Source organism: Protopterus annectens, chromosome 8.part1 (genome assembly GCF_019279795.1).
Source record: "Protopterus annectens isolate FY-2018-M chromosome 8.part1, PAN1.0, whole genome shotgun sequence".
Taxonomy (NCBI): Eukaryota; Metazoa; Chordata; order Ceratodontiformes; family Protopteridae; genus Protopterus; species Protopterus annectens.
This window is the reverse complement of record NC_056742.1, coordinates 160,164,144-160,236,232: the sequence shown is the minus strand read 5'-3', so window position 1 is coordinate 160,236,232 and position 72,089 is coordinate 160,164,144.

Below are 72,089 nucleotides of genomic sequence, written 5' to 3'. Positions count from 1 at the left end.
GTAGGTGTAAATGCAGTGACACATTTCATTTTGAGCCCAGATGATATAAGGTACAAATCTAGGTGTGTATACTACTTTTAAATAAGTAGTGATAATGCAATGAAATCATAATTTACAATATTGTTACCGTGTGTTACTGTGAGTTGATATAGTACAGCATGTTTAATCAGAATTGCATGGAGGTAACCACACCAAGAAAGAGCTGTTCACCATTACTTGGTACTGTTACATGATGCCAAACTCCACACAAACATAGACGGCAAAAAGTGAAGGGCTCCATTACCTTTTTCATAGGTTCATAGGTTCATACTAGGCTATCTGCCCTAGGGCATTTATAAGCCTAGCCAGAGTGTGTTTGGCTTTCGCCACCCATTGTAAATGAATTTTGCTATGCCCTTTTTCGAGGTTAGTATACTGTGCCTCTGTCTAACAGTGACACAGAAGTGATACCCGGGTTAAACCTATGATCTCCCATCCACTCATCAAGATTCCTCTTGAAGAGAGTCAATGAGGGACTCTGCCTAACTTGGACTGGGATTTTATTCCAGAGTGAAGGGAGCCTCTGAGTTATGAATCTGTCTCTCCAGCATGTCCTATTTATTTCAGTGCTGAGGTTCAAGTCTCTCAAGCATGTAGCTCGATGGGATTTGGATTTTTTGAGGTGCAGCATGTCCATTAATTCCGGGTTGGACATGGCTTTATATGTCAGGCACAGATCACCTCTGAACAGGCATTATGTCACTGAGTAGAGCTGGAGTTTCTTTAACCAGGCAGCATATGGCATCTGTTTGAGCCCTTTGATCCTCTTGGTCAGGTACGTTTGGGGTCTTTCCAGTTGCTGCAGGTGTCTGGTAAGGTACATCCCAAAAGGGCATTGTACTCAATTATGGGCCTGATGAGGGATGAGTAAAGAGGCACGATGACCTCCCCTGATCTAGATGTGAATCCCTTCATGATTAGGTGGGCTATATGAAATGTTTTTCTAACCACTTTGGCCATGTGGTTTTCAAATGAGAGCTTGCTATCAACTTGGGTCCCCAGGTCCCTAATTACTTCTTCTGTACTTAATGGATTACCACCTATGTGGTAATTTGTGGGCACTTTGTTTTTGCCAAAGGGGATCACTATACACTTTTTGGCATTTAGCTTGAGGCCATGGCTCTGGCACCAGTTGTCTGTTTCTATGAGGCCCTTTTGTAGGATGCTAGTGTCTGCTGGAGAGTCAATTTTGGCACCTAGTTTGCAGTCATCTGAGAACTTGGTCAGCCACAGTCCTTCTGTGTTGGCCTGTACCTCTGAGAAATATATACTGAACAAGAGAGGTCCCAGGACTGAGCCTTGTGGGATGCCTCTTGTAACTGGTTTGGAGTCTGACATGGCTCCAGCAATTCTAACCATGTGGGTTCTGTCCTTGAGCCAGTTTGTAACCCATCTAGTGACATAGTGGTTTATATTTAAGCTGGTTAGCTTATCTATAATGCCCAAGTGGGGTATTGTATCAAAGGCTTTTGCGAGGTCCAGGTAGGCTGTGTGGACGACCTTCCCCTCGTCAATGGCCTTGGTGACTGTTTCAAAGAAATCGACCAGGTTTAAGAGGCAGGATCTGCCCTTAACAAAGCTGACCTGGGTAGCATCCAGTGTCTGTAGGTCCCCAATATCTTTATTTATGAGGTCCATGATGATCCTTTCCATAGTTTTGCAGACCAAGCTAGTCAGGCTTATGGGGCGATAGTTTCCAGGATCCGTTGAGGCACCACCTTTGTGGAGAGGGACCACTGTTGCTGTACGCCACTCTTTGGGTACATATCTTGTAGTAAGGCTGAGATTGAACAGTAGTTTTATGTTTGGGTTTAGCTCTTCTTGGAGTTCATGTAGGACGCAGCCCGGGACACTGTCCCCATTGATGCTGTATTTTTTGCTTTGGAGAGGGCAGGTCTTACCTGAGCATCTGAGATGACAGGGGGGCAGCACTCTGCTGGAATAGGTATTTGCCCTTTTGGTGAGGAGGGGGGAAGAAGTTTGTGCTGAAGCTGTCAGCTAGGATGTTGGCAATGTCTGTGGGTTCGGTGTATTTTTTGTCATTTTGGACTAATTCTGAGCATATCTGGAAATTCCCACCCAGGTTCCTAACATAACTAAAGAAAGCCTTGTGATTATCCTTAGTGTCCTGTGCAATTTTTCTCTCGAAGCTGGCCTTAGATGATTTTATGAGTGCCCATTGTTTTTTTCTAATACTGATCAGAGATGCCTTCCCTTTTTGGGATGTTGCTCTATCATGTAGTAGCTTCCTCTTTCTATTGTATAGTTTGTTTATGGCTGGGGTCCAACAGACAGGACGCCTGCCTTTGGAGGATTGGGTCTTGGTTTTATTTGGGATTGCATGATCCATGCATTCCTGAAGGTGTTCATAGAACGTGTTTATAAAGGATTCTGTGGTCTGGGCCATATTTTCCACAGGCCCGGGGGCTTTGAAGGATTTCACCTCGGTTTTGAGGAGTGCGAAATTTGCTTTAGAGAAGTTTTTCACTGTGGTTTTCTGGGCAGGGGGTGGGGTCAGGATGTGAATATCCAGTAAGATTAGTTTATGGTCTGATCTTACCAGTGAGGGATACACTTCTGGTCTGGAGCATAGAGCCCCCATGTTGGTGATGATCAGGTCCAGTATGTTTTCCTCTCTTGTGGGAGTGGTAACAAGTTGTTCCATGGCATTTGAGTTTATAAATTCTAGGAACCTTTGGGCTAGGGTGTTGGAGCTAGAGTAATGCTCCCAGTCTATGTTTGGGTAGTTGAAGTCGCCCAATATAATGGTGTTTGGAGAGACCTTCATATTTTACAGTGTTCTCAGGAAGGCCGAGTGAGGTTCCTGGGTTTGGGAGGGTGGTCTGTAGCAGGCTATAAACTGGAAGGCAGTTTTACCCACTGTTAGTTGCACATGAATAGTCTCTGATGCTTCGTGCTGTGCCACCAACCTGGAGGTGTGGGTATCCTTGACAAATATTGATACTTCCCTCCTTTTGTGGTTCGGTCCAAGTTTTGGGGCCGAAATGCATGGTATGAGGTATAACCTGGTAGTGCTGGGGTGCTCTCGGGAGCCTTGAACCAGGTTTCTGTTACTGCACAGATATCGATGTTCTCCATGCTAAGGAGAGTTTCGAGTGCATGCATCTTGAGGTTTAGACTTCTGGCGTTGAGTAGCATTACTCTTAGTTTCTTATCCCTTGTGATACCTATGGAGGTGGGTTTGTCTTTTGAGCCTTGCCTAAAAATGGCACTATGAGGGTGGCAAGAGCCTTTGTCAATATCCAAAAGCCCAGGGGTGACAGGTGCAAGCCGTCCCTAGCAAAGCATTGTGGCTTGTCGAGCATGTCATCCCAGGCTGACAGGCATTGGATCCCATTTGAATGACACCAATACTTAAGCCAATTGCTGAAATTGATCATCTTGTCTTCATATTGTGGCATCATTCTTGGTGAGGGTAAGATGCTACTCAAGGTCAGGGTCATACCGGCCTGGGCTACATGCTCAGAGAACTCCTCTATGTCTCTTTATATGTAGTCCAGGGAGGTATGTCTCAGGTCATTCACACCAGCATGGACAATGACTGAGTCATATTTGTACTTGCCTTGGAGTGACCTGAGTGCTTGTGTTATGTGGCGGATCCTAGCTCCCGACAGGCATCTCACTATGACCTTCTCCTTGTTCATCCTGGTGAGCGGGACATCAGTGTGCCTGACGATAGAGTCACCTATTACAAGTGTATCAGGTGTATTGTTTAGCCTTAAGGGCTGTGACTGTTCAGCACACTGGCTTTGTGAGCTATGTGTTGCACGTGTTTTGTTTTGGGGTAGCGGTTGCTTGGATGTCTGCTTTGGAAGTCTCTGCTACTTAGGCAGATTTTTATTTAGAGCCTCCGAGTATGTTTTTGTGTGTTTATGTGTTTGGTTTGCTGTCGTGGTAGGTCTACATGAGACTGGAATTGTAGTGAGTGTGGTTTCCTTCTCCTCCTGACTGGTTACGCCAGTACTGAGTTGAAAGAGCTTAGTCTCCAGTTTGGCTATATGGTTGCATCTCTCACATGTGTTGGAATTTGTTGGGTGGAGGAGAGGGTTGTCTGTGTACATGAAGCAGTTGTAATATTGCCTCAAGATTCCCAGATTCACCAGCTGGAACGGAGAGGAGATTGACAACTGACCTTTGGACATGCTAGAATAGTATTGGGAATTCCTTTATAATTGAAAAAAAGGGCCAATGGGGAACAAGGTACTCAAGGGGAGTTTGTGAGGGTGTTGTGCTTTTAACTTTTTAGTGCTGACTTATATAATTGCTTTAGTGAGCAAGTGCCAGGCTTTAGAGTAGGAATAGGGTGTTTATTATAAGAACTAGATCAGTTCTAAGGGAAAAAGTGAAGAGCAGACTTTGTGGAGCCGAGAATGGTTTAAACCCAATTAAGCAGAGCTGCCCGATGCTGCGCTATGCGCAACATCGCACAAAGCCACGCCAAAGCGGGTTTTATACAGGGGGATTTCAAAGAGCTAGAAATTGGCCCAAAACGGCCAATAGACTACCAGATTCTTGTGCTGGGAACACTCCTCCAGGGATAGATAGGCTGCTCTAAGCTCCCCACTGCCACTGGTGAACAAAGAAGCCTCCCTTTATCCAAGAAAGGAAATGGGCAACACAGGAACTTTCCAAAAGTCCAGAATACAGCAAAGCCTGTATTTGGACTACTCTAGGTCAGGAAAGACGGGAAACAAGGATAATATTTTTGTTTTTTTTTTGTTTTTTGCAACAAACAACAGGAAAATGCAATAAATATGTTACACAGGCTAGAGCACTTGAGTGTGTAGCCTCAACAGGTAAATGCAACAAACAGGAAAAACTTTAAAAGTGCAGGTGCAAAAACAACTTTAAACAGTTTAAAACAGTTCAAGAAGCAGAAATACTTGCAGTTTAGCTAGATCAGACAGTCACCCAGGTAGTAGCAGGAAAAAAACACTTTTATCAGGTTAGCAGTCGCTCTTTTAGCCTCTCTGCTGCTAGCACCACTCTGCAGGACCACAAGGAGCTTGGCTGAGTAGTAACAAGCGCAAAACCCACGCCAAAGCGGGTTTTATACAGGGGGACTTGAAATAGCTAGAAATTGGCCCAAAACGGCCAATAGACTATCAGATTATTGTGCTGGGAACACTCCTCCAGGGATAGATAAGCTGCTCTAAGCTCCCCACTGCCACTGGTGAACAAAGAAGCCTCCCTGTATCCAAGAAAGGAAATGGGCAACACAGGAACTTTCCAAAAGTCCAGAATACAGCAAAGCCTGTATTTGGACTACTCTAGGTCAGGAAAGAAGGGAAACAAGGATATATATATATATATTTTTTCTTTTGCAACAAACAGCAGGAAAATGCAATCAATATGTAACACAGGCTAGTGCACTTGAGTGTGTAGCCTCAACAGGTAAATGCAACAAACAGGACAAACTTTAAATTACAAGCGCAAAAGCGCGCTAAAGCTGGCTTTAATGCAGGGGGTTAGAAAGAGATAGGAAATGGCCCAAAATGGCCAATAAGCTACAAGTCACTGGGCTGGAACCACTCCTCAAGGGACAGATAGGCTGCTCAGAGCTCCCCACTCCCACTGGTGAACAAAGAAGCTTCCCCCTATCCAAATAAGGATATGGGCAACACAGGAACAATGACACAGCCCAGAGATCAGCAATACCTGAAGACTGGACTATTCTAGTTCAGTAAAGGTGGGAAACAAGGATATTTTTTTTTTTTACAAAGTAGCAGAAATTAGGTACAGAAACACAGTAAATGCTTTAATTCGGCCAGCACACTTGAGTGTGTAGCCTACCAGTTAATCTAAGCAAAAACAAACTTTAAAAGTGCAAAAAACTCAGAAATACAGGCAGGAATGCAATAAAACAACTTTGCAGAGCTTATTTAGTTAAAGAAACAGAGAAGTCTATATATACAGAAAAGCAGCTAAAACACACAAACACTTCAGATGCAGTGCAACCTAGAGCACTTGAGTTGTAGCGATATTAAGGCAATTACAGTTATAATAAATGCTCTGAAATATACTCTATATTTCCAAAATGTTTGAGAAGCACAGTCAGAACACAAGGAGATTCAGGCAAAAAAAATAATGTTTTTTTTTTTGGGGTTTTTTTGTTTTTTTTTGAAAGGGGAAAAGGAGAAACAGAACGCCTTATCCAATGTTCTCTCTGTATTAGGTAGAATGAGCTAATGACACTAGACTGGGAGGAGTGTCACAGATCAGATTTACAGCAGGGGTGGGCAACTGCAAAGCCACCAAGTATAACAGCAAGACACCAACTGGGAGGGGGGTGGGAACAAAAACAATAGCCTACAGACAGTAAGCACTAGAGAAAGCCACAAATGAAAGTTTTTAAACAGATAAAGATTTGTAAAGATACAGAATGCTTTTAACTGCAAACAAATCAGTTACTTGTGCAGATTAGTTAATAGCAATAAAATACACTCAAAGACTAAAAAGCAGGCAATAAAAGTGCTATATATTATTTGTTAGAAACAAAAATCTGTATAAATAATCGAAAAAAAAACAGGATACTTATATATCTCAGCTAACAGTTGTGGTCAACAACTCTCATCCACTCTGCTATTTTGTTATTTATATCTATTGTGCATGATTCTATTTTTTTGACCAGCTTATAGGCATTAAAATGAGGTAGCTAGGAAAATGGAGAAATGGGGGGAAAGCAGGGAAAAGAACAAAGGGAAAGCAATGTAGGAATTGCAGGAGGAATGTAGGAAATAGGTGCTCATTTTTGTTTTTCTACTTTAGTAAGAGAGGAATGCTGGGTAACGGACATTGGTATTCCTGTGTCAGGTAAGTTGGGTAGGTGAGAAAGCAAATGCAAACAAACAAGGTAAGACACACGGACAGTGAGGAACACATAAGGTTGGGGGACACCATGATTGGGGTGAGGAAAGGGACAATGCAAACTTATGCCTGCCAAACATGGGGACAGTGAGAATCAAGTCCTCACCCACAGGACTGTCATCACTGTCCCCTTACTCCACTGGGTGCTGGAGTCCTTGAATCTTCTCCTCCTTCAGACCATGAGGGAGTGCAGTCTCTCCATCTGCCGTAGGCATACAGCAATGGTGCGGTGCACATCCCTACACAACACCCCTGGCATTTCTAGGCAAGTGATGAAATCCCCAACTCCACTAGTTCTCCTGGAGGGTACCACAGCAACAGCTGCTGGGGTTGTGCTGCCTGAGGGTGTAGGTAGTGCAGGGACAGCAGAGGCCGTACTGCCAGTTTGGGTCCCAGATAAGCTAGGTATCGATGGTAGAGCTGGAGCGGGTGCAGGCTGACCTACTGAGGCCTGTGCTGTGTAGCATTTAGTGATTTGTTACAGATGAATGACAAGGAGACATTTTGATGACACGCAACAGAAAATAAAAAAAAAGAGATAAAGGTTGGGATGAAAGAAAAAAGAGATAAAATTAGTACCATTATATGTGACATATACTGTGTTATCACAATTACACAAATATTTTATCTGAAGTATTTCATTTAAGTATACATCCTAACAACAACAAACTATGATTATGGATTGTTCAAAGTAATCCTTGCAGTGTGCATATATTGCATATATGCTTGGTCCAGCTATACAGATTACAATTAAAAGCATGGCATGTATGCCACTTGCACAATTTTTAATGTATGTAATATTATTAAAGAATTGCAGTACTGTATAGTTGTTTCTCATGGTATTTGAGCACACAACCTCTGACTACAGTCTTACACTTGACTCCTAAAGTTGGTTTGTGCTACAGACCTATGCAAACATACTTGCTTTTATAGTTAAGGTATGCATGCTTACTTTGCTACTACTGTATAGGAAACAAAAACATCTATCTTTAACTTTTAGAGCTACAATAATACTTCTCCTGTGCTGTGTACATACCACATGCTTCCCTCAGTCTCTCCTGATGATCAGAACAAGCCTGTCTATTCAACTCAATTTCAGGATTAGCTGAGAAAAGACAAGAAAATAACAGTACAGCATTATGCATACCAGTCTTGCCTATATTTAGCATTCTATGTATTATAAATTTGCTTTATTAGCATACTTACACAACTGTGGGATATCACTGGTTTGAAACTCATTCAACTACTGGTTGGCTGGATGCCTTTTGCATCTTTTTAGGTCACTGAAGTAGTATCTACACTGTTCTTCAGTCTGTGGGATGTCAGTTGCAGTGGATACAGCCTTGGCCAGACTATTCCAATCCTCAGAATTGTACTGGGAGTCAGAATAGTCACCCTGCAGAAACCTTTGGCTGAGGTGCTTTACCAGGAGTCCAATAAATATTCTGGACTCCTGAACACCCCATCTCTCTGCCCTAAATGGGCACCTTCCCATCTTTCATCAGACATTTCTAATCCCAAAAGTAGAGCAATAGCAAATAATAATTTCTCGCCAGTTCCTGTTATCACGATTATGGCAGCCCCGAGAAAAGATGCCAACTGCATTTACATGATGTAAAGCAGAGAGCAACAGTGCCAAGCAGGGAAGAAAGCATATTTTAAAATTGGAAGGTTAATCTGACACTTGACAATAGTTTGATGGGTGTCTGCCATTGTAACTGTTAGGTGAGTTAACTTTGCTGACTTGAACTGGGACATAAATGTCCTAACCTGACACATTTGTTTGGCTTTATGCATTAATAAAACTGATTTTTTACAGTATGGGATACAAACCTATGCATAAGGGACAAAACACTTTCTTCCATAACAGTGATTTTTTATATTTGCTACAGAAGAAGTTCTTCTCAGACATGGTCAGGAATCATTCATATATACAGATGGTAGACTGAGGTGTTAACCATGTATGTGTTTGACCTGACAAGATCCTTGTACACAGATTCATTTGTGTATGTGTCTTATTTAAGTGTAGAGACCATCCAAGTCTAGATTGCAGAATTATACGTATAGAAACATAGTCAACAGTATACCATCAGTCATACATCTGAACCTTCAGAACACAGTAAGGGTGTCTTATCCCTCATACATATAATTCATATCAACTCCACAATTTATAATTATGTACAATGTGCTATAAGTGATATTTAATGCAATGTGAAATGGAACAACTGTAAAAATGTCTGGAATTTCCTGTATTAGAAACCAGGACCATGTGCATGGCAGCCTTGCACTTACACCTGTCACCACAGGGATATTGAAATAACACTTGCATATTTTTCTGTTCATTACTATAAACTTGACTATCACAACAGTAAAAATATGTCACACTTCCTGTATTAAAACCCAGGACCATCTGTATTACAGCCCTGTAGTTACACCTGCTGCCACAGAAATGGTTATATAACAGTTGCATAATTTCTTATGCATTCTTAAGTTATGTGTGTTAAATGCTGTGCAACACTGCTTAGCATGTTTGACTGGTGCCCAACAGAATTAATAGAATGTATCTCTCTTAAATTTTTCAATGTGTGTGTTCTGTCTGCAGGTGTTCGATGGCTGCAGGTGTTGTTCCAGATATAGATTTGCTGTATCTAGGACTGTATGCAAGCTTCTGAGCCTCCCAAGCCTTTCTGTGGTGGAGGGGAGCCTTCTAGCTTATCAGTGGGAGTGGTAAGCACTAGGTAACCTGTCTACCACATAAGGAGTGGTTCTGGCGCAGAAATTGTAGTCACTGGCCATTTGGGCAATCTTCCATCTCTCTCAACTTTCTGATTTGAAAGCCTGCATTTCCACTTGTTTCTGTCCTGTAACTCATCTAGTGCAGATACAGATTCTTAGTTTTAGCACTTGTTCAGAACCTGTAAGCACTAAATAAGATACTAATTACTATAGCACTCAATCTTCCTCATTACCTAGAGGAAAACAGTTTTTGTACTTACTATTCTCACTGGCTTAGAGAAAAACAACTCTTGTACTCACTTTCCTCACTTATCTAGAGGAAAATATTTTTTTATTCAGGCATGTCCAAGGATCAGCTCCCAGTGTTCTCTCCTGTCTATCTGATGAATCTGGGCATCTTGAGGCAATGTAGAAATTGCCTCATGTACACAGACAACCCTCTCCTCCTACCACCCAACGTTATAACCGGTGAGAGATGCACATATCTAGCCAAACTGGAGGTAAAGCTCTCTCCAACCAAGACTGAACTTGACAGTCATGAGGAGAAGGTAAACATTTGCACCACACCACACTCATCACATAGTCTCACTAAATCTACACTACCAAAATCCACACATTGTAACACAAAAACATTCGCGGAGGCTCTCAATAATAATCTGTCTAAGCAACAGTCCAAAGCAGAAACGCAAGCAACCTCCATCACCCAACACAACCCAAATGACACATAGCCCACAGACTCAGTGTGCCACTCAACTACAGCCAATAAGGCAAAACAATGTTCCCAACACACTAGTCATAGGTGACTCTACAGTCAGGCACACTGATGTCCCACTCACCAGGCTAAACAAGGAGAAGGTTACTGTCAGCTGCCAGTCGGGTGCCAGGATCTGCCACATAACACATGCAGGAAACAAATGAAGGCTCAAGGACACAAAGTTTCCAAAGTGAAAAAAAAGTAAAAACAGGTTATAAAAAACAAGGCAAAATGAACGCCCAGGAATCCAATAAACTCTTCCAAAATTTCTTTAAATACTTTAATGTGCAAAACAAGCAAAAAATATTAAAAGTGAATATCCAGTCAAGCGCTTTTGTCTGAAACTGTCAGGCTTTTTCAAGATAAACACCAACAGACTCTACTACATTTAAATAATCCAGTTAACTGTCTGTTAACAAGAATCAAATGTGATTAATGCACAATAATTGGTGTACCAGTTAATAGGTACTTGAGAAGCTTTTAACCATGACAAATGTTTCTATTACATTTAAAAACTATTCAGTACTTAATAAATTATGCATCATAAAACCACACATTTTTATTGTATAAATGTTAAATGTTAAAATCCAGCAAAATTATTTCTTGTTTAAAAATTGTCCTTAAAAATGTTAAATTCTGAATTTTCACCTAACATATGCAAAAGACATTGACATATGGTAAACAAAGTTTTCCAAAACACGGATATATTATACTGCGTATTTGTTGTAATAATACTTCTTATGGAAGTGACATAAAGAAACTTTTTACTTCTAGCCAGTGTTCGAAACCAAAATAAATTACAAGTGTCCCAAAAGTTAAAATAGGTACTATGTCCATACATTGACCTACTTAATTTATAACATAGCTAACCAAACAGTTGTGAATGTATAAGGAAATAAATGATGAATAACAGCAGTATAATGGCATAGATGAACGTAGATATATAAAAGTGTGATCAATCACATAACTGCGTTCATATAGAACAACAACCACCATAAATAAAAACAGGTTAATCACTTTGCAACTAAACAGTATGATCCAAAAAAAAAAAAAAAAAACTTACTCAGTTCACTCCACAACAAGTACAAATATGAGCCTGTCGTTGTCCACGTTGGTATGAATGAACTGAGACGTACCTCCCTGGACTACATGAAAAGAGACATGGAAGACCTCTCTGATCTTGTAGCCTAGGCAGGTATGACCTTAGCCCTGAGTAGCATTCTGCCATTGCCCAGAATGATACCGCAGTACAAGGAGAAAATGATTGACTTCAATAATTGGCTAAGCTTCTGGTGTCATTCTAAGGGGATCCAGTATCTGTCTGCTTGAGATGACATGGCCGACGGACCACGATGCTTTGCCACAGATGGCCTGCACCTGTCACCCCTGGGATTCTGGATACTGGCTAAGGCTCTTGCTGCCCCTATAGTTCCTTTTTTAGGCAGAGTTCAAATAACAAATTCACCACCATAACAGGAACAGGCAAGTAAAAACTGAGGGTAATGCTACTCAATGCTAAAAGTCTCTCACTCAAGGCACTCCTTAAAATGGAGAACATCAATATCTGTGCAGTGACTGAGATCTGATTCAATACTCCAGAGAGCACCCCTGCACTACCAGGCTATAACTCATACCATACTTTTTGGCCATGTAATCTGGACTGAAACACCAAAGGCGGAGGTGTGTCCATATTCATTAAGGATATCTACACCTCCAGGCAAGTTACTCAGCATAATGCATCTGAGGTTATCCAAGTGCAACTAACTCTGGGCAAAACTGCAATCCAAATTGTAGCTTGCTACAGGTCCCCCACCATGCCCCAGGATTCCCAATCCTCTTTTCTTGATGTACTGGAAAATATTAGGGTTCAACCAAACACGCTAATAATGGGTGACTTCAACTACCCCACCATTAACTGGGAAAACTACTCATGTACCAACTCCTTAGATCAACGCTTTCTAGAATTCATAAACTCCAATGCCCTAGATCAACTTATCCACACCCCCACCAGGGGCAACAATATTCTAGCTAGTCATTACTAACATGAGCGACCGGTGTTCCACACCTGAAGTCAACTCCTTATTGGTCCGATCCGACCATAAGCTAATCACCCTTGATATCCACATCCCACCCCCACCCCCCATTAAGGAAACCACAGTAAAAAATTTCTCCAAAGCCAACTTCATGCTTCTGAAGAAAGAAGTGAACTTCATGTCACCCATGCAGATGGACAATACAGTTACAACTGCTGAATCCTACACAAATGCACTCTATAAGCACTTACACGAGTGCATGGATCGTGCTATCCCAAGCAGAACCAAGATGCTATCCTCCAAAAAAAGGAAGCCAATCTGGTGGTCCCCTACTATAAACAAACTGTACAACAGAAGGAAGAAACTGTTGCAAAAGAGAATAAAATCCCATTAGTGGAGGCGCTCCCTGGTCAGCCTCATCAAGAAGCTGTGATCCCTTATAAGATCCTCCAAAGCTAGCTATGAAAACAAAATTGCCACTAATTCCAAGGACAACCACAAAGCATTCTATAGCTATGTCAAGAATCTCAATGGCAACACCCATGTCTGCTCTGAGTTACAGCACAAAGGCACGAAAATTACAGAACCAACTGATATTGCCAACATCCTGGCAGATAGGTTCAGTGCTAACTTTACCCCCCTCTCACCCCCTAAAGGGCCCATATCTATACAGGAAGAATGCAAAGTCCCTGTAATCACAACTATGCAGGTAAAAGCTGCACTCTCTAAAGCCAAAAACACAGCATCCATGGAACCGGACAACATCCCAGGCTGCGTTTTACACAAACTTCTGAACGAAGTGGCTCCCTACTTAAGTACCATTTTCAATAATAGCCTCACATCAGGCTTTGTGCCCATTGAATGGTGCACAGCAACAGTTATCCCACTTCAAAAGGAGGAGCCACCACTGATCCCAGGAACTATCGACCTGTTAGCCTGACGAGCCTGGTCTCAAGGCCATGGAACGTATCATCATGGAACTCATAAACAAAGACATTGGTAACCTCCAAACTCTGGATCCCACCCAGTTCAGGTTTGTGAAAGGCACATCATGCCTCCTGAACCTGATCAACTTCTTTGAGGCAGTCACCAAAGCCGTAGATGAGGGTAAGGTGGTTCACACAGCCTATCTTGACCTCGACAAGGCTTTCAACACCATCCCCCATTCTGGAATTATAGCTAAACTCACTAAACTAGGTATAAATCCCTATGTCACAAGATGAGTTGCCAACTGGCTCACTGACAGAACCCACACTGTAAAAGTTGCAGACTCCAAATCTGACCTCAAAGCAGTGACAAGTGGAGTACCACAGGGTTCCATATTGGGACCTCTCCTGTTTGGTATCTACTTCTCTGAAGTACAGGCTAACACAGAAGGCCTCTGGCTAATGAAGTCTGCAGATGACTGCAAACTAGGAGCCATAGTCAAATCCCCAAATGATGTGGACATCCTACAGAAGGGCCTCACTGAGACAGATGCCTGGTGTCAGAGCCATGGCCTCAAGCTCAATGCCAAAAAGTGCAGTGTCATTCCCTTTGGTAAAAACTCTGTACCCATGAACTACCACATAGGCAGCAATCTACTTAACACCGAATGCATGATAAGAGACCGTGGGACCCAGGTGGACAGTAGTCTCTCTTCTGATAGTCACATTGCCACAGTAGTCAGGAAGTCCTTCTACATGGCACACCTCATCATAAAAGGGTTCTCATCCAGGAAAAAAGAGGTCATTGTTCCCCTCTACTTGACACTCATTAGACCCATTATAGAGTACAATGACCCTTTTGGAATGTACCTCACAAGACATCTGCAGCAGCTGGAAAGGCCACAGAAGTACCTCACAAAGAGGATTACTGGCCTCAAACAAATGCCCTACACTGACCGCCTCAAAAAACTCCAGCTTTACTCCATAGTATATCGCCTACTCCGAGGTGATCTCTGCCTAACATATAAAACTATGTCAACCCAGAGCTGCTAGACATGCTACACCTAAAGAAATCCCAGTCCCTCCGAGCTACATGCTCTAGGGACCTAAACCTTGTCACGACAATAAACAGGACATGCTGGAGGGATAGATTCCTGTCCTAGAGACTTCCCATACTCTGGAACAGGCTACCCAACTATGTCAAGCAAAGTTCTTCATTAGCACTCTTCAAGAAAAATCTTGATGAGTGGATGGGAAATAAGAAATACACCCCAGGGATCACTTCTGTGTCTCTGCTTGACAGTGGCACAGAAAAATAACTTTCTTGGGTGGCGTAAGCCAGGGAACCTTGTTGGCTAGGCTTATGTAGGCCCTTGGGCCAAAAGCCTAGTAACTACCTATGAACCTATGAACCTATGATAACCATCACATAGCGATATTATGCAATGGAAAGCAAAAACTGCAGCAATGTATCCTTTTTGACCTTTACACTGTCTACTCCATATCTGTAGGTGCTCTGTCTGCTTCCTGTGTTGGCCACTAGTCCAGGTTTGCACACTAAGTGTCATGCGAACAAGATAAACATTTATTGTGATCCTCCATTTCCCTTGTTTGCGCTAAGCCATGTACCATGCAAACACTGGCATTTATAAAAAAAAATAAAAAAATAAATAAAAAACACAAAAAAAGGGAAAATTTGATGAAGTGAAGAAAAGAAATCTATTAAATAAACAACACTACAAAATTTATGTTGGGACACATGAAATATTTTTACACAGGTCTGGATTTGAATTCTCACTCCAATTAATCTTTAAAATACAATAAGGGTGTCTTATCCCTCTTCACCACAAAAAACAGCTTTGCAACAGAGAACTAAAATCATTATTTATACAACCAACTGCAACATCATTCACAGTGCTAACAAAACATATAACAGTTGCTTATACATGTATTAATTTCAGAAGTAGTACAGATTTGTGCATATAATTTCTGAAGCCGTTGGGTCCATTTCCTTGATGTTACAGGACAATATGGTTAATCGTAGCTGAATTAAAGATTTGACCAGCATTACATGCATTGCTCTATGTGTTTGAGCTATTTACTTATGTGAGCTTATAATGGTCACATTGACGGTGCGGAACTTATTGGCTATATCCATCACTGGTTCCAGAGAATTATTTTGCTTCACATCATAATGACCGGGCCTATACAACTCCTTTTGCTTTTTGCCAAATGAAGGTGCTTTGAGACTGGAGACATCAAGGTTTGGTATTGTGGGCTAAACTCTGTTATTAAACTGCAAAGGTGGTCTTCATTTTAGGCCATTGTATATACTGTCAGTCGGGAGCGAAGTGATACTGGGCCTGTGGAACTGACGGAACAAGATTAAACCTATTGAGACATTATACTGTTGGTTCTATTTGTACTGCTAATATTTTTTGGGCTATGCAGTTCTGTTTGTCTCATAATTCCCACATACATATGGTTCTGGTTAATTTTTATGAACTTTGTGGGTAACTATTGCTGGATTTATATTGTTATCAAGGCTTAGGTTAATCTACTGTCCTTTGATATTTTCAAACATACAGAAAAAACAAAACCACACCACGCTGTGAGCCTCCAGAGAAAACAGTCAAAAATATGGAGAAGAAACACTGGTATGCTCACCACAGCAAAAATTCCAAGCTGAAAGCTGGTATGAAATGCACAGTCCACCGCTTCAAAAGTTAAAATCTCTTTATTAGAACACTGCAGACACAAAAGGATAAGCGCTTTCGCGTGCTGTAACACATGCTTCTTCAGATCTATTTAGTCAAAAAACAGGGAGTTTATATACACTAGATGGAGTTCAATCAAGCATTTGATGCACATCAATTAAACAATTAAAGAAGCATCCAGTTTTAAAGACACAAGTGCTTGTCCAACTGTCTATGGATTCATTACTATATAAAATTTAAAACACACTAAAAACTATTTAGCACATAAAAACTCACTACCACTGGGTTGAAACTAAAAAGAGAAAAAATGCATACATATAACCTTCCAGATGTATGGAACAACAATAACTATACATAGACATCTAGAATATATTGCAAGCACATACAATGCAAGCCTAAACATTAAACCCAATAAATAAAACCACAAACCAGCATTAAAACATAGTTAATATGAAACATGTAAAAACTATCTATTTTTCAGGACAGGTTTAATAGAAACATAATTGTTAATGCCTGGGGGTAGGTGGGCCCTTAATCTAAAAATCCACTGCAGTTCAACATTCTCTAATAGGTTCATATGATCACCCCCTCTACTGCTACACTTAACTATTTGTAGGACTCTGAATTTGAAGGAATGATCAGGATAGGTTATAAGATGTCTTGCCAATGCATTCTGTTCCCTATGCTGTTTAATATCATACAGATGGTTGTACATTCTTTGTTTCAACTTTCTCTTAGTGAGTCCTACATAGAATGCCTGACAAGTGTTACATGTTGCTAAGTATATAACAGAATGCATTGGCAAGACATCTTATAACCTATCCTGATCATTCCTTCAAATTCAGAGTGAACATATTAGAGAATGTTGAACTGCAGTGGATTTTTAGATTAAGGGCCCACCTACCCCCAGGCATTAACAATTATGTTTCTATTAAACCTGTCCTGAAAAATAGATAGTTTTTACATTTTTCATATTAACTATGTTTTAATGCTGGTTTGTGGTTTTATTTATTGGGTTTAATGTTTAGGCTTGCATTGTATGTGCTTGCAATATATTCTAGATGTCTATGTATAGTTATTGTTGTTCCATACATCTGGAAGGTTATATGTATGCATTTTTTCTCTTTTTAGTTTCAACCCAGTGGTAGTGAGTTTTTATGTGCTAAATAGTTTTTAGTGTGTTTTAAATTTTATATAGTAATGAATCCATAGACAGTTGGACAAGCACTTGTGTCTTTAAAACTGGATGCTTCTTTAATTGTTTAATTGATGTGCATCAAATGCTTGATTGAACTCCATCTAGTGTATATAAACTCCTGTTTTTGACTAAATAGATCTGAAGAAGCGTGTTACAGCACGAAGCGCTTTATCCTTTGTGTCTGCAGTGTTCTAATAAAGAGATTTTAACTTTTGAAGCGGTGGACTGTGCATTTCATACCAGCTTTCAGCTTGGAATTTTTGCTGTGGTGAGCATACCAGTGTTTCTTCTCCATATTTTCAAACATAACACTTCTTTCAGGGTGTAGCCATTATATTATATTATATTATATTAAAGGAATATATATATATATATATATATATATATATATATATATATATATATATATATATATATATTAGGTTTTTGCTGCATGAATGGGTCTTTGGGCCAATGGTAACTAATGGCTTAGGTTTTGAAATTTCAAGGTTTTGTACTGTTGGGGAGGGGTTATGCTTGACTGTTAACTCATTTATAAGTCTTCTTCCTGAAATACGGTAACTGAAAAAACAGATAAAGTATTTTGTGTTAGATTTTGTGTCTGTGGATGTCTGCAGTGGGCTACTACAGTTGGTGACTACACGTGGTTTCTGATACACGGAATCTGAAGAAGCAGAAAAGTTTTTTTTTTTTTTTTGTGGTATATTTGGTGTTTGTAAATGCCTGTAGCAGGTTGCTTCAACCACAGACACAAGGGTTACCATATTTTTGGGATCTATATCACTTCTCATCATCACAGTGTTTTGCTGTGAGCCCTGGTGGCATGAATGAGTGGTGTTCTACTTCTAATTGGGTGTTTAGCTTACAGGAAGGTGTTTCTTCATATTTGTGAGTGCTACATCTGATTTAGAGAGTTGTGAATCAGTTTGGGTCTGTTTTTGGACATTTCTAAGGAGCAGTTTCTTTCTATTATTTGGCGGTTGGCCTATAAGAAGAGGTTTCCTTTGTGTTCTTGCTTTTTAGAATTCTGAAGGTTGATTTTTTTATAAAATCAATTTTGTACATATACTTATATGATTTAGCAGCTTCATGGAACATTTTCCTTTACAATTATTGAAGACATTGTTCAATTTTTGGGAACCTAAATTAGTCATTTTCTTTCTGAACTTTGTGAACACTTTATTCACTTTAGTGCTTTTGGCCTGTAAGTGTCTTTTTGTACAATTCGGAAAACTGGTTTGGCTTATAAGAAGAAGGCTCCTTTTTGGTTGTGTTATTTACATACTTAAATATTATCAGATTTTGTATAAAAAACATTCATGTATACGTGTATTTGATTATGACGTGCTATGAAATATTCCTTTTATAATTTTTGTAGAAATTGATGAACAGTCTTTGATAATTTATATTCACATTTTTTTGTTTTTGAAAAAAGCCTTGCAAAAGTCTCTGTCATTGTACACTATGCAAGAAGCTGTTGACGGATTAATACTAGTATGATTTTTTCTTTAGACAGATTTATTATATATATTATATCCCTCCCTCTCCTCCAACCAATCCTCACACACCTTTCCCCAACCCCTTCCTCCAACATACCTCACTCTCACTACCAAACCCCCTCCCATCTAATATCCCATTACCCTCCTCTCTATCACTTCTAACTCCAACTACCATGCTCTCCCTTGCTCCTAAAATCCTTATCTCTACATCCATCCTCATCCTTCTTCTACTACCTCTTTACCATGCCAGCTCCTATACTGATATCCATTTACACCCTCCACCTCTTCCTCACCACCCCCTCTTTACAGCCTACTTCCACAACATCTCTGCCTCTTTAGTTCCCTCCACCCTATCCTTCTCTTAAATGTAAAACTTTTCCCAAGCACTACAAACCTAAACCCATTCACTACCAGCCACTTCTATCTAAGTACAAACCTAATAAATATATTCCCCATCTCACTTACCTTTGCTTAGCTGGCGACATTCACCCCAATCCAGGACCAAACGTTTCTTCAACAAACCACCCCAGCACCAGTAACAAAACCACCAGTAAATACCTCAAATTCCTCACCATCAATGCCCAAAGCTTAAAAAATAAATTAACCCTCTTTCATGCCTGGCTCAATCACAACTTACCTGACCTTGTAGCCATCTCTGAAACCTGGCTAAAACCTCACATAAGTGACTCCAAATTCCTTCCCCCTGGATTTAATTCTTTTTGATCTGACCACCTAAGTAGAAGAAGTGGTGGTGTAGCTTTAATCTACTCCAACCACTTGTCCATCACTCCTTACCCTAATTCCATCCCTTCTTTCAATAATGCTGAACTTGTAACTGGCCTACTAAAAATAAACAACCATAAAAGCATCTGCATCATTTCCCTTTATATTCCTCCTGGTAAGAACCCCAACACCCTGGAAGTCATTCTCTCCTGGACCTCCTCTAATATTAAGCTAGAAGCCTACATTATGGGAGATGTAAATATTGACTGAGAAAAAATTATTAACCCTAATCCCATCATAACAATCGACCTATTTAACTTCACTCAACTTACTAACTTCATTACTAGACCTAACAAAACCAACCCCCCAGGCTCCATACTTGACTGGATCCTAGTATCTCATCCTAACAAAATCATAAAATCTGGTGTTATTCCTGACCCATTACAAGACCACCTCCCTGCCTTCACCCTTCGAGCTACACCCACTTCCCCACACTCTCACCAGTACATTCATACTCGTAACCTATCTAACTTTAACCCTACTACTTTCTCTGACTCCCTTAAACTAATTAACTGAAACCCCCTAAACACTCTACCATTAGACGCAGCCATTGACTATTTCAATTTGACATTCATAACTGTCCTCAACTCCCTAGCTCCAATAGGAAGAAAAAGAGTTAAAACTAAGACCGCCCCATGGCTCACCAAAGATACCAAAAAGATTATGCTACAAAGGGATAAAATCTGGAAAGCCTACCTCCAATACAAACAGCCAGAAATCTTGCTTAAATATAAACAGTTGAGAAACCTATCCAAAAAACAAGTCGTTAGAGATAAAAAGTCTTACTACATCAAACTACAAGCAAATCATGCAAAAAAACCCAAACAATTCTGGAACTCTATTAATTCCCTCTTTAGGCCAGGTACAAAAAACAACCCCAGTCCTGACACCAGCAAATCTGACCTTGAAATTGCCTCTCTATTCAATACCTTCCTCACCTCTTCTATTGCTGAGCTTACCAAGACCTTTACCAACAATAACCCTCCACACCTCCCTGCTCAATCTTCCCCTCCCTCCTCTCCCCCCTTCTTTGGAATTCAAACCCGTCTCCACCAACCTAATAAAGAAACATCTCTCTAAACTAAAGCCTTGTTCCAATGCCCCTGACAGCATTCCTTCCTCCTTCCTAAAAATAGCCTCAGACGTTATTGCTCTGCCTATCAGCATCCTGATCAATAGATCACTACTTGAATCCTATATACCCAAACTATGGCGTACTGCATTTATTCTTCCACTTCACAAGGGTGGCAAAAACTGTAATGTCTCCAATTTTCCCCCCATAGCCATCCTCTCTCCAATCTCCAAATGTCTTGAAAAATGCATCCACCTGCAGCTGTTGCCATTCCTTACCAAACAACAGCTACTCTCTCCTACCCAACATGGCTTCCACCCAAGACACAGTACCAAATCCGCCCTTCTCTCCTTCTTACATTCTGTCAATTTAGCCCATGACTGGTAATATGGTATCCTCTATTCTGCTGGACTTATCTAAAGCTTTTGATACCATCTCCCATACCCACCTACTAAACCATCTTTCTAATCGCAACCTCTCCCAAAAAACTCTTTCATGGTTCTCCAGCTGTCGTTCTGACAGGTCCCAAGCCATGAAATGGGGCCAGGCCACCTCCAATTTCCTTCCTACCCCCACTGGAGTACCCCAAGGTTCCATACTTGGCCCATTGCTATTCAATATCTTTATTAATGACTTCCACAAAGCCATACCTAATACCAAAATTGTGCAATACATTGACGATTCCACTTTGATCTGCTGCACCACTAACCTAACAGAGCTCCAATTTCTGACAGAAACTTCTCAACCACTGAAAACTGGATGCTCCAAAATCACCTCTCACTAAATTCCAACAAAACTAAGATCCTTCTATTCTCTCCCTCAAAATCCTCCCCTCTTGATAAAAACTCACTTCAAATTACCAGCCTTAACAACTCCACTATCGAAATCCTACCCTCCGCCAAACTTCTTGGTGTCACTATTGATGATCACCTAAAATTTAACACTCATATCCAGTTAAACATCAGGAAAACACACATAAAACTTGGCCTACTTTACAGAAACAACCACGTCCTCTCTCCTGCCACCAGACTAACTCTCGACACAACCTATCTTCTTCCCTCTCTATTGTATGGTGCTCCTCTGCTCACTAATTTATCTTCCACACTTACTTCCAAACTGGAAGTATGTTACAATAAAATCTCCAGATTCATCACCAATGCCAAATTCTCCTCTCATCACTGCACCTCCCTTCACTCATTAAACTGGCTGGAGCTCCCCAATCAACTTGACTTTCTCCAAATCACCACAGCCCACAAATTATTATTCCAAACCACTAACTGCCCTGCACTATCCAATATATTACAACCATATACCCCCCTCAGATCCCTTAGATCTACCCACCAAAACCTGATTACCATTCAAAAACCCAAGTGCCCAGCTGGTCAGCTTCTGTTATCCTTTTCCCTAGCTAAAAAATGGAATGTTCTGCCCTCCACATTGAGGACCTGTCACAACCTTTATAACTTTAAAACTCAACTTCATTACTACCTCTATCTAAACAGGAAATGCAACTGTACTCTTCAGCCCATACCTCTCAAGCTCTCCTCCCCCTTTACTCCTGGATAACCTTCTTACCTTCCTAACCTCGCTTTCAAATGTAGATTGTATATGTAACTAAACAGTAAAATCTAGCTATTATGCTATATGCCTGTCTTTTTCTCCTGAACAAAACTGTAATTGTTTGTTTTTTCTTTTTTTGAATGCAACCTGTTGTTTGTAATGCAAACTGTTTTTGAAACTATTCATGTAAGTAAACTTTGTTGTTGTGGAGCTTTTCTCCTTGGGCCTCCACTAAAAATGCCCCCCCCCCCAAACCCAGTGGACCTCCCCGGTCATCAAACTGGAATAAATAAATAAATATATTTCTGGCTATTGCTTGCATAAATGCATCTCTGAGTTTGTTTCTCATTCTTCTCTTATCTGACCAGTAATCTGAGACATGCAGTCTGTAAGGCATTCTGTAGTATTGTTCTTAAACTGTGTGAGGATATTAAATGTCAATAATATAAAGTTGATAAGAAATTAAGGGGAGGTTGGATGTTACTGAACAGAAATGGAGAAATGAGTGCTGCTTACGTACATTTAAAACTTGATACAATTACTTCTACACTTTGTAAGTCTAACCTGGCTGACACATCCACTGGAGGTAGGGCAGTCTGAATTGCTGTCTTTTCCTTCTCCCTACCAGTAAGCATTCACAGTTGCAGCCCATTAACAGCAAACACTGAGGGAGTGACTGTACAATGTTTACATCTGATACACAAAGCCAAGTATTTGGAATTGGGAAATTCTAATGAGTTCACACCTCATTTGAATCTTCACCATGCTCACAGCCCTGAATCTGCACTACAAAAGGGGAATTGTGTAGCTAGGAAACCTGAAGTTGAAGAGACTTGCTAATGAGAATAACACAGAGGAAGAAGATATCACTTTGGGATTTATCCGCACAGAAGCGTAGTGATCTGATTAAGATATACTTGTATTTTTTAGCTATGTACTGGATATGCTGAAATGTCAGTAAGAAAAATATGTTAATATATATATATATATATATATATATATATATATATATATGTATTTACCTTGTAAATCCAGCAGGTGCAACAGTTTTCAGTTCAGGGCTGAGTCTGTCTGATGCTAGGAGTAGGCAAAACAAAGGAACCAGCACAAAAGTAAACCTTCACTAGTAGAACAAACTGCAAATCCAAAATATCCAGTAGAAGGAAACGCACAGCAGATAGTAAACTCAAATAGCACCAAATGTCATGAAATCACAAAGCTTTCAGGCTCTTGCCCTTCCTCAGTGTGTAATACAAACCATTAAAACAACCACTCATTTAAACAAGTTAAAATATATCCCATGACACAGCCCTAAAAATTCAGTTAAACATTCTCCTTCAAAAAATAAAACATTCTTATAATCAGAAATATATAAACTTTAAAAGTTTAAAAAACATTAAAAACATAACAAGAGATATTAAAAAAATACATATTTTAAATAAGTGTCATTTTTCATGCTCTCTACCTTTTTCTTCAAGGTGTTTAGCTAGTGCATTAGTATTAATATTTTTTCCTATCTCAGATTTATGCTCTATTACGTGATCTTTTAACCTTCATATAGATTTGCCAACATTTTATACAGGTAGTTTAATATACTATATCTGGTGTATTGCAAGTTGCAGAAGATCTAAAAGTATACTTCTCATTAGTAATAGGGTGATAAAATTCATTACTTGCCATTATATATTTATAGCATACACAGCTGAAACATGGAACAGTCCCTTTGTTTTGTATTTGTTTATTAATTCATTCATATCCTTGCAGCACAAACATTTTTTTTCAAATTCAAACCAGTTCTATAAGCAAAACTGGGTCATTCACCTATAATTTGTTTAATCTCAGGTTCCATAGGCAATATATCCCAGTTCTGTAAAATAATTTCATTTATCCCATTGTAACCAGTAACATAACATAGCTGTCCTGTTTTTTTTAGATTACTATTGTTCAGTGAAGTAACATTTTTTCTATCTGAGAAGTAAGGCTTAGCAATAGTATGCCTATCCTTTTAAATACTAGATTTCATATGTTCTAGTGATGTCTCATAATAACCCCTTTCTCTAAATTCATTCATTTTATTTAATATTTGTTATTCACATTTTTTGTCATCTGTATTTAGTTGACTAACCCTTAAAAACTGACATTTTGCTATCCCTTCAAAGATATGAACAGCGTACATACTAGTTTTGTGCGTATATCTGCTAGCCTGCACATCTCTTTTAAAAACTGAATTATTGATCTCATTATTAGATATTTCCAACTTAATGTCTAAAAAATTAATTTTATTAGTCAAACACATCATAATGAACTTAAGGAAAGGGGTAATACTATTTAGATATTCAACAAACTATGTTAGCTCAGATGAATCGCCTTTCCAGATTAAAAATAATGTCATCCACAAAGCTCTTATAAAAGGTGACTTGCTGTCTAAAGTGTACTGGACCATTATATACAAACGGTTCCTCCCAACATCCTACCATAATATTGCCATAGGTGTTGGCTACTGGAGTACCCATAGCCACACATACCTTTTGAGGAAATGTCAAATCTTGAAACATAAAGGCATTATTGTTCAAAGTGAAGTCCATTAGTTCACAAATAGTCATGATCTCCCTAGCAGACATATCACTGTGCACACATAAACAACTTTGAAACAGTTCTATACCATATTCATTAGGTATTAGTGTAAACAGGGATTTTATATCTCACATAACAAAAACAAAATCAAAAGAACACATAATAGTGCATAAATCTTAGATAAGAAGAAATATTAATACTAATGTGCTTGCTAAATGCATTGCAGAAAAAGGTAGAGAACATGAATTCCAGTTTAGGCTGATTGAAGTTATTTATAGAAATGTGAGAGGTGGAGACTTAAATAATCGGTTGGGACTACGTGAACATGAATGGATTATAGAGCAGATGTATACCCAGGTATCAATGTAGCTGTTAGTTTAAAACCGGTACTAAAAAAGGAGCAAATGGTTTTAAAGTGAAAAAATACACTTATTTAGAATATGTATTTTTTAATATATATTGTTAAGTTTTAATGTTTTCTAACCTTTTAAAGTTTATATATTTCTGATTATAAGAATGTTTGAATGATCTTTGGAAGGAGAATGTTTAATTGAACTATTGGGGCTTTGTCATGTGATCTGTTTTAACCTGTATAAGTAGGTGGTTGTTTTAATGGTTTGTGTTACATGCTGAGGAAGGGCAACAGCCTGAAAGCTTTGTGATTTTGTGACTTTTGGTGCTATTAACATTTGCTGTCTACTGTGTTTATCCTTCTACTGGATTTTTTTGGAAGATGCTAGAAGTACACAGCCATTACAGGGCTAGGTAGAGGTTGTGAGCTTTGCCTGACATAAATGTTACTATATTTATGTGCATAGGATGAAGGTTTTAGCCCCTTAGGTGGTGATTGAGTGTGCTATGCATTGCTTCTTAGCCAATGCAAGAGTATTTTGAGCACACCTACATTTGCCTAGACTCACAGCAGCTGCTGGTTCCCCTTCTGATTCCTTGCCTGTGTGTCTGTGGTGCCCTTGCCAATGATGGTGGTATGGGTGCCCCTTACCTTTGTTGATCCTGCTGAAGCTGCTTTCTCAGGATGATATTGTGAAGCATGACACAGATGGTAAGGATTTCAGTACATGAATGTGGATTGTATTACAAGCTCTACCAGATGTATCTGGGCACCAGAACCTCAACTTCTGCAGCCCAAACACATGCTCTGTAATATTTCTGGTTTGAGCATGTGCCTCATTATGGTGTTCTTCAGTGGGCATGTGTGCATTTTTGATGGGTATCATCAGCCACGGTTTCAGTGCATAACCTGCTTAGGCCAGTAAATGACCCTGTGGGATATCACCCCTAGTGAACATCTGATACAGTTGGGAGGTGTGTCAGACATGTGAGTTGTGGTAACTGCCTGGGTTGATGACACACACATTCAGGATGATGCCCTTAGCATTACACATGACTTGACAGTTAATGGAATGGAAGCCCTTTCTATTTATGTAGACCCTTTCCTGTTCCCTGTATGGTGCCTTGATTTCTATGTGTGTACAATCTATGGCACCCAATACTTCAGGGTAATGTGCTACAGGGAAGAACTTTTGCATATGTGTGGCCCTGTCCTCAGGAGTACAGGGAAAATATATGTGGACACTGACATGTTGGAGTATATTATTCAAGAACTGATAGACGATCCTTGATGTAGATGCCTGTGAAAACCCCCAGCATGTCCACTGTAGATCTCTGAAATGTTCCTAAAATTGTAAGTGTTACACGTACCTTTGTCTCCCAGGTATTGACTCGCCCTCGGTTTGCCCTGGGTCTGAGTTGAGGATGACAGGGTTGCAGAGTTCTTGTAGTGTGTCTCTATCTACCCTGTAGCGCTCTACAATTTCCAAGTCATGCAGATTGTGATAAGTTAACTGGGGTCTGAAAACTCTTCTCCTTTGTGGCTGTAGTCTAGTAACAGCAGCAGCAGCAGCATAGGCCTCAGCCTGTTGAATATACACATGAATTAAAGCAACAGTACCCCTAACATTCTTTCTGTATATACTCCTTTCTATGACTGTATTCCAATAGGTTTTGGAAGTCACATGGAAAACCAGCACTAAGTCTACATGGTTGCTTTATAGTTTGTTGACTAGCTCCTTCATCTTGGGCTGTTGATTAGCATACAATTCAGTTGCTTATGCTGTAATTAGCATGCCACAGTGCTTACCATGGTTGTATGGCTCTACACACCATGTAGAGCTGCTTACCGAATAAAAAACAGTACTCTACCATGTGCATGTTACAGCATGACACACAGACAGTGTTAGTGGTCCATATAAGGTTTATTGAATCTGCCCTGTAGACTTTATTTATGCAAATATGTTTTTTCTCTCTTGAGAAAAATCATAAAGAGGGTAACAGCTTGAGAATAAAAATATTTTGTGCTTACTCACTTTTTATTCTTTATACTATCCCAGGTTTATGCATTTATTTACTTTGTAATCCAGAACTTTTTCTACCTTCAATATATCAAGTTACAAAGTTCTATAACAATATTTACCAAAATGCTTTGGAAACCTTTTCTGAGTTCTCTATCACCCATTAACTTGTTCAAGTCATTCCATGTTATGGGTATATATATATATGTGACAATGTCAAGACCTCAGCTGTGTAGCTGTGCGCAGAACTGAAAAGTAGCTTCCATTCGAGCATAGAAAAAATCTGTGAGCAACAAAGTAAGGCACAAGCAGAATATGATGTGCACCACCTTCAATAATAATTTGTAGGTACTATAAGAAGAAAACCTAAAACGCTCTACGGGAATCCACAGATTCCAAGCACATACACTCTTACAAAAAAATAGATTTTTGCAAAGAAAAGGGCATAATTTGAAGATGCAATGAAATACTGTTTCACAAAAAAAAATGATAAATAGTTCCAACAGCCTTCCTAAGTACCAAAGTAATGACAGAACTCAAGAAACACAGGAAAGATATAATGCATTCCTTAATCGGCATTCCTTAATCTGGATGTAGTTCTTATGATGATCAAAAGAAAGTTGGTTAAATCTGTTGGTTAAATAGAATCATACAGTTTGCGCAGAAGACTGGGAAAGGGGAGGGTTAGTATTGCCAAGCAACCCTTACCTGCAATCCGAATCAATATTTCTTTGACTATCACCAATACGTGAATTTAAAAGACATGCATACTGTTTTCTAGTTATGTATGTCTTATGATGTATTTGAGCCCCCATTTTATTGAAGGCAAGAATAATTTTGAAAATACTGCAGTTCTAATGGGGTTTCTACTGACCACATTTCTTTTACCAGCATAGTAATGGTGGAATACAATAAACTGTAAGTAATAAAAAAGCACAAATAACAATGTTAGTTTTTCAAGTTAATGGAATTAAAGAAAAGCTCTGAAAACAGATAAAACTTTTTAGTAGTATTTTTTCTTGGCCTTTTGAATTTTGGGGAAAAGAGTTGAACAAGACACAATAAGCAGTGTATAACCCCAGACAGTTCAATGCACAGTCTTAGGACATAGACTGGGTAGTGAGGAACTTGACATCCTGTAAGATGGGAATGTTAATGTGCTGTTTCATCTCACTCAGGGAGTGTTCCACCTACAGTAAGTAAACATTTCATATGAACTAGCTTAATGTTAATTTAAATGTATTGTAACATCTTTTGGGCATGTTAGATTCCATCTGGTTATAGGATACTTCAAAATTGTCAACTTGATTGAAAGGTCTACAGTGAAAGTTGTATGCTATAAGAGCAGAGATGGATAGGATAGAAATCACGTCGATGCAATAATGTTCTTTCAAATCCTGAGTGAGGGCCTGGGGAGTCTGTACCATTTGTATTTTGTTACCAGTTTATCAGCTTGGCCCAGCATATCACTTCCTCTCTAACATGCGAGTGCTCATCAGATTAGTAGAAAACACCCAATGTGAAACTGCCTGTTGAGGTAATATATTATTTGATTCTGCACTGTCATGAAGAACAATGTCTGAATTAGACAAAGAAGAGCTTTTATTTTCTTAATAATTCTTGCATCAAATTAGATTTTTCAAGACTCCTTGTGGTTTCTTTAGATTACACATAAGGCATTGGTAACAAACTACTGGATGCAAAGCAAAGCAAGGAGGCATATAAGCAGTTCTGAAGTTACTAGCAACCCTTACTTTCTAGAAATAAGGTCAATAAATACCCATAGACTGTACTGAACAGCTATATGCCCATGTCAGTGCCAGAGATTAATAAGTTCTGGGCAGGAGAATTTGTAAAGATTAAACTTTTCATAATTGACCATCTTACCAATATAATTATCACATTATTAATCAAAAAGGGCAAAGACAGATCATTGTATATCAACCCAGATAAATCATCCATAGTTTATTGTCAGTTGGCAAGTCAGCAGGCGGCCCAGTCAATTGATCACTTCATCAACATCTATTTAGGAAAAACAAAAGTATGAAGCTACGTCAAGGAGCAGGAGGAGGACATAGTGTGCATTTCCAACAATATTAATGCTTCAGACACCTTTTTTAAATAATATGAACTGCAGGAGATGGATACAGCATTGGAAGGGCATGGTGATGTGAATATATGTCCCACAGGAAGTAGACTAGTCAGTCACTGTTGGTGTAGTTCAGGCTAGCACCTAGCACAGTCTACCTCCAATAGCAACTTCTATGGGACAACATGATGACAGATGACAATATATCAAGGATGCTGGAAGTGGAATTGTTTAAATAAAGTTATGTATGCTAGCTATGATCACTTCCCCTTTAGAAATGATTACAATAAACAGGGTTAACTAGATGATATAGGATTGTAGCTTATGAGCTAATGAGGGAAGGGCGGTAAAGGGATGCTTGATATTTTTAGGGAAGAGCAGGAAAGTTATGTCAGAAATTTAAAGTTGTGTTTGAGTTTTCTTCATTATTCAGCATGTAATTTAGGTATACTAATAAAGTGGAAAATTGGATAACGTGTATTCTTAAATGCTGTCCACACAAATGGCCCCATCATGTTGTACTACCATCAGCAACACAGAAGACAAAGCTTTTATGAAGCTCACCCATCTTTGTTTCTCAGACAGAAAATGAAAAATTAAAATGGGTTCCATCATAATTCTGTCCTATAGTTTTTGGCTTGAAAGTGAGAGTAGTGAATAAACAAGCACTAAACACCGAGAGCATCTTATTGCTATCTAGAAAGGTGGGACTGAATGCCCATATTATGGCAAGAGCTATCAAATCAAAATTGTAATAATAATAATAATAATAATAATAATAATAATAATAATAATTATAGAAACTGACACCACATTATGATTTTTTAATATATGTTTCCTATTTTTTCTTATTCTTCTATAATCTTTAGAGTTTATTACAGTACATTTTTTTAACTTCATTTCCTTCGATAGGTCTTACAATTAGCATGAACAGACCACCCAACAGATGTAAACCTTGAATGCCTCAAACTTATCTTGTGGAATATGAGTGTGTAGGGAACCCCCTTCCACTTTGCCAAGCTGGCTAGAGTCGAGGGGTTGTATTATTCCTGCAAGAGATCAGTTCAAAGCAGAAGGAAATACAAAAGTAAAAACAGGAGCATATCATACAAATATCCAGCTGTGTACACAGCAACAAAAGAATGATACTTATATGTCAAAGCTGACAAATTAAAAGGTTACTCAGAGATGAAAGGATCTGAAGGAGTACTGAGCTCTGGGTCTTGTCTCTAGAAGTGCAGTGAATATCTTTATTGGAAATATTTATGGCCCAGAATAAACTATATGGCTATAATTCAATTAGATGTGGCATATTAAAGACAAATCTACATAAGGCTGATAGCCATATGACAGAGAAAGAATTTCAAGACAGTTTCCTATTATGGGCAGATGATTTTTAATAATCTTTTCAAAACTTTTTCCCTGACTAACTCAAAGTGTTTTTGGAATGTTTCAAATGTTGGCTAACAGGTAAGATTATAAGGTATGCAGCATAAAGGGAATAGCAGGATCGTACATGCCATATACCCAAATATTAGTTGCATGGAAGTGAAGAAATATAGCAGAAAAGAGGCTGTAGCTAGAGAGTATTCATGAATTTAAAGATCCAAAATGCTAACTTGGATTCTGCCTGGTTGGGAAACAATACTAAAGCACATATGATAACATAGGGATAGCTACTGCAGATAAGCTATAGGCCAAGTAAATAGGTTAATAATGGTATTCACTTTACAGGATGACCATCCAACTAGAAATCATATGAAGCAACTTTCCAAAATCTATCCTAGTGTGATTAATTCAGTCATGGGCAGAGAAAAGGTGCAAACTTGGATTCCCAAGCAACTTATGTGATGAAATCAGCCATGGGATTCATAAAGGTTACCACTAAATGCACACTTAGTGTACATGTTCTGTATTCAAGAACATCTCTACCACATTGCTTATGCTTTTGATTCACTCAGAAAGGCTACACTAAGTGTGCAATTAGGGTTGACTTAGTGGTAACCTAAATCCCAGCCAGATCTTTACCCCCCCCCCACAGTGAGTCTGCTAATTACACATAGCTTGAGGAAAAGCAGCCCCTCAGATAACTGTACAGTATTTGACACCCTCATTAATCTCTTTAAGTCTGTCCCAGATCTATGTAGGTTTCTCAAGGAAGTGTACAATAAAACTTGTGAATACATAGTCCTTGGTGTTTCTACAAGGCCAATGCGACCATTCAGATACTTACCTTGTACATCATCATCATCAGCCCCCCCTTTTCCCATTTTTTGTACATGGGGTCAGGGTATTGTGTTAATTGTCTCCATCTCTTTTGATTCAATGCCACACTCCTGCCTTTTTCAACACTCATACCTGTCACAGATCTTCTTTCACACAATCAATCCACCCCTTTGATGGGCATCCTGACTTCCTCTTACCTTCTTCCCGTCTGTCCAAAATCTTCCTCAACAAATTGTCTTTTGCTTTTCTGCATGTGTCCAAACCACCATAATCTGTTTTATTTGATCTTTCTGCAATTGGCTTCTGCTCATATGTCCCCCTTTCTTCATCTGTCTCACAGTGTGCATCCTACCACCCTTCTCAGGCACTTTATTTCCATAACCTCTAGCTTCTTTAACTGTTCTGTCTTTACTGCCCAGGTTTCTGCACTATATAGTAGTACTGGTCACACCACTTTCTTGTACACCTTACTTTTCAGCTTCTTTGGCATTCTTACTTACCATGTACATGACTTTCCTAAAGACCAGCCAAAGTACTTTGAAACAACTTCTGAGTTCCAATGTTGGGCCACTTTTATCTGCACCCACAGGTAGGTTTTACTCACAGGAGGAGATCAGATGACCATAAGTAGATTCTCAGTGCTTTTATCTAACAGGATGAGAGGACTTGGACTCCTATATCAGGATTGTTTCCAGATATACAGAAAGCATCTGACACCCTGGAGCATCAGAATTTTCATGTGGCATTAATATAATTGCAGTCTGGTGATAATTTCAGGAACTTGTATAAAAATCTCAATAAGCATCTCTGAGTTTGGACACTTCTAAACAATGCACTACACCATCTATTCTGGACAGACTATAGAGTATAACAGGTATTCCATCTTTCTCCCCTTCACTTTATTATACTAATAGACTCCCTGCCCATGTTTTACATTCTTTTTATACACATTTATGAGTACACTGTATCCTACTGTTTGTAGATAATGATTAACAAGGGACCCTACCAAGTGTTTAACAAAAATGGATTGCATCTTGGAGAAATTTCTGATATTTTGGGGCTAATGATTTATAGGATGAAGTCAATATTGCTTAAACTGAATAATGTAGAAGCACACTTTAACACAGCATTTAGTATAGGCCTACATACCAAAAATATCTGGGATTCTAAATGAACCGAACGTACACAGTTTAGAAGACATCAATTGGGAAATGTGTTGAACATAGTCAAAAGCAAGTAGATGACATGTAAAAAGCTAAATATGTCATTCCTTCTGGAAACTTCAGTAGTGAATATGGCTGTTGTCACACTAAGCACTATAAAATGTGCATCCTGGTGTTTCTAATGCCTTCATTTTAACAAAACATAGTTTTTTTACAGTTCATATGCATTAACACAATGGCTTGGGTAAGCAGAGCAATGCTTTTTCAAAAGAAGACATATATAATGGTTAGGAATTGCCTAATTTAAAGCATTCTCTAAGATCTTACTAACTTGCAATTATGTTGCCTGTACTGTACTCTGACTCACCAAAATGGATTGATGTGTAATAATTCCAGACACAGATTACCTCCTTCCTGTTACCTGTAGAACTATGAGTGACACCAAAGCCACAAATACCTCAAGTCCTCAAACAGATGAAGCCCTGTTATGCACCGTCAACATATTACACAATATAGATGAAAAATTCTTGTCTTTTCTTCATTTCCAAAAAAATGTTACTTCAATTAAATAAAATGTGACTTAAGTATATGCATTTGTTTACTTTGCTGATGAATGCATTTGATTGAATGATCAGGGTTAATGATGAATCAGTCATTACAATGCTTCAGTAACTAGAAGCTCCTTAGGGTTATATATCAAAAGCTTGAGGTTGAAAGCGATATGGGATGCAGCAGTGAATCTGCTGTAGCATGTGCACCTGCCCCTCAGCAATAAGAAGCATGCATTGCTCAATGTGCTGTTCAGTGCAGTCCAAAAATAATTATTACTCAGATGGTACTTTCTTTGTTCTAGGTTACAGAACACGGTAAACATAATGGTTAAGGTCTTCACCTTCCAAGCATAAGGTCCCTGATTCGATCATGACCTCTGACCAATGTTTCTGTATACTTTGCATGTTCTCCTCTTGCATCTCTAGCGATCATCCTACTTCCCAAAAACATGCTGGGTGTTTCAACTTTAAATCTGCAAAAAAAAAAAATGAAATGAGTCCTGGGCAGAAGGACATAGTCTAGGCAATACCTATTGGGGGAAGAGTTGTGAAGGCCAGGCACTTTAGGCATCTTCTATCCTTTATCCTCTAGGCAGGAGATGATTTGTTCATGTTGAATGATGTTGCCAGTTTTGGGTTCATAGTTCAGTACTAAGCTAACTGTCCTTGCGATCCATTTTAAGCTTAGCCAATTATTCCTTGTGAGACTCAAACCCTGCATCTTGTGTTTGTAAGGCAAGCACCTTAGCCATTAAGCCATCCTACCCAAGGGGTATTTACTGATGTTAAGTGGGATGAGAACTCCATCTACTTCAAAGACTCATGCTAATGGTAGGATGGGCCTACGTGTCTCTATTTTCCAGTGTGTGCTTGCCATAATGTCCAGCAGCCACTGGGAGGCTGGTGCCCAGTTGTCCAACGTGGGTTAACTGGGACAGCATTGTTGAGTGAAAGCTGGAAGTAAAATCAATTAACCTGAACATTAAACATGAACTGAGGATAGAGCTATATTGAATAAAAGTTCACTGAAAGGATGCAGATTGGAACTGGATGATATGATGTTAAGAAGGAGACTGGATATCCTGTTTCTAAGAGACAAGGTGGAAACGGAGTGCAGCAAGGCCACTTTGTTTGAAAATCAGAGTCTACATAGTGGGATTACAGACTAGAAATGGTGTGAGGATTGTAGTGAGGGAGAGTCATCTGAAGGCATGGAGGGATGTCATAAGAATTAGTTTATAGACTCATGGTAATCAGACTCTTGTGTAAAACAGGGTAGCATAATTCTATACCCCAAATCAGGGTTGTGATGTCGATGAAAACAGTGCATTCTGACAGACGTCACAGGACCTACTAGATAAATCAGGACAAGATGAGCTGGTGCTGATAATGGGATACCTCAATAATCATATTGGGAAAGAAAGGATATGAAGACTGCTTGAGCTCACAAGTGGGCTAACAGGAATAAAGGAGAGATCATTCTAGACTTCTTTCTTGCAAATGGCTTAATGGCAACCAACACATTGCTCACCAAGATCACATACAAGAGTAGACTTTCTCTTAATAAAGATAGGGCATTGGGGTAAAATCAGAGTTGACAATGTCATCCACAGTGAAACAGTCACCCCACAGCCTAAATCACTAGTCATCACAATCAGCTATATGCAGTGGACAGAGAAACATATTAGGTCAACAGAGACTATGCAGAAGACCTGGACATTGACTTGATTGAAAGCACAAGAGTTCAATCAAATACTCAGGGCTCTAACTCTTCAGGAAAAAAAATATGAGATAGATGGAATTGAAGAAGAATGGCAGCATCTCAAAACAGCATGAGTGAAGATTCTAGAACAGATATGTGGCTGATCCAGGTATGGAAATAGAGTACATAAGGAAAGCTGGGTGGTGAAATGTAGAAATTCAGAAGTTATCAAAAGAAAGGAGTAGCGCAGAAAAATTAGAGTAGTCCTGAGATGGGTCAGAGTTCTCAAAACACTGGGATAATTAGTGCAGGCTATGTACAAGAAACCACTGATAAAGATATATGCAGTGATCAGACTTACAATAGATTTCCTAGTGAGGGTGGTTGCTCCCCATGTGGTGGCCACCATTAAGCCAGTTGTCTCAAGGCCACTGCTGTTCATATTGGTGATACACTACATTAGCAAAAAGTTCAGAGTGGACTGATCAACTAAGCTTCTGTATGCAGATGATGTGGCATTAGAAATAGACTGAACAAAAACTTTAACAATGGAATGCAAAGCTGAAGATACATGGAATGAAATGGAGTACCAACAAAACAGCTAACATGGCAGTGAATGTAGGAAATCAGAGGAGGCTGAGAAATGAGATAGAAGGGAAATAGTGGAACAGGTTAACAAATTCAAGTATCTTAGAGGTTTGGTTGAGGAGAAGGAAAGTCTGAATGAGGAGGCCAATGCTAGAATCAGAGGGGTTGTAGCAAACTGGTAAAGAGAGTTGGGAATAATCTTTGACAGAGGAATGCCAAAGAAGCTGAAAAGTATAGGTTACAAAACAATGATATAACCATTATTTCTGTATAGCACAGAAACCTGAGCAGTGAAGGCAGGAAAACTGAGAAAGCTAGAGGAGATGGAGATGAAGTGCATGAGATGAGTGGTAGGATATTCACTGTTGGAGAGACAAATAAATGATATCAGAGCAGAAGCCAAAGTAGCTCCAATTGCAGAAAAGGTGATAAAGAACTAACTATGGTATTTCAAGCACATGATCTGGTGAAGGAAATTTGGGAGAGCAGGATAAAAGCAAGAGGAAATGAGGACAACCACCAAAGAAATAGATGGATTATGTGGGAGAAGACCTACAACAGTCAGACATAACTGTCAAAGAAGGTAGAAGAGTAGCAAAGAATCCAGAACGATGGCAACAATTTATGCAACACCCCACGCCATGTACAAAATACAAAAAGGGAGAGAGGGTGATGATGATTCATAAAATTTCCCATTTACAGCTGATGAATGCTGGACATGAGACAATGCAGGTTCCACTCACAGGCACACATATTGGGAAGGACCATTGTTTTAAATATCTGACAGGTATTTGAACATTCTGTATGAGAATACTGCATTGTTTCTCTCCATAGCTGAAATAATAATCTATTTTAGAAAGTAAAATTTCATACTTTTCAAGGCAAGATAACTATAGGAAAAAAATTATCCTCCTCACTCAGCAGGAGTATGATCATTCCTTAATGGCCTCCTCTTCAAAAAAGAGATCTACCCTACTGGATTCACTTCATAATCTCAAAATACTGAAATCTTGAATTTCAGTGTCTCGAGACCATGAAGCCGAAAATCCAAAAACCCGAAACCCCAGAAGCGCGAAATTTAAAATTGCGACTTTTGCACTAAACATACCGCAGACACAAACACAAACATACACCTCCCTTAACATACACAAACACCTACCCTACATACAAAAAGGGGGGGAAAGCCCCCCTGCACCCCCCCATGTGGGGAGCTTCATCCCCCACACCCCCCCTACTTAAATATACTAACCCCGAGGTCGCGCTGCACAGACAAACACACAAAAATACCACCACACAAGCTACATTCCCCTTGCACACACACATCACACTAACAAAACACACAGACACACACTAAAGCCTCTACCCAAAACCCGTAATACACAAACACTTACCTACATCTCCAACCACCCACTCACACACACCGCTACACCAGAACCACTAATTCAAAATCTCCGAACTTCAGGATTTTGAATTTTGCGCTTTTGGGGTTTCGGTATTCTGCACTTTCGCCCTTCTGGTCTCGGGCTACTGAAATTCGGGATTTCAGTAGTTCGAGATTCTGAAGGGAACCCACCCTACTACAGTTCCTGTCCAACAATATTTGGAGATTCATAACTCTAATCCCTTATCAGAAAACACCACAATAACTCACTGAATAAAGACAATTTGCTCAATTCTTCAAAGAATCACAGTCATTCTAAGTTCAATGATATCTAAGCTCATAATCTCAGAATTATTTAACTTCTTTGCCAGTATAATTGCTGTAAGACAAACTCCATAAAACCTCAGGCCCTTATCCACCACTACACCCAACCTCTTTACCTCACACAAATGTACAACACACAAAGCACACTATGTTTACTATGCCCACAGAATCTAGGAATGTATCACAAAACAGATAAATGCTATCTCTTTAAGCATTCTAAATGTAAATGCTTCACTAAATGAAATGTCATGCAAACCATGAAAGTCCTCCTGTCACAATTTACAGAAGAACTCTTCCACACAATTCTCTCTTAGATGCATACTAGCATACTGCTGCTCAGATTTTACTTTGTCACTGGTACTGTTCAACATTCACTCATCAAATCCTTTGCTCTCAGTGTACCTTTTATTCTTTTGTTTTGTGTAAATTTCTGAATTCTGTGAGCAACAACATTTTCATTGTACATTATTGCTTTGTTAATTATTTTGTACTTTGCAAATATCACTATACACTTGCATTGTTTAACTTTAAACCCGTACATTTTTAGACACAGTCAGGGTGAATATGTCACACTAACAATAAAATACATTGTTACAGAGGAGAACAGTAACAGTTACTGTAAACCGTTTTACAATGAACAGCACTGAAATGGGTGAAGTTAAACACACATTGCTGAAATACACAAAATTAGGCATAAATGCAACGTCGGTGGATAACATATGGCCATGCTGTTATGATAACAAAGTATGTATAAATTGGTATTTGCATTATGTATGCTATATACAATGATGACTCCTAGGCTAATTAGCGGGAACTGAAAGAAACAAATGGTAATTAGAGTGACTGAGAAGAAAATAGCAACGTGTCACCATCTGAAGCAGCATCTTTGGCTTTCCTTGAGTAGGTAACTTACAGTTACACTCTGAAGGTGCAGACAGGAGGAAAATTCCTTTAGGTACAATGGGAGGGACTTCCCAAGATTAGGCACTCCAGGGAGAAAGGAGTGCTTTGTCGAAGGAAGTTTAGCTGAGGGCACAGGTAATGTAGGAAAAGCAGTGAATATGTACGGAGTTTGGGAAAGGTTGTTTTTTCAATGTTTTTCAGTTTGTCTGGTAGAGAGAAGAATATTTCAAGTTGTAGTAGTTTAAAGAGTTGAGGACCTAGTAATAATAGTTCTACTCTTTGTTGTTTGGTTCATAGGTTCATAGGTTCATAGGTTCATACTAGGCTATCTGCCCGAGGGCATTTACAAGCCTAGCCCATCGTTTTGTGGCTTACGCCACCCCTTTAGTATGGGGAACTATACCCATTATTTTGCTGTGCCTCTGTCGAGCAGTGACACTGAGGTTATCCCTGGGGTATATCTGTGATCTCCCATCCATTGGTCAAGATTTCTCTTGAACAAGGTCAGCGAGGTACTCTGCCTCACATGTACCGGGATTTTGTTCCACAGCATAGGGAGTCTTTGGGTGATGAATCTATCCCTCCAGCACGTCCTATTAATAGCCGTGTCAAGGTTTAAGTCTCCCGCCCTTGTGGCTCTGATGGATCTAGATTTTTTGAGGTGAAGCATATTCATCAAATCTGGGTTTGACATGGCCTTGTATGTTAGGCAAAGGTCACCTCTGAGCAAGCGTGCGACTGAATAGAGCTGGAGTTCTTTCAGTCGGGCAGCATAGGACAGATTTTGAGACCCTTTATCCTTTTGGTGAGGAACTTTTGTGGCCTCTCCAGCTGCTGCAAGTGTCGGGTCAGATACATTCGAATGGGGCATTGTACTCAATCATTGGTCTGATGAGTGATGAGTAAAGGGAGACTATGACCTCCCTTGATCTAGATGAGAATCCCTTCATGATAAGGTGGGCAATGTAGAAGGTCTTCCTAACTACTTTAGCTACATGGGTGTCGAATGACAGACTACTATCAACCTGGGTCCCCAGGTCCCCGATAACTTCTTCTGTGCTCAGTGGATTGCCACCTATTTGGTAGCTAGGGTAACCTTGTTTTTCCCGAAGGGTATGACTATGCATTTTTTGGCATTTAACTTTAGGCCGTGGCTCTGGCACCAGTTATCCATTTCTGTGAGACCCTTCTGAAGGATATCTGTATCAGATGTGTTTTCTACTATGGCGCCCAGTTTGCAGTCATCTGCAAACTTTGTCAGCCATAACCCTCCTGTGTTTGCTTGTACTTGGAAAAGTAGATGCCAAACAAGAGTGGGCCCAGGACTGAGCCCTGTGGGACACCACTTGTGACAGGCTTTGAGTCTGACATGGCGCCAGCAACTCTGACCCTGTGGGTTCTGTCACTCAGCCAGTTTGCAACCCATCTTGTGATGTATGGGTTGACATTTAAGCTGATGAGTTTTTCAATGATACCCGAGTGGGGTATTGTATCGAAGGCCTTAGCCAGATCGAGGTAGGCTGTATGGACTGCCTTTCCCTCATCAATGGCTTTGGTGACTGTTTCGAAAAAGTCAACCAAGTTTAAAAGGCATGATCTGCCTTTGACAAAGCCAAACTGGGTTGGATCCAAAGTCTGCAAATTCCCTATGTCTTTATTTATGAGGTCCATTATGATCCTCTCCATGGCTTTGCAGATAAGGCTTGTCAAGCTAATGGGCCGGTAATTTCCAGGGTCGGTGGAGGCACCGCCTTTGTGAAGTGGTACCACAGTTGCAGTGCGCCACTCCCGGGTTTGATGAGCCATTTTGCTTTGGCTTGTGTAAGCCAGTGATGCTCAAGGTAGTTGATTTACTGATAACACAGCTGTTTTTTTTTTGGTAATTCTTTTATTACTTGCTGCCTACGTTGCTTTATAGGAACATACGAAATTATCAGGCTATCAACCCAGTGGTCATTTCAAGCCCAGCCATTTCATCCCAATGTAATACCATAGACATGTTAGTTAATACCCCAAATTGCATTTAGTAATGGCTGCCCATGTCCCAGTAAAAATGTATGGCACCCCCATCCACTCATCCAGGTTCCTGTTGAACTGTGTTATATAGGTGCTATGTTTCACATGAATAGGTAGCCTATTCCAAAGACCCAGCAGTCACTGGGAGATAAATCTGTCCCTCCAACATGTCCTATTTAAGGTGCAGGCTATATTTAGGTCCCTAGAATGGGTAGCCTTAGTCCCGTTTAATTTATGGATATGCAGCAAGTTCATTAGGTTTGGGTCTGAGATTGCTCTGTAAGCCAGGCATAAGTCTCTCCTAAGAAATCTATACAATAGTATAGTGACAGAGACTTTAGTCACCCTATGTACAGCACATGCTGGAGTCCCTGGATCTTCCTAGTTAGAAACCTCTGCGATCTTTCCAATTGCTGCAGGTGCTTTGTACGGTATATGTTGAATGAGCATTATACTCAATTATGGGCCAGATAGATGCCATGTATAGAGGGGTGACAACCTCTTTTGCTCTTGACGTGATGCCTTTACTAATTAAATGTGGTATGTAGAAAGCCTTCCTTACTACAGTAGATACATGGTGGTCGAAGTTAAGGCCACAGTCAACTTGTGATCCCAGGACCCTTACCACTTCATTGGTACTTATGGTATTGTTGTAAATTTGATAGTGTGAGGGGACATTTTTTTGTGCTGAAGGGAATGATGATGCATTTCTTTGCATTCAGTTTGAGACCATGACTAAGACACTAGTCGCTGGTTTATGAAAGACCCTCCTGGAGTATACTGACATCATTTAGGGATTTAATACTGCAGCCAATACGCAGTAATCTTCAGACTTGGTCAGACAGAACCCCTTAGTTTCAACATGAACTTCTGAGAAGAATATACCAAACAGTAGGTGGCCCTGCACTGATCCCCATGGCATCTTGCTGGTGATAGGTCTGCTGGTTGATATGGAGTCACCCACATTGATAGCGTGTGTCCAATTTGTGAGCCAGTTGGAAACCCATCTAACAAAGGAGGGGTTTACATTCAGTTTGCTAAGTTTTTTGGTAATGCCTGAGTGTGGGATTGTGTCAAAAGCCATTGTCAAGTTAAGGTATGCTGTGTGCTCAGATCTGCCCTCATCAATGACCCTGGTCACATTTACAAAAAAATATTCAAATTTAACAAGCAGCATATGTCGTTGATGAAGCCAGATTGGTTAAGATCCAGGGTTTGGAAGTCACCTATGTCTTTATTTTTGAGGTCCATAATGATATGTTCCATGGCCTTACAGATGAGGCTGGTCAGGCTTACGGGTCTGTAATTCCCCGGGTATGTTGCTAGGCCATCTCTGTGGAGGAGAATAACTGTTGTTTTCCTTTCTGCAGGAACATAGCCTGTGGTTAGACTATGACTGAAAAAAAGTACTTAATAGTGATGCTAGTTTATATTTTAGCCTGTTTACAAGACAGTATGGGATGCCATCTAGTCCCACAGAGGCTATATTTTTTTGCCTTGGACAAGCCTTTGATGACCTGTTCCTCAGATATGTGCTGTGGGGGGGGGGGGGTTGGGGGAAGGTTTGTGATAGGTTTGGAGGGGATAAGGTAGTGAAATATTTGCCAAACCAATCCACTAGCAGGTTTGTTATCTCTGTGGGGTCAGTGTGTTGGATACACTTGGTCAGTAATTCTGTACATGCTTGGGCCCTACCTTTTAGGCTACATACATAGCTGTCAAAGGCCTTATGGTTATCCTTGGTTGTGCTTGCTAAGTTTTTCTCAAAGAAACCATTGGAGGATTTTGCAAGTTGTCTTATTTGCCTGTTGAGAAGGGTGCTCATACATAGCTGTCAAAGGCCTTATGGTTATCCTTGGTTGTGTTTGCTAGGTTTTTCTCAAAGAAGCCCTTAGAGGATTTTGCAAGTTGTCTTATTTGCCTGTTGAGTAGGGTGCTCTTCCATTGTTGGGGTCTCGTCTTTTGTTTTCCTGGACAGCAATTTGTTGTGTTTATTGAAAGTTTGTTGATGCTGGGTATCCACCATGGTGGCTTGTCTTTACTTGGGTCCCTGGCTTTGATTCTTTCTCATACAGCCGAGTCTACACACATGCAAGTTATTGTACAGGGTTGTAATGTAAGCTTTGGGAGAGTTACCACTTCCATCTGGGCGGTTGGAGCTTAGAAGGTTTACTATAATTTTGTCAATCGCAGTTCATGCAATTGACAAAATCTCGTATTTTGCTGTCACTGCATCATTAAGTCAACAAAGAAAATGCTGGAACTAACAATAGCAAATGCAATACAGCATTCACTGTTGTCAGTTCTGACATTTCAATGCAGCTCGCACTATAGTGGCGATCAGGAAATGTACTCTTTCCCTCACTATAGTGCAATCCCGGAGTTAGTATATTTAAGTAGCAGGGGATGTGGGGAGTGCATGGGGGCTTTCCCCCCCTGCTAACATGTTATTTACTGTGCAACGCACAGTAATGGTGTCCCCAGGAGTGTGGTGACTGTTCAAAAATGTTGAAGTCGACATTTACAGTCACCGCACTTCGATTTTATTATTGTTAATTTTTAATTTCAAGGCTTTGCCTCGACATAACCATGATTCTCTGTTGTGCGACCTGCTTAAATGATAGTAAACCGAGCTTAGAATACATTTACACCTACACCTAGAAGGGTATAGTTTGCCTTGATGAAGCTTTTTAGCCTAATCCTATGCATTGTGAGTTCTGGTGTTAATGTCAGCTCAACAGTGACTGTTTTGTATTCAAATTTAACTAATAAGGGTCCGACAGCTGCAGTAGTGCATTTGTTTGACATATTAGTAAGAACCAGATCTAGTATGTTTGTTCCTCTTGTCAGGGCATAAACAATTTGTTCCAGGGTATTTGAGTTAACAAAGTCAAGGAACATTTGCACTAGTGAGTTAGGGCTAGCATAGGTTTCCCAGTTGATTGTGGGATAATTGAAATCCCCCATAACCAGAGTATTCACTAATATTTAGACTGCCTCCAGTTTGGTCAAAAAACAGAAGAATCTTCTTTCATATCCACCGAACATATTGCAGAGTCCTTTTAGTCCTTTCATTCTTTCTTTTATATACAAACTCCCTTGCCTTCCTTCCCTAATTTTAACTCACATTTCTTCATTATTTCTTTATTTTAATATCTTGTGCAACTTTGTCATTTTCTTTTCTTAAATTACAAATAAAGTACCCCATTACGAAAACAGATAGGTTAACTCTCACATATTTTTTATTTCCACAAATAACTTTTCTTTTCCCCACATTCTTATACATATGCATGACAATTAAACATACTGGCTTCATTTTTCTAATATGCTACCTATTAAAATTACTATCATATAAATGACTTTTACTTCATCATACTTAGCTAGTCTTATAATTTCAGAAAATATGACCTTCACTTATGTCCATACAATATTCCTCACCCAGAATATTTCAAACAATTCCATTTTACTTGTTTATACACATCTTATATCTAGCATACTGATTACACCAGCATTAATTATTTTATACCACTCAAATGCCACCATTCTTCTCACATCATTCTTTAAATGTTTTACATCTAACAAAGATCTTCCATTTTCTGATTTTCTTCTCACTACTTCCCCCTATAGACTTCACTGTCTGTTTTTTCTGACTCTAAACTACCTTCTCCCTCTTCTTTTGCTTCAGTTTCAAGTAGAGCATATTTATTTTCTGTCATATCTTTCTCTCTCTCTCTCTCTCTCTTCCTTACTTATTTTCTTTCAGCTTCTTCTATTTCTTCTTGTTGCAGCCCTGCTTTATCCATCATGTCCTCACTCCCCTCATCTCCCTCTTTTCTTAATTGATATTCCTTGGGTGCTCCCAATAGTTTACTTTCCCCATATTTATATTCACCATTATCATGACTCAATACATATTATACTTTATTTTCTTCTACATCCACCCTTATTAAAGCTCCTGTCCATATGTTCTTTCATTTAATTTACTTTTATCGATATCTGTACCTCTAACCTACACATAAAATAATTTTTTTAATTGTATATTTAATAAAGTTTTAACATACATATGCATTCCACATAATTACAAGACATCTGTTTTCACATTCATTTGTAAACTTTTCAGCTAACCAAAAATGTCTCAGAAGTCACTTTGCTAAAAAGTTCATCCCCCAAATGCATTTGGGCTTTAGTGTCAGATAATTTAAATCCTAGTGGTGGAATAATACTATCAAAATTAAACTCCCTTTCAATGAATTGATCTTTTTTTAAGGTAATTCTTAGCACTGGTCTTCTCTGAAAAGTAGAAATGTTCCCATATTATACTGGTGGATAATTTCTATGTTGTTCTGCTTTTGTTGCTTGTTCAGTGATACCACTGCCACACGTCTGCTGTTGACATATAGAGTCCTTTTCTTCATCTTGTTCATCTGAAAATTCCATATCCACACAGCTTAAAGCCATGGTACACAGTAAATCTAGAGAACCAGCAGCTCTGCTGGCTGGGTGTGCTATATCTATATTTTTCCAATCTCATCCTTTTCTTCCAATATGTTCATCACCTTTTCACCTGTGCTATCCTCCTCTTACTCCCCAAAGAACTTTTCAACTGCACCAAAAGAAACTTTACAACTGCCACACTCCATTGCATTGCCTCTCCATATCCTGTTTTTTTTTCCTCTTTCATAATCAAAAATATAATCAGTATCTCTAAACCTCCTGCGGACACAACATTGACTTTCATATCATTTTCCATAAAACCACCCTTTTAATGCAAACCTTGTAGCCCTTCCTGTAACAATATAAATGCTGTCCTTCTCCATTAAAGTTAACTGAAGCCCCAACAGCAGCCTTGCATTGTAATCTACTTGTTTAGAAATAGTAAGTGTGTTTTATTAACATTTATGTTCATTTTATAGCATATTAAAACTTTAAATCAATTATTTACACACTCAGATTTTACATTCATATTAAAAATCGTTTGCAATGTATCAACACAAAGAGAATTTAAATAAACATTTTTATTTTTGTCATTAGCATTTTTTATGTTTATCCTCTATCCCTCCACCATTTCTTCCACAGTCATCATTTTATTTCAGTTAATATATAATCTTCTTCCATTTTCTTGTTATAAAACAAATTCTTAGAAGTTTTGTACACTTCACCCATTCTGTCCTGAACAGTACTTTCTTTTCTTTATCAAACTCCCTATATATTATCACATTTATATTTATACATTTAAACTGTTCTTATATACATATATATATATATATATATATATATATATATAAATATATATATATATATATATATATATATATATATATATATATATATACTCACACCGACATATATTTAGACACACACACACACACACACACACACACACACACACACACACACACACACACACACACACACACACACACACACACACACACACACACACACACACACACAAATATATTTGCTCTAAATATATTACTTTTTTTAATACATAAATAATACATTTTTATAATCCAAAAAGCAATGTTTTGTTGTTTCTTTTTAATTACAGTCAACATATTTTCTTTTCTCCATCAGCTTTTATGTTATATTTTTTACCAGTTACTTATTTAATAAAATACTCCACAAAATGCCTCTCCTCCAGAAAAAAAGCCATACTTCATTCTTCTGTCATTAATCACCTTTTTCATTTGTTTTTAATTCCCTTCAATGGTACACTATTTTCTTTCTAAAATCATATTATTCCATTCTTTTATTTCCCCTCACTTACTTTTAACTTCCATAATTTCATTTTTATGTCCACGCTGTCCATTTTTCTTTTCACTGTTTTTATATTTTTACATAGCATCTTATCTATCATTTATTTTTGTCTTTCCTTTACCCTTCTCATTACCCCAAATAAATACATAGATGTTAAGTGGAGCACTTTATTTTGTTTTAATTCTAACCACCTTCTTCTTATTTTGTTTATTATAAATTACCCCTCTTTTCACTGGGTTCAGCCTTGAGGCCCAAATTCTAATAATTCTTTTTTTCATTGAAATGGGGATGTGTATATGTATATGTGTATGCATATGTAGATATGTATTTATATATATATATATATATATATATATATATATATATATATATATATGTACTCACACAGACATATATATAGACACACACACACACACACACACACACACACACACACACACACACACGCACACACACACACACACACACACACACACACACACACACACATATATATTTGCTCTAAATATATTACTTTTCGTATTACATAAATATTCAGAATTTGCGTCTTTTTCAGCAATAAGTAAAAGCTTTTCCAATAAGCTAAGATTTTTTTTGTTTGATTCTCTCTCTCTTCATTGACTTATTACACTTTCACAGTCACCAAATGTCACTCCCAAAATATTTACTTCCTTTCTTGTGAAATATATATTCATTTAATTTTTATCACATCAAATACCTTACACTTCATTTTATTTAAAAGCAGACCAGATTTTTTAACAGCTTTTCAAGACTTATTACAACTTCACTTATCCATGACTTTTTGTTGCGGTTGTTAGAACTAAATAATCTATATTATGTCTTACATATTGGATATAACATGTCCTTTCATCTCACATCTTCCGTTTCTTATTTCATACATTCATATTTGTACTACTACACTCTTTGCTAATAAAAATAACTACATACTCTTTATGCATCCCTGTTATACTCCTCTCCGAATAATTATTTTTCCCATCTGTTTATCATAGCTTTTATCCATGAATTATCAAAGCATTTCTTTATTATATGAATATTTTTCTTTTATACCATATGCCTCTAAAATCTGCCACATTACTTCATGCCTCACTTTATCAAATACTTTGGCTATGCCACATGCTATCAGTCTTCTTTATTTTCTTTCTGTTTCATTTCTACTACTTCTTTCACTATAATTAAAATAATTATTTCACCTCTCTTCCTTTTATACCTTAATCCATTTTCCTATTACCTCATCCATTATTTTCTCCATCCTTTTTAGTAGTATTTTCATAAACAGTTTATAGTTATTATTCCTTTGTGTTATTGGCCTCAAATTGTTATATAGGTTCATAGGTAAGTGCTAGGCTAGCTGCCCTTGCAGGTCATTTTAAGCCTAGTCAGTCTCTCTTTTTGTGTTTGAAATACTCTATCTCATTTGATTATAGATTTGCCTTACCATCTGATGGTCGATAATTATATATTACCTGTAATGAGAATAACTGGGATCATACCATAGATAATCTGATGCATCTTTTCTTTCATCTTTTTCCATATAAAGTCTATCACTCTAATACATGTGTATTCTTCTTTTAGGCTTTCCTTCATCTATTTATTTAATACTTCAAAAAAAAAAAAAATCTCATTTTTTTATTAATTTCCTTGTAACACTCATAACTTATACCATCCAATATTGCTGTTGATTCATCCTTACCTTCTTTCATCACCATTTCTACTTCTTCTATTGTTATTATTTTCTAAAAACAAAATCCTTACATTTTTAGACATTTCTATCCATTTCCTCTTTTTCATATATTTTCTCTAACAAATTATCTACCACCTTCATAATATCTTCTTGTTTGTATTTTCCTGCCCTTTGCCATCTAAAATTGCATCCATTCTTCCTTCTTTTATTTTTTTACTTATTTTTCCTAATACGGGGAAGTCTCCTCTTTCTATTCTTTCAAAAAAAATCTTTGACCATGTAACATTACTTTTACCTTGTGGGCCAGATTCAACAAATCCTATACTAGGTGTACACAATATGTCTTCAAGAACATTCCTATCACATCTTTTGTGCTTTCTACTCACTTAGAATGATTACACTAAGTGTACATGTAGTCTAAACTTTGTGCTAACCTTTATGAATTCCTGTCAGTATTGGAAGCCACAAGAATATCAGTAGGAAAACTAAAATTAGAAGAAAGAAGGTTTGAGTTATGTCTTTATTGTCTGTTCACTCAAAAGAGTGTACACTTAGTGTAAGTATTATTGAATCCTTGGGTTTCTATATTCTTTTCACACATCTGTTTTTCTATTTCACTTATATTTTTCTTCCCTTTCCCTTTTTCATAATTCCATAAAATGTCTTTATAAGTTAGTTTATTCCTTATGTATTCTTCTTTCCTTTTCTAAATATATTTTATAGTTTTGCTTATAAACTATCTACCACTCTGTCCATTTTTTATAAAATTGTCATATAATTTTTTAATGATATTTCATATTTTAATTTCTTTCTCTGTAGTTTATCTCTTTATCCCTTTTCCCTAGCCTGTTCTTTTCTATAATCTGAAAATTCTTCCATCTGTACTCCCTGTGTTATTTATTTCATGTCTTAAGAGTAAAAATATAATCAATTTTAATCTTAAAACTTCCTCTTTTATATGTCCATTGTCTATTCTTTCTAACATTTACATTTCCACATATTATTTGCCTAACATCTTAATATACTGTGTTATTTTGCCCTTTTCTTTCCTCCGGTTGCAGTTAAAATTCATGTTTTCTCTCCGTTATACTAGTATACGCATAAATTAATTTTAATCTTACACATTTTTGTATCATTCTCATATCACTACCCTTCCTGGTACTATTATTGTTACCTCTAAAATTCTTATTTCTTAAGTTTTATAAGAATTCTTATTCCAGAACATGTTTCATTTCCTGCTGACCAAACAATTGCGCCCAACTATATTGCTTGTATTCTTTTCTTTTTTCTACTGTATTATATCTAGTATCTAGCCAGCAAAAAAATATCCATTTCAATTTTTATACCAATTTAACTCTTCAACAAATTTAGCTTATTCTAACATATAACATAAGCATTAAACAGATCATTAGCTCCTCAGAGAAAATCTGTACTATATAATTAAATTAACAAAGATGAACCTAATTGCTCAGAATTGAGCAGAAAGTTCACCTACCTCAGCTGATAAAGTTCTCTGCCTGCAAGACATATGGAAATGTGTAGCTAGTCATTTTGAAGCCATAGAGACAACTCCATGGACAAAAAGGAAGCCAGTCTATGAGAGAACCTTGGAAAAGTGCCCATTAAGTCTAAGCCTGTTCTCCACTGCATGGGTGTGGCATAAATAGATCCCTGGCTTTTGTGCAGTTGTGTGAAGAGAATGCTTTTCCTACACTCCCATGAGTGTAGTTTGTCTGAGCAACTTTTGGGTAATTTATTTTAATCTCAGTTAATTGAAATTATACTGACTTATATGTGAGCCAGAGATGCAGTGCAGGGAAGCTTTTCAAATTTGCCACTGCTGTGGAATCAGTAAATCTAAGTAAGGATGTTTAGGGACCAAGCCTTCCACATGAGGGGTGTATGGGGGGCTTGTATAAGCATTTTTAACTATTTTAGCATTTTCTAGTAATTAATGAATTGTCATTTGGCCTAGGGTAAGTCAATAGAACATATGTAAATCAAAGAGAAGACATGCTCATAATTAAATGATGGATCAAGAAATAGCTATAAAGAGTATAAACCAATCACAGTACAGACAATAAAGTACAGTTGGCACCCTGATATTAGAAGAGATAAGTCTATTTTGGGTCATTTACGGTGTACCCATAAGGAACAGATGGACTAGAGGATAAAGGGCTTCTGTGGCTTCTAATTTATACTTCTTATATTGTACTCTTTCAGTCATCAGGAGGGAGCACAACCTTCATCATACAGCGGTCAGAGTGAGTGATGAGTTTAAACACCACCTCAAAGATTGGTATACAGAATAAACTGAGCAACACTAAAACCCTACATAATATCAAGGAAGTAGTTTATAAGAGACATGGACCCATTATCAGTGAGAGTGTTAAAATCCATCAAAACTAACCAGTTTAGGCACACAACCACAGATGTGACAAAAAAGTTTGTACATTTCTGTGGTAATGTCATTACAAAAGCACACTAGGAAGTGCACATAATTTACTCCTCTTCTTCTTCTTTCGGCTTTTTCCTGGTTAGGGGTCACCACAGTGGATCACCTGTCTGCTCATGATTGGCAGTGGAGTTTTATGATGTTGAGTTGCCAACCCAGTGCCCAACCTTCCACAGAAGGCACACACATGCACACCTAGGGCCAATTTAGAGTGTCCAATCCATCTACAGCATGTCTTTGGGAGGAAACCGGAGCACCCAGAGGAAACCAACATGACCACAGGGAGGACATGCAGACTCCGCACAAAAGGCACCCTATCCGAGGATAGAACCAGAGAACCTCTTGCTGTGAGGCGGCAACACTAACCACTGCACCACCGTGGCCGCCCACATAATTTACTCTTCTATAGTGCCAAATTCAAAGAATTTTTTTTTTCCGAAAATGCACTAGTATGCAAGATGTGTGTGGGCTACTAGAGGTGTGACATTCCATACTACACAAAATGTTTGTCAGATGAATACATACAAGGTAGCTGTCTTTTGAAGGTGTTGGTAAAGAGGCATGCCATATGATGTGTGACAGCAGCAACTTGAATTATATGACTGAGGACATTTATTTATTCATGTTTATCCCAATCTAATATCACAGGGATACACAGAAGGGGACTATCATTTTTTTTTTCGTTTGACATGGAGGCAGACCCTATTGTAAGATATGATTCATGTAACTTTCTTTGTAAGCATTTATCTTATCAATTTATTTGGCACTACTTTTTTTGGCAGCTTTGCTCTTTAGCCTTGGGCACAACTTTTTTTTTTTCTTTCAGTGAAGAAAAAAAAAAGAAAAAAAAGTTGGGCACAACTTTTTTCTTCACTGAAAGAAAAAAATAAGACTGAATTTCATAGTTATGATTTTGTCCAGGCCATAACTGGAACTAACGGCTGGGGGGATAAAGCTTTGAACTGTATCTCACAGCACCTGGCTTCTGAGGCCCAACTAGCCTCCAGCCTATCAACTTAATTCTATTAATTCCTCCATAGTTATTATACTGCAGTCTTGGCCATTTAGGGAGTAGTGAAAGGATGCAGGAAGAAAATAAAGAGTAAGAATGAATTTCTTTCTTTAACAACGATTTATGTTCAGGCCATCTTTGCTTAAAAGGATTGAAAAAAAACTCTAAAATGCAACTCGGATCATCTAAAAGCCAATGCCTTCTGGTAGGCTGAGACCTCTTGGTAAATTTAATTATTTCCTCCTCATTTAGTAGGGTACAAACTTGGCCAGGTAAGATATATTAAAAGAATAAAGGAAAATCTGAAGAGTGCAACAAAATATGAGAAAGTAAGAAAAAAGTAATCTGAATGATGTGGCAATTCTAGGATTATGGGAACATAGGAAGCACAATGGGTGTATATGGGGGGTGGCAGTGGAGAGAGGGGATTCCATGGAGTCCTTTTTGTAGGGTTTCATTTCACCGAAGGTCAGAGTACAAATATCCAGTCCTGCTAAGGAATGCCCCATTTATCTACATTACACAGTGTATCAACAATGTTTGTTACTCTCCATAAAACATGTTATAGCACCTTAACATCAGGATAACAAAAAAAGTAAGCAGGATGCTTAATTTTGTCAGATTTCTGGTATACAGCAATCCTTCTGACTGTATCTTTATTTAAATCTGTAACTTTGAGGTAGGTTTGGCCTCCCAGGCCAAGGACAACCACAAAGCATTCTTTAGCTATGTCTGCAACCTCAAAGGCAATACACAATTGTGTGCAGTGCTCATTGTAAATGGACCCACCTATACTGAGACAAAAGATATAAAAAAAACTCCTGGCTTATAAATTCACCTCCAGCTTTAATCCTCTCTCCCCCTCAACCTTCCCTCAGGAAATATCATCAAATATAACTCCCCCTGCTATCACTAGGGAACAGGTCTTCAATGCTCTCTCTAAGCCCAAGAACACTGTATCAATGGGCCTAGACAATATCCCAGGATGCCTAGACAATACCCCAGGATGCCTTCTAAATTATCATGAAACATAACCTATCAGGGTCTTTGGAATTACTATTTAACTATAGCCCCCAAACAGGCTTCATGCCTCATGAAGGGAGAAAGGCAACAGTCATCCCTCTGTACAAAGGTGGGCCATCTACAGACCCTGGAAACTACAGACCTATAAGTCTCACTAGTCTTATATGTAAAGCCATGGAAAGAATTATCATGGCAATGATCAACAGAGATATAGTAAACCTCAAGACACTGGACCCAACCCAGTTTGGTTTCGTAAAGGGCAGATCATGCCTACTCAACCTGATGGACTTCTTTGAGAAGGTCACCAAAGCAATGGATGAGGGCAAAATCGTTCACACTGCCTACCTTGACCTAGTCAAGGCATTTGACACAATACCCCACTCAAGCATTGTTGACAAACTCAAGAGTTTAGGTACAAACCCATATGTCACCCAGTGGATAGCCAACTGGCTCACAGACAGGATCCAGAAAGTTAGAATTCGGGACTCCACCTCTCCAAAGAAGCCAGTCACAGGTGGAGTCCCTCAGGGATCAGTCGTTGGACTGATCCTTTTTGGCATTTACTTCTCAGATGTAGGTTTACCACCTGTCCCACTTTACAAGGGACAGTAACTCTTTTGGCAGTTGTGTCCTGCAAAAAAATTGAAAAAATGGCAAATGTCCTGAGATTTTAGGACAAAAATATTTCCTATATTTTCTTAACTGGTTGCATAACACAGTTATTTTGTATCTGAAAAACTTAAATATTATAAGAAACAGAATAAGCAACTAAAATGCTACAAGAATGAGCTTTTATTTAGGCAAAAAAGTAAAGTTCTGTCCTTTGTATTGGCCGTGGGTATGTTTTGCCCTGTAAAATCTGACATTTCTACAAAAAATGTCCCACTTTGGGCATTTGAAAAGGTGGCAACCCTACTCAGAAGTCAAGGCCAATGTTAGTGGTCTCTGGCTAACTAAATTTCCAGATGATTGCAAATTAGGAGCTGTCATTGAATCTTACACAGACACAAATGTTCTCCAGGAGGGGCTGACACAGACAAACAACTGTTGTCAGAGTCATGGACTAAAACTAAATGCCAATAAATGCATAATAGTATCCTTTTGGAAGTCATCCATCCCTAGTAACTATCATATTGACAACATACCCTTTATAGCAGACCCAGTAGTCAGGGACTTAGGGACACACATAGATAGTAATCTAGCCTTTGGTCATCACGTGTCTACAGTGGCGAGGAAATCATTCTATGTTGCACAACTTATCAACAAAGGTATAACATCTACGTCCAAGGAAGTCATTGTTCCACTTTATTTAGCTTTCATCAGACCTATCATTGAGTACAATGCCCCCTTTGGTATGTAGCTAACCAGTTATATCTAACAACTGGAATGTCCACAGAGATTCCTCACTAAAACAATACAGGGCATAAGTAATATGTCCTAGGCAGACCGCTTCAAGGCCCTATCCCTGTATTCTGTCTCCTACAGGCTTTTGAGGGGAAATCTATGCCTGGCATACAGGACATTGTCAGACCCCACTCTGATGGACCTCCTGCATATCCACAAAAAAACAGTGCCAGAATTATTTGTTTTAAAGACTTAAACCTTGCCTGTGATAACACTGGTTATGCCCCTGCAGTAACCCTGACTAACCTTCTGGTTTTGCTAGTATTATTTCTGCCTCCTACTATTTATTCCAAACTTTAATGCATACTTTTTGAAGAAGAACTGGAACTGGTGAACGCAATGGAACATACTGGTGGAAACTATCCTGTTGATTATCACAAAACATCTTATTTCATAATTTATCATACCCTTTTGTCACTTTTATTAGTGTAAATAATTTAACACATACTTTTGTCACTTTTATATGTGTAAATACCAACTTTTATCTCCATTTTTTATTACTGTTTCTTGTATTTTTTATTGAACTACTTTCATTTACTATGTATCAACTATGATTTGCATTATTTGTATTGTATTTCAAATTTATAATCAAATTGTTTACTACTGGAGCTTTTCTCCCCAGGCCTCTACTGAAAATGGAAATATATCCAGTTAGACTAGCCCAGTTAACAAATGTAAAATAAAATAAATAAATAAAAATAAATATAAATAGGACCTGCTGGAGAGATAGGTATGTACCTCAGAGATGGACAGGCTCCCTATCCATGCGAAGCAGAGTTCCTCTCTAATCCAATTCAACTGCAACTTGGATAATTAGATCGAAAACCAGAAATTTATCCCTGGTTTAGCACCTATGTCTCTGATGCAAACAGGTAACCTGTAAATGGTTCATCTCCCAGCCCCATGCTTACACATATCAAGAATATCAGAACTCATCAGAGATTTGGGATGCATGGCTAGGCTTAAAAAGCCCCTTGTGGTCATTAGCCTAGTAAACACCTACGAACCTATGAATAATACTACATATCATATACCTGGTTTCACTATTATAAAACCAGGTATCTTTATTTACTGCTACATATCATATATCTATCTGGTTGCATAATAGTGTTAAACCTTCCTTTGCACACATGAATGCAATGTCTTACTGCACTTACTGTACTTTTATAAATTGTTGTCTTTACTGCTACTAAGCCTGGGTTGTGGATGAAGAGTCAGTAGACCAGTCCTCTTACCTGGGAAACAAATAGCAATCAATAAATAAATAAAAACTGTCCAGAATTTTGCAGAATGTCCCTGGTTTTGCCTTGCACTGCACCCTGTCCCTCAAAAAAAAATGTATTTTATGGTAAATCATGCAGATTCGTACCTCTCAACTCTCCAGATTTTTGCAGAATACCCATATTCCTGTCTCAGTTTTTCTGGTCGGTTCCTCATAACATTTATGGTTTTCTGGCAAATTGCTGAGGATTCTACTCACTAAATAGACATCTGAGTCTGTGAATTCACATCCTTCATTAAATGCATGTTAATGCAAAATTGTTATTCTAGCACCTTTCTAAGTTTATAAGAGCAATATTTAAAATCTAACTCTAATTTTCTCCTTTTATTCCACCATTATTTTTGTCCTTGTCCAGAATTCCTAAGCAAAACTTGAAAGTTATGCACAGGATCACAGTCAGTAACTAATGCCAGACATTAAAGTTTCACACTTTTATTGTTCAGAAAATGCATGTAGATGCAAAGCCTGTTCTATCAAAATTTTAAATGAATATGTGATCTTTAAAAATTGTTCCTGCTTGTGAGTCTTCATTACCCTGTTATTTTTGACTTTATCCAAAATTCTTGAGAAAAGAGGTTGATTGGAAATCTTCAGAAACACTTGCATAGGCATTTCTGTGATGACTTTGACCTCGGGCAGCCACAAAAAGATGACTTACAGGTATGCGTCACTTAACATCTTTCTGCTTAATGTCTGTGCTAAGCAGACGTAAATGTGATCAGCCATTATACAGATGGACATTAAGCGAAACCCTATACAAACTATAGGGTTTTCACTTACTGTTCACGTTGCTTAATATTCTATGGAATTAAATGCACATTAAATGGTGCATACCTGTAGTACTCAAATAATCTTTTCCTGACTGCCTGAGCCTGTGATTACCTCAACAACACTAATTCAAATGTTTCTGTGCTATTGCTACTCCAGTAGAAGTTTCAGGTTACACTGGGCAGCTGCTGAAAGTGGGAGTAGGGCTCTCATCCCACCTTGCCCTATGGTTCTGGAATCCATGGTAACTGGTTTACTTTCTTCTGAAAGTGAACTTTTCAGACCAATGAGAAATCTTGTTACATTAACATTAATGTTTAGCTGTGAAAGCTATAAGTTAAGAGTGATGGTTAACTGTGAGTGCTCTTAAGTTCTGAAGTAGGGCAACATAACAATTTGAAAAAGCAGTCACATGACACTTCAGTGTTGATAAAAGGAGTTAATTCTGATTACCTGATTGTTCTGATGAAGTCCTAATGACAATAACATGAAAGACCTAAATTTTTAATAAATACTGTGAAGAGGTGCAGCAGCATTTTTTAATAATTAGTTGTTTTTTTTATTTCTGCAATTATTTTGCTGCTGTGGCAATTTCAGCATTGACCAGTTCTGAGCACAATTTACCACACCAGTTGCATCTCTAACATAGTTATTTTATTTCTCTGTCTGTTCAGTGGTACAGTGAGTAGCATTGTCACGTCATAGCAATAGGTTCTCTGGTTTGTTTTTCAGCTGGAGTGCCTTCTGTGCATCTGCATGTCCTTCCTGCATTTGCTTGGGTTTTGTCCAGGTGCTGCAGTTTCCACCCACTTTCCAAAGATGTGCTGTAGGTGGATTGGACACTCTAATTTGGCCATAGGTGTGAGTATTCATGCATGTGTATTGAAGCAAAACCATGGCAGGGATAACCACCCATTGATAATGAGCACTAAATCTAAATAAGTCACCGCTGATGTTGACACCCTGACCTAGTTCATAAAAAATGAGAAAAAAGGGTTATAGATGGATGAATGGACAGTGGCATAGGTAGTATTAACTAAGCCGACCCTATTGCCATATATGCCACCTCTACATCTTTTTTTTTCCAAGTGATAATGACTAACCACTTGAATCTTGGCTAATGACACTAGTCTCTGACACACAGGGAGCTGCTGATGAGCATTTTAACACTACCCAGTACCAGACATGGTTATTCATTAAGTGAGCATTTGCCCTACTGAAAGCTGTTTCAACTGCCTGGACGAGATGGGGGGGGGGGGGCTCCAGTATGAGCCTGTTATTGCATGCAAAATGTTTATGGCTTGTTGCATTCTACATAACATGATTAAGCATCAGTCTGGTGTTCAACTTCCACAGGTAGTCAGTGATAGATACAGTGGAGCTTTTTTTTTTTTCATTTGCTGCTTGCAGCAGTGGTATGGCAACCCCTCCAGCAGGCTCAAGTATGGTGCATGTCTGAGTAGGTAAAGGGATTAGCATCTAATCCACAACCATGGGCCATGCCATACACTATATGAGAGTGTAAACTTACAAAGGTAATACCTGGTGCATACAAGGTTACCTAAGGACTATGCATATGGTGCATGTTCAGCTTACAGTGTGCATCAGGCATTGCTCCTCACACTATATACAAATTATGTACTCAGATGTCACTATCCATCATACCCGTGCAGTGTTCAGTGATCAGTGGCACAAGTGCTAGTTATACTGGCAGAGTTTTAGGAACTGTAAAGTAGTAGGTGTTATGGCAAAAGTTTTGAACTGAGGTCTGACTAATTAAGTGATGTGTTACTGAAGCTGTATTTACTTTGGTAAGGAAATGCATTTTGTTTTCCATTGAAATGTGTTAGTTGCGCAGTTGTATTTCTTTCTTTCTTTATTTATTTACTTTCTTAATTAATCTTCTTTTTAATTTTTGTTCCAGAAAGAAGAAGTAGGTATGGCATTTATCATTTGGAACAGGTGCAATGTCATCTATATCATTCTGCAAACTATTGTCTAGGTAAGTAAAGTCTGTGATACTACTGCACAAACATCTGCTATGTTTAGTGTTTAGAAAGTATCAAGTCTGATGTCCTTCACAGATAGTGCTTCTGATCATCCCAGAGACCATGAGCAAGTGCTAGCATGTGAGGTTCATGTTGTGTTGCTCCGATGACTGTAACTACTGGATATAGGGGAACCTCTTGATACTGACCTAACACTGTTGCAAGTCCTAGATCTAAATAGAGAAGTTTGGCAAGGTCTAACTAACTTTTTCTTGGGTAAATTCATATGAATGTCTGCAGCACTTTGGTGGGACACATATGTTTTCTGGTTTACTCATCCAACACACATACAGAAGATCACTCAGCTTCATCCAGTACTGACACCATTAACTGTCTGTTAAGTCCTTATTTGGTTGCTGATAGAGGTTGACATGGATGCCATATGTAACCATATTGCACATGAGGATCAATCACCATGGCATTATTCCTGGCCTTCACAATTCATGCAAACTGAAGCACTTCAAGCATCTCTTCCTGACTCTCAGTGGCAGTAACCTGCACTTGAACTATGTCACAGCACTTCTATTGCTGGGCAGACAAGGGCTTCCATGATGCTGGAGCTAACTGTGAGAGATGTCTTCACTGGGTACCTCTGTGTACAGGCATAACAGTGGGTAGTTTTACCTCACAAAGGGTGTTTTTGGGGGCATGGCCAAGATGCTGACAGCTTGACAGCATTTTTTGTCAGCTCCCTTATCTAAGTTATATTTCTGACAAAAAAATTTAAAACCTGAGACTTCTAAACTTCTTAAATTTGACCACTGACTTCTACTATAGTCTTTGGAAGTCTACATTGAAACCATACATCAACATGCATATGTTGAAAATAGATCTATTACCACCCATAACTTGATGTTCTATAACAGTATAATAACAGCTATAAATGAAAAAGTGTGCTGTGATGTAATTTATATAGATTTAACTTCAGCATTTGACAGGGTCATACACAAAATACTGAGCAATAAATTAGAACAACTAGGTATTGATGTACTCTTGATAAGATGGATAGCTGCATGGCTTATAAATAGGACATGGCAAGTATCATACAGTAACTGGACAGGTGAAAACCTTGGTTACAGTCAGGGTGTCCCACAGGTCCCTGCCTTATACCCTTACTTGTTTAGACTGTATCTTTTAGACCTAACCTTTTCATCTGATGTGTTCTACAGTCTATAAATGGATGACCTGAAATTGGGTAAACTGATTACATGTGTGACAGATAAGGCATATCTGCAAAATAACTTGACTAAATTGACCATTTGGGCACAGGAGAATAATATGCTGATAAATACATCAAAAACTAAGCATATGAGATTTGGGAAACATAAACTGAAAGGTGAATATTTAATACAGCACACAGTGATTGAAACAGTAGACTCATTTAGGAACCTGGGTATATGGGTAGACTAATCTATGAGTTTTTCTAATCAATCAACCAGTTGGTTAATGATAGTTATAGAACTATAGGTCACATAAAAAGATTTATAAAGTCTAGGAAATCAAAAATGATGAAGTCATTATTTGTTAGTTACATTAGACCCAAATTTGAGTGTGGAATAACAATGCAAAAATCCTATAAGAAAACAAGCATGAGTAAACTGGAAAGAGTACAGTGGAAATATACCAAGGGCATCCATGGATGTGAAAATAAATTATTATGAAAGACTAAAACATCTGAAGGTGTACATTGTCCCTTACAGATATTTAAGAGGAGATCTTATTCAGGTATACAGGGCATTTAAAGACAACTACCTCTGGGAATGCTTGGGGTTATCAAAAAATATTAGAGAATGATCAGACAACCTATGCAGAAGGTTCTATAGGAATAAGAACTGTACTAACTGGTTCTCTGACAGAGTAGCTGATGCATAGAACAAACTACCAAATTACGTTAAAGCAAGTACTAGTTTATATATTTTTAAGAACAGCCTTGACACTTACTATGGGAACAAGTGTTTTGGTATATTGGCAAGCTAGAAGGGCATTACTGCCTGTGCTTGAAATATATGTATGTATGTATGTATGCATTGTATAATTTTGTTCAAATTCTACAATTTTTCTGTCAAAATTCAAGCAGAAAGGGTTCAGATTTCTTCACAGAATGAATTATCAAATGAACACCTCACAGGGCCAGCTAATGAAGAGAAAACTACAAAATGTATTATCTACCATGCAGGATTTATTTTTGAAGTTTGACAAAATGGACAAAAAACTTGATCATTTTTGAAGAAAAATTGCACAAATCAAATGGAGTAGTTACAAGAATTAATAATGCATCATAATACTCAGATTGCTGGCACAGAAAAAACCTTAAATGACATGGAAGGCAGACTCATGGACCAAAAACATCAGATTGAGTCTTTCTCAAAACAGAATATTTTTTCTAACAAACAAATTAGATTACCTAGAAAATAGGTCAGGAAGAAACAACTTAGGTATTTAGAGACTACCATAAAAGACTGAAGGAGACAGTATGGTAAATTTTATCACATCCTGACTTCCAAATGTTCTGAATTCACCAGAGTCTTTTTCTTATGGAATTGAAATACCCCCATAGGTCACTGTCAGTTCCTCCATCTTCCTGCAAAGCAAATATCAATCCAAGATCAATAATAGTAACATGCATATCTTCTAAGTGAAAGGAACTGGTGCTAAAAACTGTGTGGTCAAACTCTCCAGTCAAATACCAAGATAATATAATAAGATATGACAATGATTACTCATCAGAGATAAACTCTAAAAGAAAGGAATGTTTACCTTTAATAAAAGAATTGAAGAAGAGACAATTCAAGGTTCAATTAATGTTTCCTGTGAGACTTTTGACACCTTGGATGCAGCTGTGTCTTTTTTAGCATCCAACAAAACTTTAAATCAAACAGAAGAAATGGATTGAACTGGTTTTACCCTAAAACACCAAGCAGAGAGGAATGAATGGAAAAAAGCAGACAAAAAGAAGAAGAGACTAAATGATAAGTAAATTTTAAATAATCATTTTACATATTTTTTCCTTTTATACCGCACACAAATTATATAATGGGACCACACTTTATTCAGATGGAAAATATATGAAGTTCCCTAAAATGTTCAACAAAAATAATGCCTTTGAACTAAAAGACTACAATCCTGAAAGGAAAAAAGGTAAAACCATTTTATTCTTGTTTATTAACTTTCTAGGTTACTTACTTAACAGCTTGGTAATGCTTGAACACATCTGCATAAAATGAATATCTCTCAAACTATAGTAAATAACAATAGCATAATAAATGAAATAAAACAATGTTTTATCTGCTTATACCTTTTGTTAGAGTGGTTTAGTGTCATAGTCTAAGACAAGTTACTTTTAAAAAAGAAAGGAGAAAAAAGAAACTTAAAGAAAATTAAACCTTTTAAGTAACACATCATACTGTGTGTCTTTCTGTGTCTTTCTACAACCTTCTTTTTTTCCTTTTATTTAGTTTGGTAAGTGTTAACTAATTTTTGTTAACCACTATGTTATTACTGTCAGTTTATTCATGAGATCTGTATGAATTATTTAAGATTGTTTTGTCTACCAGTTCCATACATCTGTATTTTTCTGCTCAACTTTTATACACTATGTTATTTTATATTTTGATGTAATTGTTTTTGTGGAGCTTTTCTCCCCGGGCCACCACTAAAAATGGGTCCTTGGCCCAGTGGACTTTCCTGGTCAACAAATGACAATAAATAAATAAAATAAAATAAATACTATAGACACAGTGGGTTATTTACAGCTTAAAAATGCATTTAAGTGAACATTTAAAATGTTTATTTGAACATGCAGTTTAAATATAGATTTCTTAACAGGTCCTAAACTTTAAGAAATAGAAAAGATGTGCCTGTTTTTTTTTTTTTTTAATGTTTGTCTGTGAATGTTTCATGGCTTAACTTATTTAATAATTAGTACATGCTGAAACAAGAAAATAAATGTGTTTTCTTTCTTTTTTCATATGGAATAAATAAGGCTTATTACAGTTCAAATAAAACTTGTCTCAGGTAAATGTAAACTTGATTTTAACTACAGAGACATGTTTAGGCTTTACAAACAGCCATTCAGAAGGAAGGAAAGCTCTCAAGCACTTCTTGAGCACTGGGCATGTTTAGAAGTAATCAAATCGCTTACTTACTTGTTTCTTGCCTTCCTGTCAAGGTTGCAAGTTGAAAACCTTGTTTTCTTCTTCTCAAGATTATTTTCCCTTATTGCCATATTTAGAAGTTGAAAATACCTTTGCAACCATTCAAGTGCTAGAAAGTGAAAGCAAAAAGCTCAGGCTGATGTAAGCACTAGGATTAAACATTAACAATTAGTGGTTTGAATTTCTCAGCTTCTTAAAGGAATATTTACCTAGTAACACACAAAACTGTATAATTTGAATAAGAGTAAAAGCAATGAGAGATTTATTAACAAGTAATTTAGTGAACTTTTTAAAGAGACACAGTATATTTTATTTTAATGCAAACAGACAGGAAATTGTTGTAATTAAATCATATATATATATATATATATATATATATATATATATATATATATATATATATATAATAAAGAGATTGATGATAAGCAGACTGTGCTACTACACAATATATTAACAACAGCTTTACTGGGTTTAAAGTGATGGAACTTTGTTATGCAATTTTATAAATCTGAACTGTTTTGCTGATCAGTAAGATTAAGACATGCATCTGGAGCCTTTCTCCCCGGGCATCTGCTGGAAATTGGCGTTGTTCCAAGTTGGACTTTCCCGGTTAACAAATGTAAAATTAAATTAAATGAAATTAAACTGAATGACAAATATTAATCCATTCATATCAAAAAGAGTTTGACTAATGGACAACTGTTGTATATTATAAGCAAACGCAAAACGTCATTGTAAATTATATTATTTTAATATCAAATTAATATGCTTAATATGGTAACATGGTTATGTTAAATCTTTTTTCTGTGATTTAAAATCAAATTTTATGAAAAAAGTCTTATATGAATAGAATATAAGACATAGCAAGCTTCATTCTATAAGACAAAATGTTTAGATAACTGGGTTGGGAAATGATTCTTGGAAGGGGCATTAGAGGATACGCTTGAATGGCTAGTCTATTCAAAGCTGGAGTTTGTTTCCCCATAGGAGGGTTAGTTTGTTTTTTTCTCTCAATCCTTAAGGTTTTATTGTTTAATTCTTTTTTATTTGGTGTCTATGAGTTGTAACTACTTTGCTACATCAAATGAAAATAAGTCATTCTCTTTAGTTAAAGCTGTGTGCTTATTAGTTAAAGTATATACACATGACTAGCAGTTTGAGTGGCAATAATTTAATTATGAAATGTATTTCTAGTAATGTAAATGGTCTGAATAATAATTGTAAAAGGAGAAGTCTCTTAAAATAATTGAAAATGGTTAATGCACCGATTATTTTTTTGCAAGAATCACAACTTATACAAGAAGACAAAAATAAAATTAACACAAATAACTATACAGTTTTAGTAAGTTTGCAGTATAAACAAAGGGATACAGGAGTAGCAGTCTTATGGAAAAACTCAATCTTAACACCAATAATTTTAAATACATGTCATGACAAAACATGGGTGTTCTGTTTACTAACAATATCCATAAATGGGAAGATGTATACTCTAGTAAACATTTATTGGATACCTGGATTCAGTGTCAAAGTAGCCAAGCAGCATTTAGAAGACATTGCATACTATATTAAAGGGGAAATAATCATAGCAGAAGATTTTAATTGTAAAATGAATGATGAGGACACTGATGCTAGAAACACATAAAAGAAAACAGCAATTTCTAAGGAGCTATCTGATTTTACTGAAACTTTTAGTATTATAGACATTAATGAATCTGCTGATCCTAATACATTATTCTTTGCACATTACTTTCATCGACATGGCACACATTCAAGAATAGATAGAGTGGGGGCAGAACCTAAATAGCTAATTGAAAGCAGCAGTATTTTAGAACTCCATATAACTAGTTTAATAAGACAGGAAAAATATTCTTTTTTTTTTCCCTCAAAGTATAAAATCTTATAGATAAAAGACTAATTTACATAATTGGAAACACTGGTGAAGTTTTACAAATAATTTCCTGTCAAAAAGCTTGGAGATATATTCACTTGTTAAAATGAGGAACTCAAGGAATTCTCACCAGGATGCTGCCTTAAAGAAGGAACTACAACAGATGATATCTACCCTGCAGGAGTTGTCTTTGAAAATGGATGATTTTAAAGAGAAACTAGAAAATCTTAAAAGAAGCTGTCAAAAACAGGCTGACACCCTCAAGAAAATGCTACAACAACACCAGACAAGGATAACAGAAATAGAGGTTCCGCTAATTGACTTAGAAAGCAGACTTAAGGAAGAGGAAACACAGAAAGAACTGCTTGTTAAACAAAACACTTGGTTGGTTAATAGAGTAGATGACTTGAAAAATTGGGAGAGGAGAAATAACATCAGGATTTTCGGATTACCTGAAAACACAGGTGAGGCTATTATTTCCTTTTTATCAAGCTGGATCCCAGACTTTTTAAATGCAAAATAAGGACTTTCCTTTGGCATTGAAAGGGTGCACAGAGCTCTTGGGAAACCTGTCACTAACTCAAACGCTCCTCCTAGTTCAATAATTATCAAATTTCTTTCATACTTGGACAAGGAACTGATTTTAAGATCTGCTTGGAGGAAAGCACCTCTAAAATATAAACAGAGCCTGATAAGATTTGATAATAACTATTAATCTAGAATAATGGAACAAAGGAAAAAAGTGTGTCCAGTGATAAAGTTTCTGAAACAAAATAACATGAAGGCACAACTTTTATATTTTTTTGAAAATAGATGACGCATGAAAGTTTTCACATTACCTCAGGTATGTAAAACAGGGTATTTTCTTTCACAGAAGGAGGATTATATAGCACATAAACTATTTATACTGTAAATCAACATACATAGTATATGTGTATTTTCTCTTAATTTTCTCTTTTCTTTCTCTCTCTTCTCTTTTCTCATTATTTATTTTAACTACATCTTGACTCCTTTTCTAAATTCTTTCATATTTACTATGCTGATATAGTCTGTATATATTTAATAACTCACTATCTATACATAGATGAATAATAGTCTAAAATAATCTAGTTTTAAGGTAGACCAACTGGAATAGTGAACTTAATTAATTGTTATTACAATATTTATTAGATTAATGATAGTCACTGTTATGCATATTGGGATTAGGGACATGTTTGTGATTAACTCTGAAATGTTCCATTCATGTACATATGTCCTTTGAATTATTTCCTTTTAGTATTAACAAGTATATTAAAAAAAAAAAAAAAAAAAAAGGAGGGGAAAATGTACTGTTGGTTAAGAGAAGTGAAGCTTTCTTCACATTCTATTTGCAATGCCATAGCAACAGTAAACAATTGCTGCAGTTTCTAAGGACACTGTGAACCTGTGACGTGCATTTAGCCTCCCCAGATAACAAATAAGAAGAAAAAGTAATGTTTAGTTATTAAAATGAAAAACAACCTAAGCAAGGTAAAATAAATACATAATAGGACTAGTATAGCAATAACCCACGCCTGGGTGTGGGTAATGCTGGATTTACCCACAGTTGGTGTGGTTTGGTCACGAGGGCGAAGCCAACCGTGGGTAAATCCAGCATTACCCACACCCAGAAGTGGGTTATTGCTATTATACAATGACATTATTAAAAAAAAAAGAATTACTTTTCTTAAATAATGGCATTGTATAATGCCTCCTTGCTGCCCTTCCGCAGCTGTCTGGTATTCTGCGGCAGTTCTGAAATCAGAGCTGTGGGCAAAAGCAACGGAGAAAGCAAGATCTCCATTGCTTTTTACAAACTGTTTCGCTATGTTAAATGAGTTTAACATAGCAAGACAGCTTTAAAATAAGCAACAGAAAACTCTGTTGCTTATTTTAAAGCTGTCTCGCTATGTTAAACCCATTTAACATAGCGAGACAGTTTTGAAAAAAGCAACGGAGAAAGCAAGATCTCCATTGCTTTTTACAAACTGTTTCGCTATGTTAAATAGGTTTAACATAGTGAGACAGCTTTAAAATAAGCAACAGAAATCTCCGTTGCTTATTTTAAAGCTGTCTCACTATGTTAAACCCATTTAACATAGCAAAACAGTTTTGAAAAAAAGCAACGGAGAAAGCAAGATCTCCGTTGCTTTTTACAAACTGTTTCATTATGTTAAATGGGTTTAACATAGCGAGACAGCTTTAAAAAAAGAAACGGAGAATCTCCGCTGCTTCTTTTAAAGCTGTCTCGCTATGTTAAACTCATTTAACATAGCAAGACAGTGTTGCTGTAAGAGTTATAGTAATGGAAAAAGTCTGGGCGACCGGACCTTTTTCCATTACTATAACTCGGATTTACAATGTGCACACTGACCAATCAGCGTGCATGTTTTTGAATATTAATGGGGAGGTCATTGTATAATTGTAAATATTTTATGATTTTCCTCATAGGATTACATATTCCTGGAAACACAACAGAAATGTTCCGAAACTACATGTGCACTTAAATGTAGCTGCTTGATTAAAAAGTATTACTCAGTTTAAAATGCTGATTCCACAAGCTGTCCACTCTGTAAAAGTTACATTTTATATGTTACTTGAAATTGACAGTCTCTAGAGCACATGAAAAGATACATATTATGTTTTGCAACATGTTATCTTTGCAGTTACCTCACACTCTGTACAAACTCACTTGGCAACTGATAGCTATTCATTTAAAATAGCAGTTTAAATATTAATTGTGCCCTTGAAATGCTATTGACATTTTGACAAAATATAATCTGAATTGTAAAATGAATGACTTGAAAGAAGTGAAGTAATGCATAGATTTCGAAGACAGTTCTTGACACTACAGTATAAGTAAAAATGTATATTCACAAGGAAGTATTGAAATGTTTTAGTCTTCCAGTTAAAATAGCTTACTGTCAACATTTTGCGATATCAGGAAGTTTGAAGAGCTAGGAAATTAATATTATTTGTCTTTATAAGGATTATTTGACAGATGTTAGACTCTGCTTTGTTTAATAAATTGTGACACATGCTTATGAGGAAAAGTGGACTCAGTTACTCACATTGGGCTACACATTCCTGGAAACTAAACTGAAATGTCCCCGAATTACTTGTGAACTGAAATGAAACTGCCTGATTAATAAGCATAACTTACTTTAACAACCTGAATCCATAAGCTATCTGCTCTATATATGCTACATTATATATGTCACTTCCACATGTCAGTCTGTAGATCACACGAAAAAATACATATTATTTTTGCAACATGCTATATTTGCACTAACCATACATTCTAAACTAACTCAACTGGCAACTGTTTATTTATTTATTTATTTATTTTATTTTACATTTGTTAACCGGGAATGTCCGACTGGCACATGGTCCATTTACAGCGGAGGCCCGGGGAGAAAAGCTCCACATAAAACAAGTACAGTTGTAGATATATATAAACAATTACTATATATATACATATATATATATATATATATATATATATATATATATATATATATATATATATATATATATATATATATATATATATATAAACAAAGGATATATAATACAATGCAATAAAAAAATGTATATATACAATAGTTTGTTTTATGCAAGCTTATGCAGTCATAGTTTACACATAGTTGAAATTGGATAGGAGAATTTGGGAGCAAAATACTCCCTATTTGCTTATGCAGTGAAAGAGGTATCTCACAAGAGATAATATACAAATAGAAAACACAATGGTTTGTGTAGAAGCTCCTCATGGGAGTATTTTTAGTACAGTATTGTAGGGATAGTAAAGTGTGAGAATATGGGGTAGTAAGAGTGGGGGGAGTGCATCTAAGTGATGCAAGGACATAGCCAGGACTGTGCGAGGTGCGACTTGAGTAATTTTTATATAGCGATATAGATGGAGCTGAGGTGATATTCTGGGGGAGGCTGTTCCATTTATTGTTGATGGAATAAGAGAAAAGAGCTTTTCCTGCAGTATTGTTAGGTTTAGATACACAGAGCAGGCTTTTGTTGGATGACTGCAGGGGATGGTTTGCAATGCATTGGTTTAGTAGTTGATTTAAGGCTGGGGCTTTGCAGGGATATTTTAGTATGTTGTAGGTGAGGACTAGTTGGTGGTAACTAATTAATTGTGGGAGTTCTAACCACTGTAGCTCTTTTAGGCAAGACAGTGATGGTGTCTAAATGTGGAGTTATTTGTGAATTTTGCTATTATGTTGTAACATGAGTCCAGTTTGCCCATGTCTGTTTTCCTGATGTGGGTTAGTATTGGGGAAGCATACAATAGGGTAGACAGTTGGTGTGTTTGGGCTAGGGTGATTTGTGCTTGATCTGATAGGAACTGTTTGTGTTTGTATAGAGTTCCTAGCTTTTTATGTACCTTTTTAATGGTTTGAGAGAGATGGACATCAAACTGAAGATCCTTATCTATTATTACACCGAGGAGCTTAGTATGGGGTGAGGGAGAGATTGTTGTGCCATTTCTGGAGGTGATAGTGAAGGAGGTAGGTATGGTCCTGGATTTATTGGGGGTAAAGAGAAGTAATTTTGTCTTACTGGGGTTTAGAATAAGTTGAATATCAGTAATTCATTTCTCGACGGAACAGAAGGAGTCTTGGGTAAGGTTTTGAAGGGTGTCTATGGATGGGGCTGAGCAGATTAAGGTGAAGTCATCTGTGTACTGTATAAGTGATGCATGCAGGGTGGAGGTATATAGTTTATTGGTGAAAATTGTAAATAGTAGAGGACCTAGTATTGATCCTTGTGGAACGCCAATAGTAGTTGGTAGTAAAGGTGATAATACACCCTTTCATTTGACTGCCTGTTGTCTATCAGAGAGATAGTTTTTGAACCAGGAAGTAGTGGAGGGGACAAAGGACATTGTAGTTAGAGTGTCTAGAAGTAGGTTGTGAGAGACCATGTCGAACGCCTTAGATAGATCTAGGAATATGGCTGATACGAAGTGATCGTTGTTTCTAAGTTGGTTAATCTGATTGGTGAAGGACAGAAGAGCAGTGGTTGTACTATGATTTGGGCAAAAGCCATGCTGTGTAGAGGAGAGAAGATTGTGTGAGATTAAGAAGTGCATCACTTGTGTGTGAATACTTGTGTGTATATATATATATATATATATATATATATATATATATATATATATATATATATATATATATATATATATATACATAACTGACAAATTATTTATTTGAAACATCAGTCTAAATATTAATTGTGCCCTTGAAATATTGTTGCCATTTTGACAAAACAAAACCTGAATTGAAAAAGGAATGATTTGAAGAAGTGAAGTATTGCACAGATTTCAAATACGACTATTGACACTACAGTATAAGTAAAAATGTATACATGCAAGGAAAAATTGAAATGCTTTACACTTTTAGTTAAAATAGCTTGTTAACTTTTTGCTTTATCAGAAAAATTGAAGAGCTAGGAAATTATTTCTAATTTGTCTTTATAATGTTTACTAAAGTGATGTTAGTCACTGACTTGTTTAATGGATTGCGAGTCATGTACAAGATGGCCTACTGAATGTTATTTCTGTTTACCTATGTTTGTCGAATATCTTTTATTAGTACTGATTTAAAACAAGGGAAAGAAAGGGCAGGGAAATCTCTGTTTTTGGTCAAGGGAGGAGAGGCTTAAGAGTATTCTACCTGCCCCGAGATCTCTCTAAGATGCTCTAACACTACTTGATTAATATAAACCACAGCTGAATGAAATGTATTCAAAATAGTATCATGAAAGGAAGGCCAATTCCAATATATTATAATAGAATTTATTAAAAACAAATGCACACAAAATTTTCTCTCTAGTGCCTTGGCAACACTTGCCTTTAACAGAGTAAATCTTGCTGAATCACAAACAATTACTTATATATTACCACACATTTATCCAATTAATCAATTAAATAAATAAGTGACTACTTCATTTCATAATAAAAACCTAAAACATTTTACTAAACAAAGCTTTTCCATACACATTCTTGATTTAATCCTATAGGGCTCATTGTGTTAAATTTTAAAATAATAAAAGCCTCCTTTTTTCTTAATATATATTTGATTTATTGTTCACTCATAAATATATTGCTTTTAATATTATCTAACACTGTCACTTGTAGCCCATCAGGATTACCATTGTGATACTCATTAAAATGTGTTGCTATGGGCCTAGTCTGTTTATTATTTTTAATATCCCTAACATGTTCCTTTACTCTACAAGAAAACTGTCTCTTAATTTCTCCTACATAAAATTTATTACATGGACACCTAAGTCCATATATAACCTTCTCCGTCCTACAATTAAAAATACCTTTAGTCTGAAAATTAATACCATTAATTTTAATAAATTCTCTACTAATATATTTGCATATACTACATTTTCCACAGGCAAATGTACCTTGTTCATCCATTATTTTTCTAAGAGTTATATTTGGCTTCTTAAATTTACTATGAACTATAAAGTCCTTTATACTTCTTCCTCTTCTAAAAGAGAAACATAATTTTTTGCCTTCCAAAAAATCAACTTCCCTTTTTACTATTCTCCAACTATACTTAACTTGTTGCATAAATGTATCAGTCAAAACGGAATAAGTCGAAGTAAAAAACATACATTCCTTATCCTTATTTTTATTTTTACCCTTATAATATCCAGTTCTACTGTTATTCAAAGCTTTATTTAAACTATGTCTCAAATCTACCTCAGAATAACCTCTTACATAAAATTTATTAAAGCTTTCATATAATTCCATTTGTCTAGTAACTAAATCATTACATAACCTTCTAATTCTAACAAATTCTGTGTAAGGTATAGATTTTATGGTATGAGGGGCATGGTAACTATCACCATGTAAAATAAAATTTGCATCTTTAAATTTTCTATGTATGCTAGTATTAATACAACTACCAACTTGTCCTTTTAAAACTACATCCAAATAATGTACCTCTGTCCCCCATTGTAAACCATCAAATTTGACACCTACATTATTATGTGGTATTTCATCTATAAATTCATTAATACATTCTTGTCCACCTTTACAAATAAAAATTAAATCATCAATGTAATGAAAATATTTATAAACATATTTAATGAAAAATTGATTAGGCTATATAATATATATATATATATATATATATATATATATATATATATATATATATATATATACATTCTCAAAACAGCCCATAAATATATTAGCATAACTAGGGGCAAATGGTGCCCCCACCGCTGTTCCCTGAATCTGCCTATAAAAATTTTCATTAAATTCAAATATATTAGTTTTTAAACAAACCATAATTAAATCAGTTATATATTCTGTTAATGGATTTTCACCTAAAAAATATTTAATAGCCTGTATTCCATCAAAATGTCTAATAATAGTATAAAGACTAATTACATCTATCACAAGAAAGTATGTCTTTTTCCCATTTAATATTGCCAATTTTGTCCAACAATTCAAATATGTCCTTTATATAAGATGGCAATTTTTTTACCGTAGGTAACAAAAATTCATGCAAAAAATATGCTAAATTATGCATAAAACTGCTACTTGCAGAAACTATCGGATGTCCAGGTGGATCTATAACACTTTTATGAATCTTATTAAACAATAAAAACATGGCATTCTACAATTCTGAATAGCAAATTTTTCCTGTACATCCTTTTGTGAAAAATAATGCAATCTATACCCTTTCTATATCAAATTATTGCATTCTTTTTGTGCTTTCTCATATTTTATTATATTATTTTTTTTATATACATTCTCATTGTCTAAATGTGTGTAACACATCTTTAGATACTGCATATAGTTTAAAATAACTAATTTACCGCCCTTGTCGGCCGGTTTGAAAATTAATTCAGCATTCTGACTTAATTTATTCAGGCATTCCCACTCCTTCTTATTTATGTTATATCTGACATTCTTTTTACATTTTATAAATTCAAAAAATTCCTTTTCCATGTTATATCCAAGTAATGTGTTAAAATGTTTAATGCCTTCATTTTGTTGTGGTGGAATAAAATTACTTTTTGTTTGAATGACTTCAGTATTTAATTTACAATAAGCATTCACCATTTCATTGGAACAACATGAATAAAAACTATCATCTGTGCTGGTGGAATGTTCCAAATCCATTTCATATACGACTTCATTACATTTGTTCTAAAATAATCTAACAAATGCAACTTACGAGTAAAACAAAACACATCCCCTTTTAACTCATACAATCTGGGTGACACAGTAGGTACAAACTTTAAACCCCTCTCCAAAAGAGTTAACTCACAATCCGATAGTTCATATCCTGACAGATTAACCACATACTTACAGTTCATAGAATTCATATTACACAGTTCAGTCCCATTTACCCCGTTTGAATGATAGTTGGTACAGATTCTGCTCTTTATAATATCCCTGTCCATACCAACTGCATTTTCAACCTGCCTGGGCCC